Consider the following 70631-nt stretch of genomic DNA (forward strand, 5'->3'; position numbering starts at 1 on the left):
TCCAAGAATATCATCTCTTGGGGTTCATTCAATCCCTTCTGTGCTTTTTATACAAATACTGTCCTGGTTATAAATACAAAATCTGAAAGTTTATTTCTTTTTTTTTTTCCAGTATGATTAATGACCGTTGGGATCTCAGATGGGCAAAGTCGAGCTTCTGGCTATTTAAGAGTCGCATCATCCTGTAGGAAACTCAGGAATTTTGAGCTGAAAATATGCATTTAACACACAGATGCATACATCAAAACATGAACAACAACAGAAAGAAAACAAACTCCTCCACAAACAAACTAGTGACCTGAAGAAACTCCAAAGGAGTTCTTGAATCACCCAGAAAAGACCAATATTTCTAATTTTTCTAAAACGTTATTCTGTTGAAACTATATCGAGGCCACAAACATCTATCCCGGAGAGCAGATCACCAACATGCAGAAGTCTGTCCTCACGAGAGGATGCAGAGCAGGTTCTTCCTTTGGCTCTCAGAATGGGTATTCATTATTTTCTTTTCCTTTTAGAGTTAGCAATTATGTCAATAACGCTAGAAGATGAAGTCTCCAGGAGACACCAAATGCTCAGCTGGGGTGTTCGCAATTCATAGTCTACATATCTCAATAAATTTAAATGAACTTGCTCCAGAAGAATTGTAGTTGATCCTTATACCTGTGAGAAATTGTCTTATTGCATGTTTTTGCTGGAGGATCTGGTTTTCACCTCAATCGGGCTTTGCATTAGCACTCTGGGATGTTAGAGATGGGGAAAGGAAGCAGGGCATGTGTGTATGCTGTGTAAGAGCAGGTGCTGAGACTCCTGGTTGATGGACACAAGATCCATTGCCTCCAGACAGAAGAGTGCAGCGATAAATAGTTTCACTAGTTTAGGATCCAGAGAAGTAGAATTCCATTAACGTGACGCTGGTCGAGACTAAATAGAGGCAGAAGGACCAGAACGAGGTGAATGCGGTGAGGCAGTTTCAAGACCTAAAGAGGTTGGCTTTCTGCCACCCTAGGGTTTCTCTGTGTTGGTGTTCCCAGCACTTCAGGTTGAGCTAGCAGATGCAGTCCCATAGAGAAAAGGAGGACTGAGCCTGTCTCCTGAACCCCAGCCTGGTGCCCTCGGCTGGAACTGCAGAGGGAATGGACTCTAGTGCTTTTTCATTTATTAATATATATGTTGCCACACAAATCTCTGCAACACAGACACTCTGCAGGAAGCTGGAGAGAGGCTTTTTACAAGAGTGTGTAGTGATAGGACAAAGGTCATTGGCTTTAAACTGAAAGAGGGGAGATTTGGGTTGGATATAAGGAAGAAATTTTTTACAATGAGAGTGGTGAAACACCGGAACAGGTTACCCAGAGAAGCTGTGGCTGTCCCATCCCTGGAGGTGTTCAAGGCCAGGTTAGATGAGGCTTTGAGCAACCTGGTGTAGTGGAGGGTGTCCCTGCCCATGTCAGGGGGATTGGAAGTAGATGATCTTTGAGGTCCCTTTCAACCCAAACCATTCTATGATTCTATGATTTAACAAGACTCAGTGGCACATGCATGTAAATTAACTTAATTTAATTAAATAAATTTCATTTACAGGTTGATTTTTATAGACAAGAAGAACAGCAAAATCCATCCTGATGTGTGAGAAACTATCAGCAATGTGGTTTCACAGTGACTTGCTTTTATTAGAATTGAAGCTGCAAATCTCTTTATGAGAGTACAAGAACTTCTCAGATCTTCTTGTGCTCCTAAGGGTCTTCACCCCCATGGGAAAGGCTCCTCAGGCTTGCACCAAGGCCGGGATCCATCGATGTCAAAAGACGAGAGACGTCTCAGATGCCCAGAGCTCTTGTCTATGTGGTCAGTGAGGTGTCAGTTTTAGGAACTGGGTGTCCTGCAAAGAAAAGTCAGGTGCTTCGCTAGTCCACCAAACAAGTACATTACACCTTGCCATCTCAGACTACCATAGACATAAGGTAACAGACAGGGTTAAGACTACCAGACATCCCTGTGATCTGGGCTGTTGATCTGTGTTTCTGGCCATAAGACAACCCAGATTAAAATGGAGGATGTGGATGTTACTACTCAGCACACATCACAGCTGTTTGGCTGCAGCTGCTGGTAATCCAAAATACCTGCCAGGGTGTAGTTTAAGAATAAAGTTAGTTTAGGAATAAAGAGCTACACTGGAGAAAGTGGCTGATCCTCTCACTTTCCTCCATGCCCTTTTTCGATGAAAAAGTGTGACAAGGCTTCTCCCTTTATTTGCATCCTTCAGCATGTTGTCTCACAGAAACCAAATTAGATTAAATAGAAATGCAAATCATCAAAAATAAACAATATATATATGTACAGTATGAAATGCTACGAACTGCAGAGCCGGACCATGGCATATTACAGCATCACTGGGCGGGATATCTGCTACAAATGCAGATGTTTTCTTGCTGGTGCTGATGAAAACATGCTAGAGGGTAGAAAACATCCTGTGGCACTTCGATCTAATATCTGGCACTTTGCACCAGATCAGGTAACCCAGAAGGAGAACTGCATCCCCACTATGGGTCCTTACTTGCTTACTGGTTATTCTGTGCAGATAAGCTTTTTTTTGGTAGTGTGAACCTCCATGCTGCTGCCTGTGTGGACTGAGAGGAAGTCCTCAGAGATGTCTCCGGTTGCTTGAGTTCACCCTACAGAGTTTGAGCGTGAGCTGGTTCTGCCCTAGTACCAGACTCATGCTGGAAGAAGTTATTAGTGATATGTGATATGTTACCAGCGATATTAGATGTTATTAGTGATATCAAGAAAGCTGGAGAGGGACACTTTGCAAGAGTATGTAGTGATAGGACAAGGGGTAATGGATTTAAACTGAAAGAGGGCAGATTTAGATTAGATATAAGGAAGATATTCTTCTCTCTGAGGGTGGTGAGGCACTGGAACAGGTTGCCCAGAGAAGTTGTGGATGCCCCATCATTAGAAGTGTTCAAGGTCAGGTTGAATCAGCCTTTGAACAACCTGATGTAGTGGAAGGTGTCCCTGTCCATGGCAGGGGTGTTGGAACGAGATGATCTTGAAGGTCCCTTCCAAGCCAAACCAGTCTATGATTCTATGATATGGATGTTCAAAGGGTGTAGGCTTGAGTGTGTGCTGACACCTCATTAGTGCCACAGCTGAGGTTTAGTCTCAGTGAGTTTATGGAGAAAACATCTCCCTTGCAAAGACAGCTGGCCCTGGCACCTTCATCTGCAGACTCCAGATCCCTCCTTGCTCATCACCAAATCCTTCCTGTGGTTTTTCAGAGAAAGTAGCCTGGCAGTTTTCAAGGTGTCTGCCTTTTTGTTACCACACATAAAACCCAACAATTAAAGGGTTGGGGTTTTTTTTGAGAGTGTAGGGAGGCTGGAGAAGGTGGTCTCCTTTCATGCCAAAAGGAGGAAAAGCCCAATAAGTCTATTTGCTCACAGTGTAGCAGCATTTCTCTGGGGGAAATTTGTCTTACCATTTGCAGCATTTCAGCTTCCCATCACGGCAGGTCCCGATGTCAACCAGATGAGCAGAGCATGCAACAAATGAGCAGGAGCCCCGGTTCTGCCGACACGCTAAGGTGTCAGCAGCTTCTTGGCTGTAAGCTGCAAAAAATTAAAACCAAAACCCAAGGGAAAAATCATGTTCGTTTGTCAAGACAGAGGGTTGGAGAGTTGCAGCATAGGATTTACCTGGCTTGATAGGTGGTTTCCTGCCACAGTGCCTAGCTGGGGCTTGGGGTAACCTGATCACACTTTCTTGAGGTCTTTACATTCATATGAAATGCAAATTAGCTAGAACAGAAGGCTGTAATGCTAGCATCTCTCCCTTACAGCCTGGAGAGTCAGTCTGCCTGATTAATAACAGCCTGAAGATAATTGTCTGCTTCCTTAGCATTTCTCCTGGAGACATGTACTTGTCATTCCAGTTACATACAGAAATACTATGTTATATGAAAAAGCCATAGGAAACACAGAAAAATGTGTTTTTAACATTAATCTCACATTACTCTCAGAATTGAAAGTGGTGATGTTCAAATAAAAATGTCCTAACTGAGTTTCTTCAAACTTTCAATTCAAGTTTCTCCAAATGTAAAGCACATTTATGACTCATAACCTTTGTCTCCTACTTTGAATAAATAACTTCCTCACAGGAAGCATTGAGTATTGTGAGTATGAGTGGCATGCTCACAGGAAACCTGTGCACTGTGTTACTGTGTAAAATATGGTACAGCTAACACAGATGACATAAAACTTCAGAGAAGATAAATCTTAATCACATCTAAACCAATGGGATTAACAGTTGCCTGATGAAAATGTTTTATGCACTTAAATATGCACCATAAAATAAAGACAGTGACTTGTCACTAGTGTTGTGCATGGTTTAGCTAGCTGTTACAATGGTTTTACCATGCTGATATGTTCAGAACAGAAGGATTAAATGTTCTAGGGGTGGCAAAGACTGCAGCTCCATCATCATCAGGGGATCTGCCCAGGCTTATCCCAGCTGAAAAGCTAGCCCCAAGTTTGGGTTCAGAGTATTTCCAGATTAACCATTACCTTTTCCCACTGTGATGTTCAGCTTGAGATTCAAATTGTCTTATATTTGTGTGATTTAAATGGATCTCTTATATCACCTGGAGCCTTGTACATCTGGGCACTTAAAAGGCAGAAGAGGCCCTTATCAGCTGCCTCAACTTCTTGCCAAGCGTAAACCAGATCACCTCACTCAGAACTCTCTGTGCCTTGCTCAATCCACACTTATCATCAAATTGGACTCTGTGATTAATTTGAAAGGCATGCAAGCTCTATTCTAAATTAGATCTACCATATTTCAACCAATTTTCCCCAGTGGTTCTCAAGTCTTTCCTCTTAATCACTTATTATTCAAGGATTGTGCATTGTTAATTTCACTCAGCTGATTGTAAAGGCATTGTTAGACCTTGGTTTCCCTTGTCTCCTAAATCAAAAAGCCCTATAGTGTTATGAGTCTTTTCTGTGTGTAAGTCTTCAGGAAGAGATGTAAAATAGCTTGTTGCCCTTTCCCAGAGACTCTACTGGAATTACACCAGCCCTGCAGCCATCGCCAGGGATCACAATTTGTTTTGAAATAGAGAATACTTTTTGTGATGAGTAAAATAGGAGAAGTCCAAGAAAGCAATCCAGAAGCATGTAGTACAGACTTTGTCTAAAGCTCCTACAAGTGCTTTTTTTGGCCTAAGTGGTTCTACATCTCTTCTTTGAGTAGACAGACATTTGATGTTCTAGGAAAGTAGGTAGAAATTTGAGTCTACCGCAAACTAAAGCAAGGATGGAGATAGCTTAAAATTCTCTGAAGTCCCCCAAACAGCCTGGAATGATGCAGGTGCTCTAAATCCATTTAATGCACACGGACAGTATAGAGTTCCAGCAAAGATCCACAGTCACAACTACTTTTTTTTCCAAAAATATAGGAGGTCTACTAATTTAGAATACACAGCCAGGAGGTGTGAGTGTGGAAGTAAGAAGAGAAAGCTCTCACATTGCAGGGTAGTGTCTTAAGTACCATCCTAAGAATTGCCTCAATATACAGGAGCACCTTTTTTCTCATCATGTCATGATGTGATTGGAACCATCAGGAAGACTATTGACTCAACAGCTTAAAGATTAAGATTATGACTAGGGAAGGGGACTTCTAATATCAAAGTCCTGGAGTCCAAAAGCACAGAGGTAATCTGAACCTCCTCACTGGGCTCTACTAGACTTATCAGCACATGCATCCATCCTTTTAGCCTCCATCTCATCTATTTTCAGTCTTACCTGGAGCAGCCTGGAAGAGGAAGAAGAGAACAGCAATGAGGAAGAAAAGGATTCTCATGACTGTCAGCTGGTAGTGGGATAGTCTTTGCAAGTATGAAGGTACTCGAAGATGGACAGAAGCTGATGTTTGAGACAGAAGATGGTTAGTTCCTTTACTTATAAAGGCTCTGGGATGGAGCAGTGCAGAGGACTAGGGGGGCGGAGGAGTGGTTATGTGAAGAATAGTGAGTTCATTGACCTATTACTATAGAGACTGATGATGTATGAAGATGTTGCAACTAAATACATTTGAAGATGCCTGACCTGAGCAATGACTGTATCGTGCTAGCTGACCCGAGCAGCCAAATTACTCTGTGCTTGCATACCCTGTGCCAGCTGATGGGCTGCACCCGGGGAGGACATAGGATTGGAGGAGGAGGGAGGTGGGTTCCTGTGATCCACAATACTGCAAACCATGCAGATCTGCTGGTGCCCCATGGCTCTTGGCCACGATCTTGTGAAAGCCTGTCCTCTCCTCCAGCCACCAGGCACAGTGAGTGCAGCAAAGGAAGGGCAGTTGGCCTGCAAGGCTGCGTGAAACAAGGAGGCAACAGGCTCTCCTTGAATGCAGGAGAGGATCAGAGCGTCAGTCCTTGCTTGGACCAGAGTTGTAGAGCTGCAAGTGAAGAAGGCAGGATAGGGATGAAAGGGTTGTGGATATTGAGAGTAGCCCTGAGGAGAAGGACTTGGGGGTGTTGCTTGATGAGAAGCTCAACATGAGCTGGCAATGTGCGCTGGCAGCCCAGAAAGCCAACCATGTCCTGGGCTGCATCCAAAGCAGCGTGGGCAGCAGGTCGAGGGAGGGGATTCTGCCCCTCTACTCTGCTCTCCAGAGACCCCACCTGCAGTGCTGCATTCAGCTCTGGGGCTCCCAACACAAGAAGGACATGGAGCTGTTGGAGCAAGTCCAGAGGAGGGCCATGAAGATGATGCGAGGGTGGGAGCACCTCTGCTATGAAGACAGGCTGAGAGAGTTGGGGTTGTTCAATCTAGAGAAGAGAAAGCTCTGGAGAGACCTTCTAGCAGCCTTCCAGTACTTAAAGGGGCTACAAGAAAACTGCAGAGGGACTTTTGACAAGGTTGTGTAGTGATAGGACAAGGGGTAATGGCTTTAAACTGAAAGAGGGGAGATTTAGATTGGATTTAAGGCAGAAATTCTTCCCTCTGAGGGTGGTGAGGCACTGGAAGAGGTTGCCCAGAGAAGCTGTGGCTGCCCCATCCCTGGAAGTATTCAAGGCCAGGTTGGATGAGGCTTTGAGCAACCTGGTCTAGTGGAAGGTGTCCCTGCCTGCGGCAGGGGGGTTGGAACTAGATGATCTTTGAGGTTCCTTCCAACTCAAACTATTCTATAGATTCTGTGAATCTATATTGAGGAGAGGCAAGAGGACACAGGTGTCAAAGCAAACAAACTCTCCTTTATGCTTCATGAACATTTTTTCCTGCTCAGCAGGTTGGACAACCATGCAATGCTGGCAGGACAGATAGGACTGACTTTGCCATGGCCCCTTGAGGTCCAATGGGAGGAGGGGGAAGCCTCATATCTGTCTATCTCATGTGATGAACACAACACCCAGAAGATGGTTGGGAGTATCAAGTCCACATCTCCCTCTCTTTGTACCTCCCAGACTGCCAGTGGTGGGTTGCTGTGAAGAAGTTCTTGGGGAATGTAATGAGAAAATGGACCTTCAGACCTCTGCCAGGGAGCTGTGAGAACTGAGGTAGGCAGTGGTGGTCTAGGGAAAGGTCATGTATTTTCACACACATTGCTGAGGCAGAGGCACAGGTTCTGTAGTGGGCTGTTGTCTTTACAGTTGATGTCTCCACCAACCCCATCTGTGGATATGAGGGGTACAAGAGGTGAAATCATTTGCATCTCATTGTGTTCTGTACTGTATTGCCTTCTCCTTTTGCTTCAGGCAGGGGATGAGGAAGGAATCCTCTGTCATATCTCTGTTTTCCTCCTCAACATGGGGAAAGAAGTTTTGAGGAGTCGGTCTTTTATATTAAAACACTCTGTGTCTGTGTATGTGGTGGAAATTTATTTTAAGCAAGCCCCAGGGAACACTGAGCAGCTGATTTCTGATCTGTCAGATAGGGCATAGATGCAACCTCACAACCCAAAACACCTGCTCAAGGTTTCAGACACCCATCCATGTGCACCCTCAGCTTTGTTTCTGAAAACAGAGCATGGGCAGAAAGAGGGAGAGAAAGAGGCAGCCCATCATCATGAAACATGGCCAGCATTAGGCAAGCAGGTAAAGGTGAAGCTGCTGGGAAAAATAACAGGATTTACTGGAGAAGGAAAATGCACCTGTCTGCTCCTTGCATAATTCTCCTTGTGCCTCTCCCAGGTGGCACGAGGGGCAGGGTTGTTTGTTTTGGGGAGTGAGGCTGATGATCAAACCCTGCTGGGGTTGGCCCATGCTGTCACGTGTTGTTCAATGCTCTTTGGAACCAAACAACGTCAGAGAGACAGGAGGAAAGGAGGAACACCTCCATCCTCCTCATCCTCCTCACCTCCCTCCCCCAGCTCCAGCTGGAGAACAGCAGCAATGCTTGTCTTGGGTCTAGGCTCCATTCATGGAAAGGTAGATACACCTGGGGTGATAACAGCCCCCTTGAAGGCTGCTTTGCACTTTAGAAAGGGAGCCTGGGCCAGGTGCCCCACTTCTTCCTTCTCCTTGAGCACCAGGAGAAGATGCTGGCAAACAGTGGCCAGCATGCAGAGAAAGTAGTAAGGTTGTTGCTGATGGGAAGATGTTGATCTTGAAGTGTCGGTTAGAGTTAATATTTGACCAGGTAGTAAAGGAGCTGGTGGGGGATTTTGCACAGGACCTGTTCTTGAGAAGAAACTGCTATTTGTCTCCCAGAAAGAGTAGTTTCATGCCTTTGGCTCACTGTTCCTTCAGGGCGTTTGTTGGTTGTTATTTGCCTTTTCAGCTTGGGCAATTGCCACTTGCAGTCTTGTGGCAAGGCAAATGTCTTTGGACCTGAAAAAGTCTTTGCTTTTAATTACAAGTGATGGGCAACTAATCTGCCAGAACAGAAGGGGAGAACTAATTTAGTGAAAATCTCCTATGGTCTAGGAGTAAATAACAGGTGGCAGCAAGTAGTGGTGTTGAGTTCCCCTTTTCCAAAGTTAAGCTCCCCTTTTCCAAAGTTAAGCACAGGAAAAAAATGACAGTGAGAGTCACGGAGGTTTACAGACAGTGGGCGGAAGGTACACGATGTTCGTTCCCCTTGATGGAGCACTTGATAGAGGCCGCTCATGCATGAAACGAGATTTCAGTGGGGGATCTCCAGTCCTAGGGACTTAAGTGCCTGACCAAGATCAGCCATAGGAACATCTCCAACCTGGCTCCCTGCCATGAAAGAGAGCTGTGAGGGGAAGAAGTTACTGACTAGCAAAAGTTTGGAAAGTCCCTATCCCAATCATCATTTTGCAAACAGTTTCATTCTTCAGGTGATTGAGGAGGAGATTTTATGAGGTCCTGCATTAACTTTGGAAGGTGTACATCAATAAAGAGGTCTCTTTTTTCCCATAGCTTGAGCTGCACTATCAAAGAGTTTAGGTCCAGCCACCTTCCTGCCAGCTCTCCAAGGGCAAAAAACAGTGCAGTCCTAGGAGGGAAGTTCTCAATAAACATGAGATGAGGAACTTCTTGGGAAGAACTCTTGGTGGTCAGTGCATGAGAGAGAAAAGCCAGAAGACTGGTGCAGGACAATGAGGTCTCTGTAGGGTGAGCGATATAGGAAAGTTGCATGACCCATCCCACGTGAAGCCAATCTCAGGCTCTGCTCAGGGGATGTGGGGAGTGCGTGAGAGACTCAATGATCTCCATGAAGGGTAAGAAAGAGACTCAATGGGCTCCATGAAAATTGGGCAAATGGGGGAAAGTAAGCCTGAAGTTACCCACGTATGGCAGTGAGAGTGGCTGCTAGGGTGAAACAAAGAACATTGATGGACACGAGGTGCAGCATCTAGAAACAGAAGTGGAGATCACTTTGTCTGGAGTAACACCTCTATGACTTAAACACTAGAGATATGTTTTGTTGGGACAGGAGGGAAATCAGGCTCAGTCTGTCCTGAATTGATCCAGAGTTAATACCAGAGATGTTTTTCAGAAGAAACTTGAGAGCTGGAGAACAGATCATCTATATTTGTAGTAGTAAGTTGAATGGGACCAGGTTATGGGCAGTGAAATGTGCTTGCTAAATGACTAGCTTGATGTTTAGAAGTTATCAGGATCTTTGTTTGAGTCAGGTAGCCATCTCCTAAACAAATCTTGGGCACAGTTCAAGGGTTAGCATAGACCAGGGACAGTTCTTGGTACTCATCATGAACAGTTTGGAGGCAAAGAGGTCTAATGAGTACTCTTCCATTTCACCAGAAAACTGTCCCTGGACTTTTTAGTTGCTAATATAAATGTAAGATTGCTCCAGTCAGGTTGATTACTCGAGACAGCTTCAAACATGGGTTATTGCTAAATCCTCTAGCCTTTTCTGTCAAAGAAGCCACTGAAGTAGGTGGAATATGTAGCCCTTAGGTGTCACTTAACACTTACAGAGTATGGTCCTGTTGTAGATGTTGATTTGAAAGAAAGTGATCTAGCCCCATTTGACAGATCCTAAGCTGTGGAAGTCAAGAGTTTATTTTTTTTTCTAGCACAAATATGGTTTATAAAAATCTTGTGCAAAATCTTCGCAAAATAACAGGGAAATGTTTGATTCAGACTAACAGGACAGGAGTGTTGTCCATGGAGAAGTTAAGACAAAAGGAAGGAAATAAAATGCTGCACAGACTCTGAGTTAGTGTGACCTTTTTTGATTTCTACATTTCCTTAGTGTTTGTGATTGGAGTTCTTTTTAGACTCTTTAGATAACAAAAAAGGCTACAGTTGTGAGGAAGGAGCATGTCTTTCTTTAGCTTGATACAGCTCCATATTCAGAGAAATGAGGATCAATTAAATGGCTTAAAAATAGGCTCCAGCACCATGGTGAAACCCCTAGTCTTTTCCTAATGCACTTGGATGAAATCAGCGGTGTTGCACTTACATCCTTTCAAGACAGATACAGGAAATTTACTCAAAAAACCTGGACTTCTTGCCTCTATGACTAGTTGTGATGGGAGAAAAGAAATGGATTGTTGGAGGTAACAATGAAAACCATCTTGGTATTCCATTTTTAGCACAATAGAGCTCATGGCTGTATCTGTACTATCAAATAAAACAGATAATTTAATTTAATTTTATAACTGCTACTGAACACAGGTCTGATGTTTTCAAAAATAGTCTATATATCACCACAAATCTTGTTTCTGGGTAGAGATAGTTCAAATCTCATCACTGTGTTTATGAAATCAAGAATAAAAATAAATCAATAAATAGATAAATAGATAGATAGATAAATAAATAAATAAATAAAAGCAAGCTTGCAATACTGGCAGTGTTTCTTGATTGCCATATTGTCATCCACTCACTCACTACCAAGAGTTGTTTGTACAGTTCTTCACACTTAATTTTCAGTCTTGTCATCCTGAATATTTCAGTGTCATCATCAAAACTGGTTGCTAATTTACCCATCCCCTTTTCCAAATCAGTTGGGAATATTGAGATGTGGCCCATGCAAACCTCATTAAGTACAGTAAGGTCAAGTGCAAGGTCCTGCATGGGTGGGGCAATCCCAAGCACATCCTTTGAAGTGTTCAAGGCCAGGTTGGATGAGGCTTTGAGCAACCTGATCTAGTGGCAGGTCTCCCTGCCTGTGGCAGAGGGGCATTTGGAATGAGATGATCTTGAAGATCCCTTCCAACTCAAACCATTCTATGAATCTATGATATGTGAGACTGCATGGACTTTATTGTTTACAAAGACTGCATGACTCAACAAGCCTTGAGTTAAAACCCCAGAGAAAATTACTGTTAGTAACAACAAGAGATCATAGTTATTGGTTTAAGAAGACATTTATTTTTGTGTGTGAATAAAATAATAATATATATATTGCTTCACATCCTCCAAGAGCTGCATGAACCTGGACTGACTGAACATCCAAACATTCCCGTGAGGTAGGCTGGAATAGGTGGCCAAGGTGACAGAGCGGCTTTTGTATTAAAAGCAAAAAAGGAAGTGACTTCAGTGAGGAAAAACCTGGATCTCCAGAAGCAGTGTGCAGACAGATGTGCCTTCTGAAATCTTCTTTTAATGCTCATTTGCAGAAGGGTTTAGATAGAGAAGGAATTCATCAACATCACCTCCTCAAGGCAGTGGAAATGTTGCTGGTATAAGGGCACTGACCCAGTAAAGCCTTCTCTTCTTACACCGGCAAAATCCTGTAAGGATACAAAGGATCTTGTTATTTTGCTGAAACGTAGTCTAAATCTCTAAAAGCCTCAATACCTGCTAACCACCCTTAAGAGTAAATGTACAGGATGAGTTCATATATTTAGATGCTTACATCTGAGTATCTAGGTCTGCAGACATCCAGTCCACACGAACTATGCTCACTGGCAAACTAGTTGTGTTACCACTAGTAATACAATTTTGATTCAGCTCACTTCAAAATAAAGATCAGGGATTTGATTTAGCTACTGAATCACACAAGTCTAGGGCTATTTGAAGAGCTCTGGGGTAATCTGCTTGGCCTCCAGCCATCTTTTCCAAAAATAAATGTTTTTCCATAGGTCATGAGCTATCTTATCCAGACCTGTATATAAGGTTTAAATGGTCCCAGACACCTCAAATACCACTAAACATCTCATAGAATCATATAATCATAGAATGGTTAGGGTTGGAAGGGACCTTGAAGATCATCTAGTTCCAAAACCCCTGCTATGGGCAGGGACACCTTCCACTAGATCAGTTTGCTCAAAGCCTCATCCAACCTGGCCTTGAACACTTCCAGGGATGGGGCAGCCAGAACTGCTCAATGTAGCCTACTGAATCAGACTCTTTGTGTCCAATATAAAAGACTTCTTTTCAAGTCACTCAGTAGGTTGAGTCCTCAGCTGGAAAAAAATTTATATTGTACCTCAGAATTCCCTGCTGGTTTCAATTTCCACTGCTGCATTTATTAATCCAGCTGAAAATGTAACAGCCCGATAGGAAGTTTTAATTCTGAGCATTATCATCCATCAATATCCCATAGGAGCACATTCTTCCAAGAAAGAGTATGTCTGTAGAAAAATTACACCTGGAACCAAACTCAAGAGGTCTTGATCCTCTCCCAGCCCCAATTCTCCTTTGATCAGCCCTAACAGATGTTCTTGCAGAAATTTGATGTTGGAGACTGCCATCTGCTCCTACCAAACTATTTGCTGTCAGTAGAAATTGCTTCCTAAAGAGAATGATCGTTCATAAAGACTGAGGGATGACATCACTCCTTTGTAAAATCATCTGATAATAGATTGTTTCTGTACCATTCACTTTCCTGAGTTCCTAAGTGGATGCTTCTTTAGCATCTTAATCTCCTGACAACAAACGTATCCTAGTATTGGTATGACTTGAGTTTTCCCAAAACTGCTGTCTGACTGAGGATCTCCATGTGCTGAACAAATGCTATGAAACCTCTTCCCTAGAGCCATCTCATAGTACTTTCTTCAGTTTCTGGGAATCTTTAAACCCTGGAATGTCTACAAGTCCAGAATAAGGAGCTTTGAAAAATGCAGAAAATACGGATCTGAGTCTTTCCTTTATTTTAAACTGGGCTCTGTCCAGTCACATCAATGGCTGAGGATCTGTCTGAACATCTCCTGATGAGATATGTCATCATAATTGCCCTGTTCATCAAAAGACACAGCAACATCCTCTAATTTGCCACTGAATTCAGGGTATGTGATATACAGGCGCTGCAGCTGGCAATGATCATCACATGGCCATCAGCAGAACCAAACTATTCTAAGAATTAAATGCCCGAGGACTATGTTTTAGCCTAAGCTAAAGTGCATTCCCCAAAAGCATGTCCAAAACCTTAAGGAAAGAAAAAATCTTGCTGCCAGGGAAACACCAAACATTATTAGAAACTGGTCTCCACAGTCAGAAGTGAAATGCACACTCAGTTGTCTCCAGTCATTAACAAGTTCACTGTTCTTCACCTTTCTATGAGCTGCACAGTGGTGGAAGGAAGGAGACATGGAAAGAGAATGAGAAGCAGAGTTCTGTGGACGGTTTTCCTCCTTTAAAATTGATTTTTCTAGGTCATTTTGGAACTAAAAAGAACAGAGGAAGGGAGGAGACATTGTTTCCCCTGATGGGTGAAAATATTGTGAGATATTTTCCTAATATTTTCTTGAAAAAATTTTATTTCACCCATCAAAATTCAAAATAAAGTGAAAAATATTGAATTTTAGAAAAATTTGACCCTCCTGAACTTTTGCTTTCATACATAGCTTCCATCAAAATGAATTGTCTCCTTAAACACACATCTGTGATGTATACATGTTCATCCTCCATCTGGACTTTCTCAGAAATGGCTGCCCTGCAAGCCTTATGGGGTTGTGCATATTATTCAAAGAAACCATAGATAAAATGGCAGGACAATAATGCCCTCTGATGCCCTTCAGTCCTGCGGCACTTACTTTGAACAACATTTCAGCAGCCCCCCATGGCACGACCCCGAGACCTCGAAGGTGGGTGGGCATGTCCCAGCACGGCAGAAATTTCCCTGGGTCCTGCACTCTGCGGTGTCAGCAAAAAGAGGATCTGCAGAACCTGTAGGAAGTGGGAGATGTTAAAATCTCAGTTTTCAGTCTAAAATTATGAAGAATAAATATGCAATAGATCATATGTTGCTTTTTTAGGGAGAGTGCCAACATGAGCACAGATGAGGGTGGTGAGGCAGTGGCACAGGTTGCCCAGAGAAGTTGTGGCTGCCCCATCCCTGGAAGTGTTCAAGTCCAGGCTGGATGAGGCTTTGAGCAAGCTGGTGTAATGGAGGGTGTCCCTGCCCATGGCAGGAGAGTTGGAACTAGATGACCTTCAAGGTCCCTTCCAACCAAAACCATTCTATGATTCTACATTCTTGGCCCCATCCACTGCATAGCACCATCCCAACAGCATCAGTTTTTGCCTGACAGGTGATGGTTGCTTTTTTCATCCTATGATGAAAAAAACACACTTCTGCTTACAAGCCCTTTTGTTCTTCGTAGGATTTACTTTGCTTCTCACCTGGAGCAGCCTGGAAGAGAAGGAAGACAACAGCAAAGAGCAAGTAGAGGATCCTCATGGCTGCCAGTTGTTTGTAGACTGTGTGCTCCTGCAAATTGCCTGAAAGGCCGATGGAGGATGGAGTTTGTTTGAGGAAGAGGCTAGGAAAGGCACCTGGTATTTATAGGGCCTGTGGGATTGTGCAAGTTTGACGGCTGAGTGCTTTGTCAATGAGTAACTGCAACCAACCTTCTGGAAAGCAGACTGGTTATCCCCCTTATCGCAAGTTGCAATGAAACGTGCAGCGAACATGTTGCAATCCCTGAGGGTGAATTTCCACTGACCATGGCGGTTATATGACGTGACCATCAGCTGAGCTCCAATTCGCATGGATGTCGGAGACCTGTTTCCAACACAGGCATGGGCACGGGTCAGGCAGAGGGCTTGGGAGTCAGCCACCATTGGAGTCTAGTCCCACTGCTGACCCTGGATCCATCGCTCACTGACAAGTCACATAACATTTCGTTTCCGTCTGTCCATCCCTGTCACTGGGCAGATGATGTCAAAGGTAGAGGAAAGCATTGGGAAACATCAGAGATGATGCAACTTTGCTTTGTCACTTTTTAAACGGGTTTCAGGACATCCTCACCCACTGCAGAGGTCTCTCCCTTCTTTCATTCTCACTCACATCCCAACTTGAGTGCTTTGCATTTTTACCAGTTTTTGACATCTCCTTTTGTTTCCTCTCATATTGCCCCAAAAGGTTGGGAGAATGGGCTGATTCCATAAGAATCTAGGCAGACATAACACCTCAAAGTGCAGTATCTTCTTGGGCTTCGCTTCAGAGCATGATCCCTGTGACTGTGTATTTTCTGAGAAGTATTGATTAGGGGATCAAAGCACTGAAGGCTCTTCTTTACAAAATCCTGGGCTTGTAGATTTCAAACAACTGCAACAGCTGTGCACCCATGGGAATCCTCCCTTTGCCCAAATACCCTCACACATAATAAACAGGTTAATTTCTGTCGAAGCCCAGGTGTTTCTGCTGTTCCTAGATCTGGCTTTCTGGTTCAGTGGTTTGCTTCCTTATTACTTCACTTATTATATTTAACTGGGAGTTAATGGTATTTTTGTTCTAAGAATTATTCATAGGATGAAAACATTACTGATGGTTATGTTTAATCTACATACTAACAGGCAAGCTTAAGTGGCCGAGAAAGTAGCAACTAGATGAGTAACCTAAGTGTTTATGCAGCAAATAACAGTAAGAGAAATACTGATTTCTCTCTTCCGCCCATAAAATCTGATTAACCAGGAAACGCCAAATGCTCCAGAATGTCCTTTTTTGTACCCTTGCCTTAGAAATTATTTCTTTTTTTTCTAGCAAGTCTTCAGCTTTCCCCATTTCTAATGGAGAGGAGAACTGAATTGTCACTCTTTTCTCTTTCAGGGAGTGGGACACCCTGACAGAGAGACAAACACCTGACCTGCAACATGAACATGAAGAAACCAGGAAACAAAACCCTTTTGTTTTTATGAAGACCCATTGAAATGTGAGTTTTCTCCACCTGCCTTTCATGTAGACAGGATAATGGTGTTGCGACGTTTTGCAAACAAAAGTGTGTTTGTTGAGCACTCATTGCTTCTTAAAGAAGCTCATGTTAAAGAGGAGTCATGTTTTCCCCACATACAATCAGAACGTGGCACTGGGGAAGGTGGTGACTACTCTTTGCTATCACACACAGTATTCAAACCAGCTTCGCTTGCTTTCAGGGATGTACTGTTTCTCACCTATGGAACAGAATAAATCTATGATCAGGGTCAAATTGTTTAAATTTCAGTGATGCAAATTTCCATAGCATTCACAGATTTTGCTGAACAACCTTATTTCTCGCAGAAGGAAAGCAGCCCTCTAGGAAACTGAGCGACACTTTAAGCCCTGCAAGCATGGGCACCCTGAAAATGTCAGTGCAACAAGAAAATTCCATGACTTTGGCTCCTAACAAAAATAAAGGCAGGTGCAAGCTGCTTGCTGAAAACCAGGACAAACTTGTATAAAACACCCGAGGAACAGGGCAATCCGTACAGCACAGCAGTGACGTGAAACTGGAACATGACAGTGCGTGTGTGGAGCTGTGTCTCAAGGTAGTCAGGGCTGGGGAGGAGTTCTGGAGATCTCTGTTGAATGTTAGCTTCCAGACATGAGCTGGGAACTCCAGGACTTGCAGGTACCTACCCAATAGAGATAACAAGCTCTCTAAGCAAACAGGTGTTGGGGGGACTTGACTTAAAACCTTGTGCAAGAATACTGCAATGCAAATAAGACATTAGAGATTCCGTGAGAATACTGGTAGCAAAAGAGAGAAAGGGAAGACACACGTGACACTCAAAAGGCATTTAATTTTACCAATATAAATTTAATTTTAACAATAAGTTAATTAATTATGATAATAATACGTTCCTCAATTGTGCCCTTTGTCTGATGCTTCCAAGGCTTAGCAAACAAGATAAAAGAACATAGACTGAAATCTTATAATCATTTTATCATCATAACCATGTACACACAGGGCAATTTTAACAAACACATACAAGTATTCCTACTTTTGTAGCTTGCTAGTCATCTTTGACAGTTTTCTATGTGGGAAATCAATGTTAACCAAATTTAGCGCTCTTTCCTTTGCAGTGTATTAGGGTGTTTCTCTTCCATGGCTGACTGTAGATACACGGTGATCAGAGATATGCACTCTTTGCACCTCTGTCTGGATCACTACAGGCAAAGCTGGCATCCAACCTGCTTCTCCAATGCATATTACATCTCTTGACATATAGACATATCACGCACAGTTCAGGGAAGGAGCAGCTCAGACCAATCACACTGCAAATCCATTTGTAGTCTTGACCACTGTCATGTCCATTTATTAACTTGCCACCCCTTTGGCATCGTCTTGCTAAGGGCACAATGAAAATGGGAACATGAGGACTGACGTTGCTTCATCCATGGAGCTATATTAGTGGAAATCCTCTAATAGATACATTTTGCTCTGTGCAAAATACTCCCACATGTGACTTGTCAGTAGAGTGTTTTATGTCACCACAAAGATGATCTGAGGGCTGGAGCACTTCTCCTATGCAGACAGGCTATGAGAGTTGAGGTTGTGAAGCCTGGAGAAGACAAGGCTCTGGGGAGACCTTCTAGCAGCCTTCCAGGACCTAAAGGGAGTCTACAAGAAAGCTGGATTTTGCAAGGGCATGTAGTGATATGGGATAATGGCTTTAAATTGAAAGAAGGGACATTTCAATTAGATCTAAGGAAGAAATTCTTCCCTCTGAGGGTGGTGAGGCACTGGAACAGGTTGCCCAGAAAAGTTATGGATGCCCCATCCCTGGAAGTGTTCAAAGCCAGGTTGGATGAGGATTAGATCTAAGGAAGAAATTCTTCCCTCTGAGGGTGGTGAGGCACTGGAACAGGTTGCCCAGAGAAGCTGTGGCTGCGCCATCCCTGGAGGTGTTCAAGGCTGGGTTGGATGAGGCTTTGAACAACCTGATGTAGTGGAAGGTGTCCCTGCCCATAGCAGGGGGCTTGAAACTAAATGATCTTGAAGGTCCTTTCCAACCCCAAACATTCTATGATTCTGTGATCCTATGATTTCACATGGGCTAAATGGGTGTACAAGGCTCAAAGCAAAGACCACAAGGCATGTTTTACCTCTGTTCTTTCATTAGTCCTCACTGTGCTTGTGGAAGCTATGATGGTCCTTTATTAGAGAAACTTCTTAAACTTTTTAGAGGAAGAAAAGTACAGCAGAGCAGTTAATGAATCCTGATGTGTGATACTGAAAAGGCACAAGAGGAGGCTGGAGAGCCCCTGTGCCCATAAGGTTCAGAGATGCTGCAATGCTGAGGTCTGGAAATCTCATCAATTATTACCTACCCTTGGTTGCTTTGATCTCAGTTGCATGTGTCCTCATGTTGCAATCCATACAGTGAGTCAACATCAAACAGACTTTTACATGAAAACACTGAAAATTGACATACAGATGCAATGTCCTCTGCGCCTCTAAAGCCCATGCAGAAGGAAGATTCCTTTGTAGACATGAGGATGAGAAGCAATAATAATCAGTTTCTAAGATGAAGCCTGGGAGGCAGGATCTCCTGTATGTCATGGAGAAAAGACCAGTACTGTTCTGGTCCTGCATGATGAGTTTCTTGATATGTCCACCAGAGCTAATGATGCTAGAGTGATGCTTTGCCTGGAAGGGGCTGAGGCTTCTGTGTGGATGGTATCATATGAAATATCACAGAAGCTTTAATTTTTAAGACTTACCATGCAGTTGATGGCCAACTAAAACACCAGAAGCGTTTCGTTAGACAGTGAGCAGCGTCTAAATGCTTGCCTCTGTGCAGCACAAAAATGACTACTCCAATGGTGTATCAGGTAGATTTCTGCTGACTTTGGCAACATCATAATCAAAAGTAAAATCACTGGAGCTTCATTGGCTCTTGTTAGGCAAGAAGCTGATAATGTTGCAGCCACAAGAATTGGAGTCATATATATCAGACAGGTCAGTGTGGCATTGACCTTCATTTGCATATGGATGCTTGTTTTCATGTGTAATGGACAAGTCCATTGTGTCTGATACAGCATTGAAACGGGCTGCCCAGGGAAGAAGTTGAGCCACCATCCCCAGAGGTACTTAAAAGTTGTGTAGATGCAGTACTGAGGGACATGGTCTAGTGGTGGACTTGGCAGTGGTAGGTTAATGGTTGGACTTGATAATCTTAATGTCTTTTCCAACCTAAAGGATTCTATGATTCTATGATTCTATAACCTATCGAGTTGCAGCTAATACAGTTAGCAGAGTCTGAACAGTGATTCAGATGACCTTTCTGTGTCTGTACAAACAGATTAAATAGTGTGAGGATGTGATCACTGAAAACTGGTCATCCGTAATATTAAATTATTAGAACAGCTGTGGCAGATTTGTCCTCTACTAGCACTCTGTCAAAAATTCCTGGGATGTTTGAATGATTAGCCCTGGCTAGAAACTGTTCCAGTAAGCAGTCTGATGTGGCCACCTTGTTTTGGAGGCTAAGACAGTGCATGATATGGGTATGGTCACATCAAACCATAAGATCTCAGGGACTAGAGAAAGGCATGTTTGCTATTACAGAAGTATAACTTTCCAGTCTGTATTTGCAACTAATCACTTTACGGGTATTCATATTTGTCTGATTTTGCATCAATTGCAAATAAGCCTTTAACCAAGTGTTCAAGCAACCATCTCCTTTCCTTATAATAAACTACTCCAATTTACTTAATTACTTTATTCTAGCCCCCTGGAAAGCAGCTCATATCTTCAGAGGTCAATATCACAGGTAAAACCTGGCTATGTAAACCATGACATAATCATTTTCCAGTTGTGTAATGCATGCAGGGGCTGCAGTATTTACTTTCTACCACCTGGTGGGCTTCAGGGCTGGGGATGGAAACAGAAGAAGCAGCACCTGGCTGGGGACCAAGAGCTCTTTCCTTGTGCCCTCATCGCCAAAATATTTGCTTCCCAATTTCTAGTTTAAGACAAGTTTCAGTTAGTTTTCTTGCTGGAACTGTGCCCTTTGTGGATTGGAAACACCTCAATATGTGACTAAGTCGTTTCTTAGAGGTCAGAGACAGGACCCTAAGCGTCTCCTTGGTATCTACTGTCTCTGTCCCTTAAATACTTCCCTGAGGATAAGGATAGATAAACATCTATCAGGTGTAAATGCAAATGCACCTTGTAAATCTGCTCTCTTAGTTCATCTCGCCATCCATGGACTGTGTTCTCCACCACACTGGCCCCATGCTGGGGAATGAGGCTTGGTGCCGTCTTAGCTGGGAGCAGGACTGATTCTGCAGCCTCTGCCGAGGCCAGCCTGAAAGAGGAAAACGAAGCCATTGAGTTGTTAATTTTTGAACCCTCTTGTTCACAGACGCACTGATAGGGCATAAGTCAATCTGATTTTCATCTGCTGAAGTTGACAAAATGCTCAAGGCCAATTGCAGGGACTCAACCCCACAGCAGCTAAGAGAGTCACTTCCAGCTTTTTGCATAAAGGTCTCCACAGAGCCACCCACGGTTAATAGCTCCCGCTCCCCCGTGCATGACTTTGCTGGGATACCACGCCTTTGATGGCAGCACCTCAACCTCCCCGACCTAGGGTGGAATTCCTCCTGGGTAATGAGCCAGACACTGCCAGGCAAATGACCTTTGGAAAGGCCAAGACTTGCTAGCAGTATTATGGGCTGCATTTCTCAAGAGTCCTCTGTACAGTTTTCACACCCATGTCTTTGCTGGGGGTGTAAAACCCAGTTTCACCCACCCATCACCTTTATCTCAAGCCCTTCAGAGGGCACTGTGTATGGTTTTGTGGATGTTGGTACACAGAGCACACGTAAAGGTTTGGCCTCGGTAAGGAATTAGAAACATGTATCAAAAAGTCTGACTCCTTATATTGCGAAAATGTGTCACGTCTTCACAGGCAAGACCCATGGATCACTGATCACCATCAGGTAAGAACTGCAAGGCACAGTTCTCTGGGCTGCCTAGGCAGATCTGAAACTTATTGTGAAGAAGTATATATTTGGCCTTAAAATCTGAGTTTTCTGTCTAACTCCTTCCATTCGGTTGAGGCAGAAGGACAGATGATGAACAGGGAAATTCTGATATGCCAAAAGTTATTCTGGTATACCTTCCCATGTGCTGATGGAGTCTTGTGATGGGTGACAGTGGAGCCAGTCCAATAGTGGGTCAGACAGAGGTTGCCAGAGGAAGAATGGGAAGGAGAGTTGTGTCAATGATGCAACTAAACGTGATGAGGATCATTCCTAAGGCAACTAGGATGGTCGGCCACATCCATACTGTTAAACTCTTTCACTCCCCAGAACAAGGTGGCTGAATTAAAACTGTGTACTGGGAATGGTCCCTGGCCCATGCCAAGCCCCAGCTGTGCCCAGGGACAGTTTGGGTTGGTGCTAGTAGGCCCAGGTCCAAACTGTGCCCACATTGGTGATACAAGCTTGATAGTACAGAGCCATGATCCTGTACCTTTGTCCTACACTGGTTGACTTGCCAGCAGAGATGTGATTCTGCCTTGGGGAACTTTGTTATGGATGTTCTCATAGGAAAATGTAGATAGAGTCTTTCTCTCTCCTTCCTCTGCATTCACTCCTCCTGCCCCAAAACACTCACCAGTTGCAGTATATTATTTGGATCAAAGCTGTTGCAATCACAAGTGAAATCTCTCACTTTTTCCCTACCAACTAATTGGCCTTTTTGATTAAAACAGGGTTTTTTTTTGTTCAGCCATTTCACCAGTATAAAGGACATAGGTTTTGTGCAGTGATTTAGTTGCAGGTTTAGTTCTGAGTACAGGAATATGACTTAAAATCTCAGAAGCATAAAGGAAGGAAGCAAGCAAGCTGTGGGACCAAATCCTATTCAGCAGGCAGCTTCTGTTCTTAAATAAGTGGCAAAATCCCAGGGAAATGTTCATACAAAGAAAAGAAAGTTTGGTTTATTTTCCACGGATGAAAGACTAAGAAGAAGTCGTCCATCTTCCACTGGTACAAACCTTGTAAAAAGGATGTGCTGAGACAGCAACATGGTCATGAGATCAGGCATCCAAGAAAATTGTACTGATAATAGCAAGGTGAGAAGGTCTGCTAGACTTTCCCTCTGCCTTTCTTCAACTGTATAAAGTAAGGACCTCACCCTGCTGGGGAAATGGATAAACAGTGGATTTTGCTTTTTTTCCTGATATAAACACATAACTAAATATGCTGTAGGCTGGAACAGTGAGATTTCTATAGATTTTATTTTTTTTTAATATACCTTGTTAATCATGATTTCCTTTGCACTGGAATTTGGTAGTCCCTGTTGTACCCTATTGGTACCCGGACAAGCCCTTCCCTAGTCGGAAGTAACCAACTGGAAAGGGAAATAGAGGCACAGACTGAAGCAGGTAGATGAGGGGAGAACAGCCAGCAATCTGCTGAGTCTTGTTAAGGTATTGCACATGGTTCAGTGGCAGCTGAACTTGCCTTGCTGGGTAATTGTGCAACTAATTGATGCTTACAGTAAATTTAAATTATCTGGGATAGCGACAGAAGTAGTATCTGAGCTACTCTGGCACCATCATCTGCATGTCCTTTTCTCTCCTGATTAATGAGAAAGATTGCTTACAATCCTCTTTCTGTCAGTTTATATATTTGAAAATGATGATGAAAATGCCCAGGAAAACTCTGGAAAGGTGGTAAACACACAAACCCATCCCATTTCTGGAAGTAAGTGTCAGTGGGAAGCTCAGAGAGAATATCAAGTAAAATATGAAGCTCTGCCTGTCTTTTTCTTAATCTTTTCTGTGGACATCTGGATCGCTGCAAAAGACAGGACCCTGGAGTATATGTGAAATGACTCTGCAAAATCTTTCCTAACTTTCATACCAGATGACTTGTCTAAGATCTCACAGAAGGTTGGTCAAGGCAGAGCCTTTTAGGCTTGGTATGGTGAGTCATATGTGGAGCCTCCAAAGATGCAAATTTGATTCCTTGCTTCAACAACCTGTACCCAAGAAAGTCTTTCCGTCCTTATGTTGGTAAAACCAGCAGAAGGTTTCCTCTCCCTTCCTTCCCATAGGTATTGTAAGAATTAATGTGTGAATGGTGACAATGCTCTGTGTCCCAAGGGATGCCGATACATCTGAGATGCTGTAAGGAAAAGGATTCTTTGGTATTATTCCTCTGTCAGCTGTGGCAGAAGGGGAATGATGTGCCGAGCTGGGCCATATGCTCCAGCTCCATGTTGTCACTTTCTTTCTTGGGAGAAATTCATATCGTGACTTCTTCACTGCAAACGTAAAGCATGAAACATCTGGCACACTTCTGGGCCTTTGAAAACTCAATGAACTGTGATAGAGCAAGGATTACTACTAGAAGAACAGTTACCTTCAAACTGATGAGCTCTTCTTGTATATGTCTTATTTAGACATTTATTCATTTAAAAAATTTACTCGTTTACATCTCACTATTAGCACTGGTGTCTGCACACAAGGATAGTCCTTGTGCTTTGTCTAAGTCTTTTGAACTTTGTTCAGATGTTCATCCAGCTGCTAAGGACACAACTTGATATTCACTCAGGAGTATATCCTGGATCTGCACCTGGAAAAACAAGTGAAAAATAGCAAAAAGAGGATTAAAAAAATCATTATGAATGCAAGTCTTGAACCTGGTGTCACAAAGAGATTAGAAGATTTGATTGAAACAGTGGATTAAGAAAATGTTAGACAACTTTGGCTCAGAAAAAAATATCTAAGAGAAAGGTTGAACCATGAGAGAGTGTGTATATGTGTGTGTGTTTTCAGCTTTGGGGATTGCAACAGAGGTAGATATAAGAAATTGCTTTGAGTCCTTTTTATTGTTGTTTTGCCCTGAAGTCATTCCAAAGAAATATTTCTTGTGGATGTTTTGGCTGATAATCCATCTCAAACCATCTGGTTTATGGTCTGATTTTAAAGATATCAGTGTACTATCTGAAAGCCCTTCTGCCTCCTCATATCAGCCACATGCTATCACTAAAATACATATTGAGAAAGAAATGATCCTCAACAACTCTCTGCTGTGGCAATCTTGACCTCACGTTATAACATAAGAACACAGCAATGCCCTCTTGGACCATCTATGTCCAGACCTTTTTGACCTTGCTGGTCCTGCCTGCCTTCACAGCCTCCCATGGCAGCAAGGTTGACAAGTTTGCAGTCTGCAAATGTCAAGATATCTCTCCTGGGTTGTAACTGCCAGTCCAAGTGACAGTCTGGGTTATTTTTCCCCTAGATGTGGCGTACTGAAGCACTTCTATCATTATTTTCCCACTCAGTCCATTTTATAAAGATCCTTGCAACTGGCACAGCTTTTAAATATCCGAAATAAAAAATGCAAACCTGGAGATTTCGCTCTTTGCTTCTTTTTCCATGTCATTGCTGAAGATATTTACAAAAATTCATTCACATGCTGAAGATTGAGGCACCTCATGGAACACTGGCAGTCACAGCCCTGGCACGTCCATCCTGCTCTGCACTAAGGTAGGGGTTAGCCTTAGATGTAGGGATGAAAGCCTCCAGGGATAGGCCTGATGAGAGAAAACAAGAGATCCAAAGCTTGGGATTTAGATTTTGATAGACTCCATCACTTCTCCAGCAGCAGCTTCATCAATGACTCAGATACTGAGGGAAAAAGAGGCTAAAGACCTTATTATTGGCACCAGTGCCTAGTAGTTCGCCTTCCTCCACAAACAGGAGGATCTTTATCCTTAAAAAAGGTCCAGCAGAACAAAAAGGACCTTGCCTTGATCACTAACAGGGAGATGTGACCTTGTCCTCAACTTAGGTACTGATCCTTGAGTCAACAGGGTGAAGGAAAATGAAAATGAAACTTCAACTTTCAGTGCTGGCATGGGATCGTGCTAGAAGTGAGTGTAGCCCAGTGACACAGGACTGGCACAGCTGCTTAGACAGCCAGAAAAAAATTTAATTGCCTGACAATATATTTAAAGTATCTGTAATTATTTTCACTAGACACAGAAAACTCAGAGCTGGACCTAATCTAGTGCTGTGAGTAGCGGTCCCAACTCAGGAAAGTTGGCCTTGCATTCACAGGCTTCATGTCTTCTTCTGGTCAAGCTCATTGTATGTCAATATTTAGAGTAAACTGTTTTGTATAATGGACATCAATAGGACTGATCACAATTTTCTGAAAACTCGATTTTCATTGGAAAATAAAGATTTATTTGAAACAGCATTTGTTTCAAGGATTTATAATTTCATGGAATATTTTTAAGCCTTTCTCTCTCACACTTTCCTGTCTGACACGGCCTCAAAAATTTCCTTGTTTATGCAAGGTAGAGTGTTTTAACTAGAAAAATTCAAAGAGTCTTAAGATTATTAAATAATTTGGTTATGAAATAACTTGTGACAACTTCCTTTGCCTGGCAGACATCAAGTTCTGCTGCCTGGTAAACTGTCCCCTTGACCAAATCTCATCACCAGCCGCCTCTTGCCTATCTTGTGACTCAAGTCACTCCTGCTTTTTTTTTTTTAAAAAAAAAAAAAATTTAAAAGTCTTAAAAGTCCAGCCCATCGAAGAGTAAGAATAGTTGTAAATCTCAGTGCTTTTTATGCAATGTAGAAACTGTTCCTATTGATTGCAATGAAAATAATACTTCTAACCAGAAGTATACCAGATTAATACTTCCTAGCAGATACCGTTCTTTCAAGAGCGTGCTAGCACTCCCAGCAAAAGCACCTAGCAACCGGTACTATATGGGGGGTTTTTCAGCTGTGGAAGTTCTGCAAAAGGAAACACCTGAGTTTCTTTCTATTCAGAGAAATAAAGGAACTGAAAATCACATTACAGAGACGGAGTGGTGGTATAAATCTCAGTCCTGGTTCATCAGCGGTCACAGCTGAGTGAATGCACTCAGCATGTATTGGATTTGCCATGTTCTTTAAGGTCCCTCTCAAACCAAACCATTCTATGATTCTATGGTTCTATGTACAGATTCCAGCTGGAATGTTTTTCCCCATGTCACAACTATGTGCATTTGGTCCAAAGTCAGGAGACATCTCCCTTGCCTTTGGATGCTTCCCTTGTTTATTTGTTTTTAGAAGACCCAAGGATATTAAACAACAGTGAGGGAGTGACATCTGGAGTACAGCCACCGACGAAATCCTCTGTTCACTCAACCCATTGGTGATACACCAGGAGTTTTGGGCCATGGAGAAGACTCTGGGGACACCTTTTAGAAGCCTTCCAGTACTTAAAGGGGGCCTACAAGAAAGCTGGAGAAGAAGTTTTTACAAAGTATGTAGTGATAGGGTAAGGGGTAACAGATTTAAACTGAAAGAAGGGAGATTTAGATCATAGAATCATAGAACGGCATAGGCTGGAAGGGACCTTAGAGATCATCTAATCCAACCTCCCTGTCATGGGCAGGGACGCCTCTCAACTAGATCAGGCTACTCAAGGCTCCGTCCAACCTGGCCTTGAACACCTCCAGGGAGGGAGCAGCCGCAACTTCTCTGGGCAATTTATTCCCAAGTCTTACCACCCTCGTACTGAAGAATTTCTTCCTAAGATCTAATCTAAATCTGTTCTCCTTCAACATAAACCCATTTCCCCTTGTCCTATCAGTGGACACACTTGTAAAAAGTCCCTCCTCAGCCTTCCTGTAAGTTCCCTTCAGGTATTGGAAGGCAGCTATTAGGTCCCCTCGAAGTCTTCTCTTTTCAAGGCTGAACAATCCCAGCTCCCGCAACCTGTCCTCGTAGCAGAGATGCTCCAGCCCCTGGATCATCTTCATGGCCCTTCTTTGTAGCCCTTTGTGGCCTTAGATCAGATCTAAGGAAGAAATTCTTCCCTCTGAGGGTGGTGAAGCGCTGGCACAGATTGCCCAGAGAAGTTGTGGCTGCCCCATCCCTGGAAGTGTTCAAGGCCAGGTTGGATGAGGCTTTGAGCAACCTGGTGTAGTGGAAGGTGTTCCTGTCCATGGCAGGGAGATTGGACTAGATGATCTTGAAGGTCTCTTCCAATCCAAATATGATTCTATGGGATAGGAGCCCTTAGTTCCATGTTTATCAGATAAGTGAGAATGGGAATCACAGGAGGATCTACACTTAGTTTTTTGGTACAGGGTTAGGAACAGTGGAAGCACCCTGAAGGACGTTGCCCTCCTTGGTTCATCAGTTTCCTCTGCTTTCTGTCTGTGGCTGTGATTCCCAGGCAATGTCAAGCTTAGGGCTGGACCCTAAGGGCTCTCTAGAGCTGTGATGCCTCGCTGTGGATGGTCTGAGCCCAGAGGTTGTCTATTTTTCCCTTTGTCTCCATCCCCCAAGACACTTGTGGATGGTGTCAGGCAAACTATGGGCAGAAAGGGGTCTTCCAGGGCTGAGTGGCTGGACAGGACAGCCTGTGTCCAGGTAGATTAAGCCCCTTGCACTGTAAGGCCAGCAGCATTGTCAAAGCCCATGTGCAATCGCACCACCCATGAATCCTTGGAAATGACCTTTTGGAGACACTCCATCTACCAGATACCCTTAGCTGATCTTCCTGACTGGCTAAATAATATTTGGGTGTCTACATGAGCTTCTGAAGATGTTAGTCCAGTACTATGTTCAGATATCACCATTCAGCCATTGTCTAAACGTCAGGAACATACCTACGTTGTTTGGAGATGTGAGCTCAAGGCTGCCTTGTTAAGTGAGTCCCACACTTGTGTTGTTCTCACGGATTTTTGGATCAATGTCCTCCTCTGTGTGCAAGATGCAGAACTGTGAGACTTTTCTTCCTCCTAAAAGCCTGATTCTGGCACAGGCATAGCAGCCTGGACTTGTTGTGAGGGGTGCACCCCTGGTGTGAGTATCTCATCACTCCATCGTCTCTTTTCATTATGCCTTCTATTTATGTCTTTTAAAATTCACCTTTAAAGGTCCTTTTAAAGAGTTTGATGACTTTTAATGAACTATGACACATGTAAAGTCATTCCTATAGCTTCAAGTCTCTTTTTTTTCACAGCTCTCCATCGCCTCTGTTCATCTTACCAAGAAACGCATGGGTGACCAGGAAAAGAGCAAGTAGAAAGTTAAAGGTTCTGATGACTAGTCCTGATAGCTGAGTTTCGCTTCCCCATAGCCAGGTGTTTCAACAGAATCAACAAAATGACATTGATATAGTTAAGCAAGTCCAGTGGAAGCCACCAGGGTGGTGGGGGCCTTGGGTACTTGATATGGCAGGAGATCTAGAAAGAATTTGGTTTATTGAACCCGAGGAAGAATGTGGAAAGGGGTCTTACCAACCACCTAACAGCAGGGCATAGAGTAGATGGACGCAGACTTTTCTCAAAGAGTACAGTGCTAAAACAGGAGGCAAAACCTCACAAATTGCAACAAGAGAACATGTTGCCATAGAGTGCTGGTCTTGCAATGTCCAGTGCTGCTGTTTGTAACGTGTCCTGCTATGGATCAAGAGACTACAGGCTGGGCTTTTCGTAGAAGTCCTTGCCTGGAGTCAGATGCCCTTGCCCTTCTGGAAGGGGACTGGGACCAAGACAAGTGGTACTCAGATGTGGAGCCACACCTGGGATGTTCACTAATCCTGTCTCCTTTGTAGATATAGGACAAAGGAAGGCTGAAGACATCCAGATACTTCCTGACACCGGTCCAGCAAGGAAAGGCCACTCTGCTGCGGCTCACTTACTGCCCTTCACCAGGACTGTAGGGTGCAGATTGGGAGAGCAAAAACAAGTTGCCCATGAGTAGCCCATTTCACAGTGCTACCCCACAGAGGTGGGACACCCTGACCCCGGTGTGATTTGAACACACAGCCTTCTGATCTGGAGTCAGACGCGCTACCATTGCGCCACGAGGTCACAGCTGGCTGCTGTAATGCCAAAATGTCATCCCAGACTTTATGGCTGTGAGCTGTTCTTTGAAGGAAGGACACTTTTGATTCATCTGACAAAGGAGTAGGCGCATCTTTGCTGGCTGCCTTGCTAAGCCTACATGGAGGGCTCTAAATGAGGTACCTCAGAGAAGGAAGGCCTAAACACAATCATTGCCCAGAACAGCTCAGTAGGGTTTCTTCCAGAAGAAACACCTTTTCCAGGTGGTGGGTGAGGCCCACCACCCCTCTAGGAGAGAGGGCCCACTTGTCTGGCCGATGCAAGGTGGCATCCTTGAGGTGGTACCACCTCAAGTCTTATGGCAGGAGGGACCCTCATGCCTTTAGCACGGCTTTTCTGAAGTCACCTTCTCCCCAACAGGAGGATGGAGTATGCTTTGAGTTCAGCTGCTTCTGCATACTCTGGACCCATCTTGTTCCCTCTACACCTCACCCCATGCCTCCCTGGGCTTTTGCTCTCCAGCCTCGTTACCACACTGTGGGCAGGACTTGGATGTTGTCTTCTTAAGGGATGGCCCCGTCCTCTCCACCTCCCATAGTCCTTCTATGTGGGTTGCCTGGACAACCCTGGAGTGGTCCCCATGGAGACAATATCCCCCATACATGGCTGGAGTCCATGCCAGGAAACCACACCTCCTCATCCTGATCTCGTGGTGCAAGGGCAGTGCATCTGACTCCAGATCAGAAGGTATCCATTGCCCACCTTCTATATAGCTTCTGCTTTTCTTTGGGGCTGGTCTGGAGGCCAGAGAGGAGGCCAATGCACAAGGGTGTTGCGGTGGACATCTGCCACAGTTTGCCTCGTCAATAAGCTGAAGGAAGTGAAGTCTTCCTCAGGAAAGTGCACGAAGCTTCATGACTGCAGGCTCAGTCACTCCTGAGGGACATAGACTTACCAAACTCAGGCAATATTTGTCTGGGAGGGTAATGAGGCGGTACAGTCAGTACAGGGGACTTCTGGAGGAGGTCAAGGGCAATTAATTACTCAGTGAAAGATTATGATAGTAGGGAGAGGTTTCTGATGAAAAACATGAAAAGTTTTTTTGGGAACATTAGGAAGGAGTATCTGGGGTCAAGGACAATTATTTAGGGTAGGATTATAGAAATAGAGACATGTTTCTGATGGAAAACATGATTTAAAAAAAAAAAAAAAAAGTAAGAAGGAGTATCTGGGGAGTTCTAATGTGGTCACCCTCACCTAAGAGCTCAGGTGAAGACTCTGGAATAAATACTCCTGAAAGCCTTACACAACTGAAGAAAGGATGTGATGATGACTGGGAACCGTAACCATGGATTCACCAAGAACAGACCACCTTTGGCCAGCGTGATAGCTTTCTTTGAAGAAAGGACTCCCTTGGTGGTCAAGAGGAGACCAAGGAGCATCATTTATCTTGACTTTGGTTTACCTCTGGCAGAGTCTCCCAGACTTGTCCCTGTAGCAGGACACAGAGACAGAGCACCTAAGCTGAAGCACAAGGCGACTGGCAAAGCTGCTGGACCAGGCGGTTGAGGGGGTTCCAGTCAGTGGCTGGCAGTCCAGCTGACATTCTTCACTGCTTGATGTTGTGCTGGATGTTCTTTGATATCTTTGTGGTGAGCCCAAAGGATGTTCTACAGACCAAAGGACCCGGCTGGGTGGGTGGGCCATGAGGCTGATGAGGGGCTGGGGCCAGTGGCGCAATGGACAACGCGCCTGACTACGGATCAGGAGACTGCAGGTTCGACTCCTGCCTGGCTCGACACTTTTAGCCTGGGGCAGTTCCTTCTGCTCCCTCTTCGAGGACCTTCATTCTCCTGGCTGTCATCCCTCCTTGAGGCCTTCTGCAGGACAAAAGTGCTCAGGTGTCTTCTTGCCCTGAAGGAAGGATAGAGGTAGAACTATGCCCTCCAAAATGGACAGAGCTGGGGCCCACATCACAGCCAAGGGCACCACAGCAAATCCCACAGATGAATGAAGATGCCTGTGATAGTTTGATGTGGGGGAGGGGGTTCTGGTGGCAGGAGAGGGGATTTGCTCCCTGTGCCACTAGATCGGACTCCCATCCCCCTTGGGGTTGAGCCAATCATTGGCGCCTCTGCAAATTGCCCTATTTAAGTTGGGACAAAGGAATAGGAGAAGGTGCTTTTGCCCAGGAGCAAGAAGAAGGGAGGAGGGCACTGCCCTTGTTCCTTGGCCTCCTGGCCGGGCGACTACCCACTCTGGGCCGGCGCCACCCGCTCAAGATGGCGGCGACGGAGCCACTTGGGGAATTCGGGGAGAGCCCCACTCCTGGGGTGGCTGCTGGGCCGAATTCACCCAGAGAGGACTGAGAGCTGAGAGAAACGGCCACACCGACACCAGGTCAGTGAAGATGGAGCAGGATGAGGTATGCCAGAACTATTTCCCTTGCAACCGGTGGCGAGACGGCAGGCGGCCCCCCTGCAGCCAAGATGGGCTCGATGGAGCAGAGACCCACTCGCGGCCCGTGGAGAAGCCCACGTCGGGGAAGAGATGCCTGAGCCTGAGAAAGGTCATGGAGCATGGGATGCACGACGAGTAACTGTTAATAATGGAGCATAGGATGCACGACGAGGTAGTGAGGCATCTAAAGCCTGTGGGACGACCCACACCAAAGCGAGTGGCCACAACTCCCTAAGAATCCGAGACTGTGGTAAAGCTCACACTGGAGCAATCCGATGGAGAAAGATTGCGTCCTACGGGTAGGACTCACACTGGAGAAGTTTGTGGATTTTCCTCATGAGCAGGGGATCCATTGGAGCAAGGGAAAATGGTGTAAGGACTCCTCTTCCTTTAAGAAAGGTGTGGCAGTAACAACATGGATGAACCGACCTGCACTCCCCCATTCCCTGTCCCCCTGCGCCACTGGGGGGAAGGTAGAGCTGGGAACAAAAAGAAAGGAGGACGGGGAGGTGTTGCTTTTAAGATCTGGCCTTGTTTTCTCTTTCTCCTCTCAAGTAACCGGTTATGTTTCCCTTTGTCCTTTTTAAGCAACTGTTAATAAATTGTTTTGTTTTAAGCCGAGTCTGTTTTGCCCAGGACCATGGTTGGTGGGTGCTCCCTCTGTTCTTGTCTGGTGGTCTCAGAAGTGCTGGATGGAGACCAACAATCCTTCCTCTTGAGCTGGTGGCTATGTTCTTGGTAGGAGAGCCCAGCCTGCAGCTGGCCTTCATGGGTGCAAGGGCACATTGCTGACTCTTGTTCAAGTTGTTGCTGTCCAGGACCCTCTACACCCCTTTCTGCATAGCTATTTTCCTGACAGTTGCCCCCAGCCCATAGTGCTGCATGGGGTTATCCCATCCCAGATGCGGGATGTTGTGTTTGCCTCTGCTGAACTTCCTTCACCCTGGCCAGGTCACTCTGAATGACAGCTGTCCCTGCCAGTGTCGGCTGCTCCCATCTTCACTGATGTCATCCATGAATGCACATAGGATTCATTTTATCCCATTACTGAGAATGTCAATGAAGATGTTCAACAGTATCACTGTCAGCATTGACCCCTGAGGAGCACTAGGAGCAGTTGACCACCATTTGTGCTTCCAGCCCTTGACCACAACCTTTCAAGCTCAATGTCTTAGACCATTTTCCATTCACCCACCCCTTACCCACAGTTACTAGTGAGGCTTCAGGGAGCTTTCACTCAGTAGTGCTCAGGAAGACAGAGAGGAGATCAGCACAAGGGCTTACAAGGAAAACACACACTCAAAGACCTCAGGAGCAATCTTACCACCTAGCAGTCTAGGAAGTCAGCAGGCCAGGCCTAAAAGGACTTGAGGAGTTGGTGGCTCTTGAAGCAAGTGGCACGCTTGCAGCTTTGATGCAGTGTGTTGCAAAATGATGCTCCTGTGGTGCTGACACCTGAGAAATAAACAAAAAGCCTGGAAGGGGATGGAATTAATGAAGACAACTGCTCCTTATCACATCCAAGACAGCCAGGCAGTTTCAGGGTGAGCCAGGCAGGAGTCGAACCTGCAGTCTCCTGATCCGTAGTCAGGCACGTTGTCCATTGCGCCACTGGCCCTGGCCCATGGTCCCATCTGGTGCCCTCATTGTCCTTTCTGTACCACCTGGGTGTGTTGGTGGTCAAAGGGAAGTGGCAAGACCTCACCTAGCTCCCTCCTGCCTGACCCATGACAGCTCTGCCTTACTCACCTATGGGGGAGAGGTCAGTATTGGTCCCACTGGCCTCACCACCCAGGAGAAGTGGTGCCTATGCTGAGTCCCTTGACAAGGATACCCAGCAGAAAGGACAAATGGTGGCCTCCAACCCCTCAGCTGCTCTGGTGGGTTGGAGGAGACATCTCATGTGCCCCATGGGAGGTGTGCCTACAATACTCAACTAACGCAGGGCTTGGAGCAGCCCAGGGCTCTCTGGAGCTGTGGTGTCCAGATGAAGCATGAGCTCAGCCCAAGACCACCTGTTTTGTCCTCCACTTCCTCCCCCTGATGACAGAGGGCAGGGCAGGTGAGCTGTGGGTAGCAAGAACTTGCTTGATGGCCACTTGGTCTGGGCTAGGCTGTACATGGGCATCTTCGACCTTGCTTCTGCAAGCCAGGTGCAGGGTGAAGGTACCACAAGGGTGATGACAAGCCTATGAGCCTACCAATGTAGGATGGAGCAGCAAAAGAACATGGAAGCAGGAACTTCCCATTCAATAATAGGGTGGCTCATGTTGGAAACAACATATGGAGGTCTCTAGTCCAAATTTCTGCTCAACTTGAGACATTGAGATCAATGCCTTGTCTGCTTGAATCATAGAATCATAGAATGGTTAGGGTTGGAAGGGACCTCAAAGATTATCTAGTTCCAACCCCGCTGCCATGGGCAGGGAAACCCTCCACTACATCAGGTTGCCCAAAGCCTCATTCAACCTGGCCTTGAACACTTCCAGAGATGGGGCATCTACAACTTCTCTGGGCAACCTCTTCCAGTGCCTCACCACCCTCTGAGTGAAAATCTTTTTTCTTATATCCAATCTAATCTCCCCTCTTTCAGTTTAAATCCATTGCCCCATGTCTTATCACTACATGCCCTTGTAAAAAGTCCCTCTCCAGCTTTCCTGTAGGCCCCCTTTAAGTACTGGATAGCTGCTATAATATCACCCTGGAGCCTTCTCTTCTCCAGGCTGAACAGCCCCAACTCTGAGCCTGTCACCTCATAGGAGAGATGTTCCAGCCCTCAGATCATCATGAACTCTGAGTAGTTCCAAGGATGCAAAGTCCACAGCCCCTCTCTGGGACCCTCTCTCACTGATTTACTGCCCTCATGGTGAAATTGTTTTTGGCAGCATATCCATCCAGTCAAAGCCTCCCCTGATGCAAGGGAAGTTTCTGCTGTGCAAGAAACCCAGCAAGAAGGGAGAAACGTCAGGCAGAGGCAGTCCACCAGGGAGAAGAGCCCCTGTCACCATCAATACTACAGCCAGACTGTGAGCAAGAAAATACCAAGCCAGGCAGGAGTTGAACCTGCAATCTCCTGATCCGTAGTCAGGCACGTTGTCCATTGCACCACTGGCTCCAGCCCTGCTGGAACTCTGGGGGCTTCCCATCGCTGAATGCACCTTGTGAGGGGAGTAGGGGAGGGTGCAAGAGGTTTTAGTTATGTATAGAAGACATTCCATTTTACAACATCCTTGGAAGGCAGGTGATCTAACACCCTGCTTAGAATACAAAAGTCTTCCAAATTTGTTCTTCTTTTTACAGTCAAGCTTTGAATGTCTCCAAGGATAGGAACTCCAAAACCTCTCTGGGATCTTGTTCTAATGTGTGACCTCTGATATGTGAAATTTTTTTTCCTCTCCTCTAATAGATGTTTTCCTAGATGTACTCTGTTTTTGTTGAGCTTCATTCTCCACACCCACAAGAAAAATCAGGATCAACTTTCTATGTAGGCACACATAGCATAAAACAAGATTGTAATCCTTCCTTGACCTCTTCTCCATACTATAGAAACCTAGCCTTCTAGGTCATTCCTCATCAGGGATTCCACAATTTTCTCATCTAGTTCACCATCTCTGGGGCATAATGCAGTCTGTAATGTCTTTCTTGTCCTGAAGATTCCAAAACTGGACACAGATTCTAGATGTGGTCCCACAAGTGTCTAACAGGGTGATAATCATTCCCCTAATCTGATGGCTAGAACGAGCTGCTGACACAGGAAAACCAAAGCTCATCTGGAACTGAGACTGGCAGGGATGTGAAAGGTCAACAAAATAGCTTTTAGAACCACATTGGCAGCAAAAGAAAAATAAAAGAAAGTGTGGGACCACTTCTGACCAAGCGAGGGAAAGAGCAACAGACATGGAGCAAGCCAAAGTACTCAATGTCTTCTTTGCCTCTGTCTTTATTGATGAGATCTGCTCTCAGTTTTATGTCCCTTTTGCTATCTAATAGAGTCTATGGCAGTGAGTTATTCATGGCAGAGGACGATCAAATTAGGAATCAGTTGAGCAAAATGGGCACATGAAAGACACAAAAATAGTTGCAAACTGTCAGCATGGATTTACTGAGATCCTGCCTGACCTCCCCAGCTGCCTGCCTGGCTGGAACCTGGGAAAGAAACACTCGTTTATCTTGACATAGGTGAGGTTTTAAATAAGGTCCCTCAGAGTTTCCTTGTAGCCAGATTGCAAAGATATGGACTGAATGGGAGGCTAAGAAGGTGGATGAAAGCCTGGCTGGACCACCAGACCCAATGTTGGGATCACCAGTTGGCAATGTAGCAAGTGTCTCATTAGTAATGGAGTTTGCAGGTGTTGATATTGATACTCTTAAATGTCTCCACTATCTACCTGCCTGGTAGGATGGGGTGAACATTCAGCAAGTTTCTGGACAGCATCAAACTCGGGGCAGAGGCTGATATGCTGGAGGGCAGGATTGGTCTTCAGAGGGGCCTTGTGAGGCAAGAGATTTGGGCTCACAGGAACCTCAGAGAGGACAAAAGCAAAGTCCTGACATGTGGGGAGGAAGCACCCCAGCAGCACACTGCAGAAATGGAGAACTCTTACCCTGCTGCAATTCAACCACATAAGCTCCTGATCTGGAGTCAGACATGCTGTCCTTGTGCTACAAGGCTGATATGGAGGGATGCAGCCCCAGGCAGGGACCCAGTCTGGGTGGTGGGCATGGGAACCTCATGAGGACCACCTCGGAGCTGGCCACTACAGCTCCCAGGAGCCCCAGGGCTGACCCCAGCCCTGATAAACTGGTCTCTGCAGCTGAGCCTCCAGCGGGGCAGGTGAGATGTCTCTCCTGCCTTGGTCATTTTCCCTGGGACCCGCCAAGCACCTTTTGTACCAACTGAAAACTTACCTGCTGAGCCTGTTCCATGTTCCAATGCCTTGGTTACAGCCCCCTCTCTTTTTCATTCGCTCCCTCTATCCCTCTCTCCTGCCCACCTTCATCAATCAAAAAAATTTGGGAAAATACTTTTCCCACATATTTGGCCAAACCTCTCATTTCAATTTATACCTATTGTCTCTCGTCCTCTCATCATGAAATACTGTGAAGAGCCTGGCTCGACAACCTCCTCACAGGTACTGAGAGGTTGTTATCAGGTCCTCATTGAAACCTCCTCTTTCCCAGGCCAAATAAACCCAGTTCCCATGGCTTCTTCTCGTACAGGGAATGCTCCAACACCAGGCCATTTTGACAGCGCCCCACTGGACATGTTCCAGCTGGTCAATGTCTTTGTAACGTGGTCCCCAAAGCTGGATGCAGTATTCCCAGTGTGGGACATGAGTAATCAGTGGGAATAAAGGGATGCCAGCAGTGAGAAGAGCAGAGTGATGAGGCAAGATTTGCCCAGCTCCACTGTAAGATCTGGAGGAATTCTTTCCTTCCTGCAGGGCAAGAAGACACCTGAGCACTTTTGCCCTGCAGAAGGCGCTACAGCCAGGAGAATGAAGGTCCTCGAAGAGGGAGCAGAAGGAACTGCCCCAGGCTAAAAGTGTCGAGCCAGGCAGGAGTCGAACCTGCAGTCTCCTGATCCGTAGTCAGGCGCGTTGTCCATTGCGCCACTGGCCCCAGCCCCTCATCAGCCTCATGGCCCACCCACCCAGCCGGGTCCTTTGGTCTGTAGAACATCCTTTGAGCTCACCACAAAGATATCAAAGAACATCCAGCACCAACATCAAGCAGTGAAGAACGTCAGCTGGACTGCCAGCCACTGATTGGAACCCCCTCAGCCGTCTGGTCCAGCAGCTTTGCCAGTCGCCTTGTGCTTCAGCTTAGGTGCTCTGTCTCTGTGTCCTGCTACAGGGACAAGTCTGGGAGACCCTGCCAGAGGTAAACCAAAGTCAAGATAAATGATGTTACTTGGTCTCCTCTTGACCACCAAGGGAGTCCTTTCTTCAAAGAAAGCTATCACGCTGGCCAAAGGTGGTCTGTTCTTGGTGAATCCATGGTTACGGTTCCCAGTCATCATCACATCCTTTCTTCAGTTGTGTAAGGCTTTCAGGAGTATTTATTCCAGAGTCTTCACCTGAGCTCTTAGGTGAGGGTGACCACATTAGAACTCCCCAGATACTCCTTCTTACTTTTTTTTTTTTTTTTTAAATCATGTTTTCCATCAGAAACATGTCTCTATAATCCTACTCTAAATAATTGTCCTTGACCCCCATCCAGAAATCCCCTGGGCTTACTGAACCACTCCATGTTACTCTCCCAGGCAAATATTGCCTGAGTTTGGTAAGTCCATGTCCCCCAGGAGTGACTGAGCCTGCCTGCAGTCATGAAGCTTCTTGCACTTTCCTGAGAAGACTTCACTTCCTTCAGCTTGTTGATGAGGTCGCTGGACACCCACCATGACATACCCCTGCTGAAAGGAAAGCTCTGGACAACACATTTCTCCCTCTCCAGCCTTTTCCAAGGTGCCACTGTATAGTTGGTCAACATCTTGCAGCAGATGTCCTGCCCCTCACCCAGACCAGCCCCATGGAAAAGCAGGGGCAATACAGAGGATGAGCAGTGTTGTCCCAAGGCTGACCCCGGTGTGATTCGAACACACAACCTTCTGATCTGGAGTCAGACGCGCTACCCTTGCGCCACGAGGTCAGGGTGGAAGGCAGGAGTTCCCTAACATGGACCTGGGCCTGGGTGGTGGGGATGTCCTCTCCACTAAGACCACTCCAGGGGTGTCCAGGAAGTCCTCAGCTGCAGCTATGGTGAGTAAGGGTGGCCAAAGCCTGGATGCAGAGAGAAGTCCAGGTTGGAGGATGAATGTGCAGGGTGGGATGGGGTGATCTGCGAGGTCAGTGTGGGCAGAAGCCATGCTGGGATGCTGCGAGGGAGAATGGTGGCCCAGGGCAGAACACTGAGAAGGGACCAGATCCTTTCCTGCAGTACAGTCTGAGGTGGGCTCTGAGTACATACTCAGAAATGGTAGTGGACAGCGTTAAAAGCAGATATCCCATGAGCTCAGCCCAGTCACAGATGGACACTGCAGCTCCTGATGTAGGTAGCCAAGCACTGTTTTGGCTGGGAATGGCAGCTGGACCTTCTGCAAGGAAGGCAAGACATCTCACCACTGCAGGCAAGATCCGTCAACGGTGCAGGCAAGGTCCACTGCCAGCCTGGCTGCCCAGTCATTTCCCCATGGGTGGTTAGTGCAATGTTGTCACGGACAGAGATGTCAGAGAGGAGGTGAAACCTTCCTTCTTCCTCTCCAACTCCATGACCACCCCAGCATGATGGAGAAACTCTGCTGGGTACCAGGCTGGCTGGGGCAGGAACATGGTGGTGCAACAATACGGGGAGGGGGCTGGAGCCAACAGTGCAATGGACAATGTGCCAGGAGACTCCTGTCCGGCTCAAACTAATCCTGCCCACAGACTGGCTGTGCTGGAGGTGATGGGGATCAGGCTGCCCTGGTGTCCTTCTGGAAATGGTGGGTAACCAGTCTTGGGTTTTGCCCTGGCTCTGACTTATCTCCTTTCTCTGTCAGGTATTCTTCCAGCAATAAGACTTCTTTCTATGAGAAATCCATCAGGCATTTTTCACAAAAACAACTGTTGCTATAGCTCTTTCAACAAATGTCCCATTTCATCTGGACCTCCTGAGGGATTCAATAGAGGCAGGGTGGCTGCACTTCCATCTGTCTTATTCCCTTTCTCTTTCAGGGTACATTTTTTTCTGCTCAACCCATCTTTGCTTTGCTCCACCTCCATTGCATCCCACATTGTTCCTACTTTTTGCCTAGTGTCACAAATTCTGACACCTTTGCACTCAGTTCCTGCTTGCCCCAGAGCTCATGCTAAAAAACTTTGCGTTAGAGCTCGGACACCTTTACTAAAATGTCTCCTTTCTTCTAAAGAAAATAAAGTGTTTAATATAAGTGCACAAGTTTGTCATGCAATGCAGAATTTATTGTTGTGATTGAGAATGATCCATTTCAAAAAATATTTGAGAAATGAGGACAAAAAATGAGAACATCATTAATAAATGCGAATAAAACCAGCAGCACCCAAACGAGAAATGGCATAAGTGATAGTTTAATAGGTGCATTTATTTTCTGCAGTGGATACACTTATCTAGCTACACTTAAAGAAGGTGGCTTGAATTGCACAGCCAATGAGCTACTTGTCCATCATATGGATGTACTGTATATAAATATACGACAGACAAAATATTCATTTGAAGAGAAAGACTGTTGTTGGACTTTATTAGATTTCTATTTGTGGATAATTGTTTGAGAGTGAGACATAACACTCTCACCTGGGCTAGTGGTAGGGTACATTCCTGCATAGAAAGGCTCTTCTCCTGTCAAAAAGAAATCTCAGCAGAAGACTTCTGAAATCTTGCATTTTTAAGCTTTTGAAAATTAGTTTTATTTTTTAAAAAAAAAACATAACTGGCATTATGGGGTTACTGCATAATACTGCATACGAGGTAGAATTGATTAGCAAGGGATGAAGTGCTAGAGGAGAGGAAGATCTCCTGGGGTGAGATGTTGTTTTGGACACTTGAAGGTTTTATGAAGTTTATAAAGTTTTATGCTATATAAAATTCTATGAAGTTAGAAAAAAAACTTACCTCTATAGTTATACACTTATCCTGAACGTCAGCAACTCACTCCAGTCCTTAAAATATGATGTCTGCAACCAAAACCCAGCTCTGGTCTCCAGAGAATTAATAATCCTCACGTATTTACTCTGTGGATGACCAGTGCTGAAGATGGAGAAAAGAGGCAGGCACCTACCTTTGCCTCTGAGCAAACCCTGTCCCACCAGGAGGGCTTTGCTGTCCCTTCCTCCAGCATGTCCGCCCACGAGAGGGAGCCATGAACCAGCTCACGGGCTCCTCAAGCTGCAGAGCCAGGCTGGAGATGCCTTTTGCTCAGGGAAGGACCCTCCATCCCTTGTCCAGGCTGGAAATTCATCTTATTTCTTCCTGGAAATACATTTCTTTCTCCACACACCATATTTTACTTTTCTTGTTATTCAGTTATTATTCTAAACACATCAGCCCATGGTTTTCTAGAAGTGCAGCCTTGGATGTGGTCACAGGCTACTCCACCTTCTGCCTGCTCCCCACTGAGCACCTCGCAGTGGCACCTCTCCCCATCTATTCTGCTCTGGTACTTGCTTAATTTCCAACTGCATGACATAATGGGAGAGATCCAGTTGCCTGAAGTCAGGCTTCTAGCGTTGTGTTATGGAATATGCTGCCTGATGTTTATTTGCCCCCCGCAAAAGCATTGAGTATCCCACAGACTTCTGTCCCATGAGAATACCTTGGATTCTCCAGGACATCTATAATGCTATTATATTCAGGCGACTGAATCCTGACTTAACGTGGGAGTCAGCTCAAAGATTTGGACATTTAAACTAAATATCTCCACACAGAGGTGTATTTGTGTGTTAGTTGACACAATACCATAAAATGTCTTCAAGAGATGCAGGAGATATTTTTGGACACTTGGTTTTGCTGTGTTCGTTCTTATTTTTAAGCAGAATATATCGATGTCTGTATCATATCAGATTGATAGAATACTGAAATTTTCTAATTTCTCAGCAGAACACACCATTTCTCCCCCAGCAGCCCTTTCCAGACCCTTATAATGTGATTAATAAGGTCAGGTTTTCAGCTAGTTTGAGGAGCACTGCACCGCAACCACAATCAAATTCTTCTGATTTACGTTGCCATAATGCAAATCTGTCTAAGTGCTTGAGGGAAGTAGGTATTTCCCATAATTTTAGTGTGCCAGGTTACTTCAGAGCTATCCCAGGCCCATTAACTGAAAACTTCAAAATGAAAGAGAAGTCCTGCCTTCTCATGCATACTTGTCTTCCTCACGCTCTCCAAGAGATGTGAGCCCCAGGGAAAGATTCAAGGTTTTCTGAATCTACTGAAAGGAGAGAATAGACATTTTACATAGTTGTAGAAGCTTCTCCTTCATTGCTGTCTGCCACTCAGATGGATCTACATCATCTTCAGCATATCCCTACTTCAAGACATGTAGCTACAATGATTTCACCTGTCAGACACTTCTCAGGAGCCATCATGGTGATTTCAAAGTGGGAGCTGCCTAGTGGAGATGTCTATGGCTGTCAGACCCATGGTTGAGGAGCTTGCTGCAACACTGGAAGGGTCTCCTATGGTCAGACTCTCTGCAGCTTTAAGAGAAGTCAATCTATTGGGGTACTCGGTTTTCATCTCGTATCGATGACTGCTGCTCACTTCCTGACTAATTTCAGCAGGAATGGAGGCATTTCTGGAAACACTTGTAAATACCTACCCATTACTTCCCACACCCCCATCAGAAGGGGTGACCTTCCTGGTGGGATTGACACCCATAGAATACATTTTTCAGGCTATTTTTAAATTAGCTAATGTAATTGGATGAGGTGGGTGGGGATGCTACTATATAAAGTCAAGATTAGCAAGATCTACTCCACAGCAGAAAGATCACTAAAGGGTTTATCTCTACTCCACAGATTAAGAAAGAGAAACAACCATCTTCCAAAGACTATCTATCTCAGCTGCCTCAGACACATACCTCAAGACAGAGTTAAAGTCTCTTCTGGAAGTCCTTGTGTCTCCATTGACTTTAAGGGAAAACTAAAAGATATTAGATTAGACAGCTGGGATGAGTTTCATCCCACCTCTTTTGGAGGTTGTCAGTACAGATGCCTCCATCTGAAATAGTCTTCTGCATTTCCTTCATAGTCAATGGAGAGAAGCAAGTACTGAGTGAGTCTGCCAGAATATCACGTTGTAGAAGTGATGCTGGCTACATGACTGGCTCCAATGCGGGCTCTAAACTATAGACATCTCAAGTGGGCTGAGGGGACCCGACTTGTAATTTGCATGTATGCAATGTGAGACAAACTCCACCAAAAGCCACAAAACAGAAGACCTCAAATCATGGGTAATTCATCTTAATAATGCCGATGACTAAAATACCGATCGAAACAACACTGCTCAGAATTCTACAGTTGTTTGCATTTTCACACCCTGCATAGAAATGCATGAAAAATGTTTCCAGCAGTCCTATCTGCTGGTAAACTGGATGAACTGGAAACAGGCCTTTCCTGAACAATCACAACGTCATCTCTGAGTCAGGAGACGTGATCCGACCTGGTCCGAGCAACGGGGACTCTGGAGGGAAACCCTTTGCCGAAGTGAATTTCACTCCAAATCCAAAGGGTGTTTTTTTTTCTGAGACAATTTTTTTTATTATAATTTGAAGGGAGTAATGATCATATAAATGCTTGTAGCCTGGCAGTGAGAACATTGTCTGTGCAATGGCTGGAAATGGTAGGGAAGGATTTTGAATGTAAGATTATTGGACAAGCACTCCTCCTCTACCAGTTTATTAAGACATTTAAGGTGTTGCATTTGTCCTTCACTTCCCGTGGAAAAAAAAAAAAAAGAAGACAATCTTTTTCAGTCCATCATTAAACAGAACAGGTCCACTTTTTTTTTTAATTTTAAAGATAATTTTGCAGAGTTAGAAAGCTGAGTTCCTGCTCCAGCCTGACTAAGTACAATATTGGGTCCTGTCTGAGAGCTGAGATTCTCCCCTTGGCTTCAGTGGGAACCAGAGCCAACTGAAGTTTTCTTGTCAAGGTCTTTGTTTCATCCATTTCCCTGGAGTGCCTGAAAATGGGCCTGAAAATTGTATGATCATAGAATCATACAATGGTTTGGGTTGGAAGGGACCTTAAAGACCATCTAGTTCCAACCCCCCTGCCACGGGCAGGGACACCTTCCACTACATCAGGTTGCTCAAAGCCTCATCCAACCTGGCCTTGAACACTTCCACGGATGGGGAAGTCACAACTCCTCTGGGCAACCTCTTCCAGTGCCTCACCACCCTCAGAGTGAAGAATTTCTGCCTTACATCTAATCTAAATCTATTATTTTTCAGTTTAAATCTATTGCCCTTTATCCTATTGCTACACACATACATAAACAGCTCTCCTGCCACATGGCTGCCCAGGAGACTCAATGGCACCTGCAAATTTGAAATTAAAAGCTAGCAAAGAAACCAGAAAGGCAGAGAACAATGCACGCTGACTAAGGGGAAGGTTTGTGTCGTTGACCCAGGCCACTGGGTCAGAACATCGATAAATATCATGTATAGAAGCAGGCTCAAGTAAGTGACACTGGTTTCTTCTGCTCTGAAGGAGAACCTGTGCTGTTCGCTGCCATTTCAGTATGACTATTAGTAGCACATTTCAAACACTGGATGGACAGATCCTTATGAAAACTGTATCACGAGTCTCACTTGTCCTCTGCTCCTGGTACACCTGTGAAACTGCAAGTGCTGCTCATGACATCTGTAAACTGATAATCTGCACCTCATGTATGAACCTGCTCTACGTCCTGTGATACAGTGCTGATTCCCAAGAGAAAGCAATAAGGAGCAATGGGCATCCAATCCATACATATAGCAAATAAATCTGGTTTGTTCTGCGAAAGGTGCTTTGAAAAACAAAAAATTAAAATTCCTTTTTGTTTGTCAAACTATCCTTGAAAACCTAGAAAAGTGACAAAGTATTTCCTCAGGACTCCCTGGAGCAGAGAGTGGACAAACACTCATTTCTAGTTCATGGGCATCCTGAAAGCATTTGATCCTGTCAAAAAGAACAGTGTGAGCACTCAGGGGCTGAACAACAGCTTCAGGCAATAGGTATAGGAACCTGCAGTGATGACCACTTCTAAGATGGTAAGATCTTACTTTTTAAGTAGAAAAATGCCATTTTTAGTACTGCGGTATGTTTCATGGAAATGAAGGGCTCGCAGATCGAGCACAAACCAAGCTGGTTAATTCCCGACTGCTGTAACACCTCGCTGTTGGGGTAAGGAGCTAGCATTTGAGGAATTGAGGACTGGTAGAGTAGTGGGACATGACTCAGCCCTGGGAGACTTTCTGGTAACTTCCACGTGGTTTTATTTAAACACATTATGAAACCAAATGAGCTCTCTGCAGAAGTGCAGGTTGATTCATTCTAATACATACGTTTTCCATAAGATAACAACCCATTCAAACTGAAATTATGTGAGAAGAATGTTAATCTGCACAGTTTTCCTTAATAACCTGTTACTTCAGCTCTGAGGTCTAAGCTCTTCTTAGTTATTTAATATTCAGATGCTTGCTCTGTGTGACATAAGAGAGGAGATAGGAAATGACCCGTGGTCTGTGCTGGCTTGGCCTGGATGGGTTAACTAACCGTTTGGATACTTTCCAAGGTGTTTGAAAGCAAAATGAGCAAGTGCAGCATCCTGCAGGCATAGTTCCTAGCTGCTGACAACATCTGTTCTTTCAACTGCAGCCTGGAGATCAGGGTCCAAGGCAGATTTGGCTTGCAAAGTAGGAAGCATGCGGCATAGTAGGTGGGGGGAGAGGGGGAGAGAGGAGGTACAGGATGAAGGATTTGGGCATTTGAGCTGTGTTTCTGGTGGTTTAGGAGATGAGTTAGAAGGATGGTAGATTTGGGTTCAGAAGGTCAAGGGTGCTGAAAAAAAGTGAAGAGCTGAAGGAAAGCAAAGTCAAAGCCCCAGGAGAAGAGCTGGGAGGTGAAAACCCGTTTTTTTTTTGCTCTCGTACATCCAAGGTCATGCACGCATCTACCGTCAATATCCCCATACATCTCTATAAGGTGATGCTCTGTGACACCCCTGCCAGCCCATCACATGTATGACTCTTTGTACCTATGTACCCCCCTCATCAACTGCTGCTGAGAGGGGAAGAGGGTTTTCCAGAGTCTCTGATCTGACAGAAAGGTTATTAGCAGGGTCCTTAGTGGTAATTACCAGAGATCCCAAAGCAATGGTATGGCAAGGTGGACATCTCCTCTAGCAGTGCAGGTGGATGGATTTTTACAGGGCTGATCCACTGCGTAGACCTCTCCTCCTGCAAAAGAGGAAGTTTTTCTTCCCCCTCCTCCCCACCATCTCAGAGAGCCAAGTGACACAGCAAAGCTGCCCTGTCCTCTGAGAAACATCTTTATTCCCCTGGAAATGAGAAAAGACTCAAGACTTAAGTCTGTCGTGTCCCTGAAGACTACCTCAGGCCATTAGCCATCCCAGAGTAGATCAAGGATCCTTTCTTAGACAAGAAATAATAATTTGATGCTTGTATGAACTCTGCAACAATTTGGCCCCAGAGTTGTGAGGGGATCTGCAAACTGTTTGCAGATATTTTTTAAGTTTATTAAATAATTTTGGAGTGAAAACAGCATGGGTGATATTTCAGTTGGAGATGCCAACTGTTCTTCAGCAATTTTCTATATACAAAAGACAGGACAGAGTTTGGTTTTCTGCTGCTTAGAAGCCTGGATAAAACTAAGGCAGTATCACTTCATTTCCTTTGTCTTACACCTGCACAGCGCAGAAAGTTTCATTTCGGTATGAACAGAAGTTTTCACGTTAAGTGAAATTATGTACTTTTTTTTTCTTTCCCCAATGGCAATTTCATAGCAGTGACTTGGAGAAGTCCCGGTTCGCTTCAGTCCACATCAAAGCCCTTTCTGTTTTCCAGCTTGATGCATCACTCAGAAGGTCAGCTATGAGTGCAATCCAGGCTGTAGATTACTCGCAGGCAACCTAACCACAAACCCATTGATCTGATAATGTTTTGTGCCTATCCATTCTCATCAGAGTACAAAATGTTTTCTATGGGCAGGCAGCAGGACTTGGGACGTCTTGGACACTTTCTAGTGTGGTCTAAGAGGAACCTACAGACCTTACTTCCGTGTAAATGAGTATCTGATTGGAAGGTGCTTCTGTAATGAATATAGGTGCTGTAAGAAATACACAGGAATATTCTATGTTCCCAAAGAACAAAGAAAAGAAAAGGAGGCGTGCTCTTAGCTTCAAAGATATCTCTGCTCTTTAACTTAGGCTCATTCCTGATTCTTCAATAAAAGGAATTTTCTTCTATTTTTGATATTGAGTATATGCGTTCCCTGTTTTCCTTCTGGAGTAACTTCTCACACTGCTAGATGCAAACTTGGTTTAAGGGGGAAAATTCCAATTTTATTCACTATAGATATAATGAATTAAGACACGTTGTTCTGGCAATGTGCCAGATTTCTATATCTCATGCAAAGGAGGAGGATTATTATTTTACTAAGATTATACTTTATTTTGTTAACTAATATTTTATTAAACTTCTGCTGTAGTTCATATTTGTCATAACAACTGAGTAAAATATAGATACACATCATTCATAAAATGTTCCCAGTTTGTCTGAAGATAATGATGTGAATGATCTAATAATTTTGATCAATGTATAAGATTAAGAGTTTGGAAATAATATCTTCTACACTTTACGTTAATAGAAGTTTCAAAGTAGTTTCTCAGGTAAGTCTCTCAAAGGGAAAAAAAACCCCTAAACCAGTGGGTATCTAAACCTGTACTTATTCAGATACCTGAAACTAGATATTCAAGCATGAATATTAGAGGCAGGCTTGCTCTTTGCAAATAAATTTGGATTTTGTTACTCCAAGGCAGGTTGTAGACACAGCTTGCATTCACTGCAAAAAATCATATGCAAGAAAGACTTTTCAGGGCTGTTTCATACAACGTTGCTGGATAAGAGGATGTTATTCCTTTTCTTGTCTGACAGCTCTGTAGCTAGATATGTGAGATCTACCTCTAGTTCTGTGTTTTCCTGGAGTACTTAAATCCATTTGTGAGCTTTTTCAGACTACCAAGTGCTAAATAAAAATATTCATTTTACCTTTTTGACCCTGTTGTATGTGGTGTAAAAAGTCATACATGTACTGGAGTAGGGACAATACCTCAGGTCTCCCGGTTCACACAGGATGATCTAGCTGACACAGTGGTGTTCTGGGACAGGATTCATTGCTTTATTGAATTAGAACTTCTGATCATTGCATCACAAAAAAATACTAGACATAAAAACAATTCCATAACTTTTGATTATTTTTTTTTCTACAAAATTACCACAACCAGAATTTCACTCTTGAGAAGAACATGTAGGAATTGACTCAGTTGCCCACACACAGAGGCTATAGCCATTTGAGAGGCCCTATGACATTAGAAGTGTTGAAGTCTGCCAGGGCTGACAGATATCATGCAGGAGCTACAGGGGATCTGCACCCTCAAGGAGCAGCAGCGGGAGGCCAGATGGGATCCCTGAGGCATCTTTAATGACAATAGGTGCCCTTAGCTCTGGACTTGGACAGTTAAGTACAAGTATTTACAGTGAAGGTTTCTGCATATGTGTTGGCTCCTAAGGTCCTACTATAGCCAAACAGGTGATGTGAGTCCTAGAACCACTAATTAAACATCTCATTCCTATGCAGCCACATCCAGTGTAGATGCTTACATCTCAATATCAGAGTGTAGCACTGACCATTGCCATTAAGCTTCAGTTAGTTGACTACACATGAGTGTCCAGTGCAATTTTAAATGAGTTAGGCCATACACATGGCCATCCATGTGCCACTCTTGTCATATGCAGATTGTCCCAGAGGTCCTGTGTCTTACTGGATAGTCCCATGAGATTCTTTGGATAAATTATAGCAGGCCACATGAGTTAAACCTGTATATTTGGGCAACTGAATTACATCCATAATATCAACCAATTAATATTTTCAGAAAGAGAACTGGTTGTTTAGTTGGTTCAAATTTTATTTTTCAGCTAGGGAAATTATGTGAAAAATCATTTATTTGCATTGATGAATGGAGACTGCAAACATTGCAGCAGAACCTTGGACCTTCTGCTACACTCACCATCATCAACAGTCTTCTGGCACTCCCAGGTGCCTTCTGTCCCACCAAAATGATGGCTAATTTTCTCTGGGTGGTCCATTACCAACTACCTTGATCTTTGAAGGTAACCAGTAATGAAGCTTTCCAGATGGGTCAGTATTGAGAAACAGCCTTCCCAGTGGCCGGATTGGGAGGTATAGTTACCTCTTTGCTTGGTTTTGTGACCCTTTGCCATTGTTCAGGTTCAGCCATGTGCAGCGGTCAAGCTGTACTCATTGCCTTCCACACTCACCACTGCCAAAGTCCTCTGGACAGCCAGGTCTGTTCTCACTGCCCTATAAATGCAAGAGTGCTCCCTCCTCCTCTGCTCAAAGGTTTTGACATTGTGGCCCTGTCTCCACACTGCAGCTGAGACTTTCCACCATGAAGCTCTTCTCCTGCCTTGTGGCTCTTCTCCTTTTCCTCCTCCAGGCTGTTCCAGGTAAGGGGCAAGACCCATGCTGGGGTCTGCCTGTGTAGGAGGTACAACTAGCTTGTGCAGTGGTGCAGATGGTTCTCCCCTGTGCTCTTTAGCTCCTTTCATTAGAGCTGTTCCCTATTTCTCAGCCTAAGAGCAGAAATGAAAAATGAACCTATGGTGACCAGATGGCAAACCAGAATCTCCGCACAGGAGCCACCACCAGGTGTTGGCTCCTTATGACTCTTTGAAGTCTCTTTATAACACTTTGTGGCACTACTGGAAGATGGTACCATGAAAATAATCTGCCTCTTATTACCCCAAGGTCATAAATTGTCCCCTTTGTGTACGATAGAAGAGCGGTTGAAGAGTTCCCTTGTATTACTGAAGTTGAACTACACCAGTGAAGTTTACTTAAGCTCTCTGAATATGCTGGTTCCCCTTCCTTAGCCCTTCTGCAGCACTGACTCATTTACTGATTGTGCTTTTGCCTAGGTTTTCTTCATGCTTAATGAAAATCCTCACCTTGGAGTAAGTCTTTCAGAGAAGGAAGGAACTGGGCCAAACTCTTGTCCCTGTTAACTGGGCCAGATCCCAGCTCTGGATTTTTTTTTTAAGTTGTAGATCTATCTCAGGGCACATGAGTACCATGCTGTCCCTTGCATGACTAACCTGCAGCATTGCAGTCCTGGAGCTTAGAAGTATCCAAAGGCTGGACTGTCCCTACCCACTGCAACATGCATGACCAGGCTATATGCAGAAACTTGCCATCAACAGCTACATTTTTCTCTAGTGGTACAAAAGCCTTCCTTGGAGTCCTGTGAGGTCCCAAAACTTTTTGATAAGTTGTCTTGGGTCTTAGAGGTATTCATATCAGACCCCTAATTGGGGTCCATGGGGTTTTAGCAGGAGGAGGACCATGAGCAGTGGACTGATCCTGCAGCACAGCCAGGAATCCCATTCTTCCTGTAGGTCTCAGCTTGCCCAAAGACACCTTACGTTGTGTTGGATACCACGGTTTCTGCTTCCATTCAAAATCCTGCCCAGCACCGTTTGCCTCGTTTGGAACTTGCTCTCAGCGTCAGAAAACCTGCTGCATAGGTATGTGTGGAAACCCTGACCAGGCAGGCAACGTTTGGACATAAGATTACCAAAGTCAGCAAAACACACTCTTGCTCTGTCTCCAAATGGCCTAAGCCACCTCCTCCCATCTACAAAGATAGACCTGGCTGTTCTTCCATTAATGGCAGCGTGGAGCACAGGGACAGAATTGCCATTTTAGGCTGGCCAAATACCACGTAGCCCAAGGTCCTGTCTCCAATGGAACAGAAGTATGGGAAAAGAAAACACAAAATTGTGGCCCACACAGAGTCCTCCTTCCTTGGTATGTCTCCCTATAATCATCTGTCAGGGAACAGCTGACTGCATCCACACTGCTGTGTTTAAGAGGTGTCAGCCGACCTCTTCCTTGTCAATTTATCTAATCCTTTCTGGACTTGCTTATTTTTGGAGCTCCTCAATAGTCAACATATATCATTAAGTCAACACATGCTTTATAGCCAACTGTGCTAATCAGAACTAAGGTTCATGTGATCCAGCATCCTGTATCTGTTCTTGGCCAGATGTGGATGTTTCTATACAGTTACTCTGTGTGTAAAATGAATATTAATGAACACCACAACCATGTAATTACACTTCCTTATATGTTCTCCTGGCTTTCATGAATTTGCAGCTCAGGACTTTTAGACTTAAGCATCTTTGTGTTTAAAAGTCCTTACTGGATTTTTCCCCCTTAGATTAGGAATTCCTTCTGTTTGTTTTGAAACCTCATCCCTCGTAATTTTATTCAGTACATAGAAGCATAGAATCACAGAATGGTTTGGGTTGGAAGGGACCTTCAAGTTCATCTAGTTCCAATCCCTCTGCCATGGGCAGGGACGCCTTCTCCTAGACCAGGATGCTCAAAACCTCATGCAACCTGGCCTTGAACACTTCCAGGGATGGGGCATCCGCAGCTTCTCTGGGTAACCTGCTCCAGTGCCTCACCACTCTCAGTGTAGGTGAAATGTAGTCATTTTGCATTCACCTTCTTCATACCTTTACAATATCCCTCCTTCAGTTGTTTCTTTTCCAAGTTGGCGGGTCACAAATGCCTCTTTTTACGAAAGTGCTCTGATGACCTCTGTAGTCCTTCTTTGTGTCCTTGTTTTTAGAGACACAGTAACCAGAACTTCATGACACTTTCCATATGTAAGTTGGTTCAGACAACGATGTAATGTTTTCTGTTTTGACTTTAATCCTTTTCATTGCAGACACGACATCAAACTTCCATACTTGTCAAGATGAGGGAGGTCATTGTGTACCTCCAGAAATCAAATGTCTGCAAGAACAAGTGGGACTTTGTCCTTACAGAGAATGGAAGTGCTGCACAGAAGTGTAATAAAGATGTAATGGAATTGCAGAAAAATACTGAAATGCATGGACAAGAAAACAAACAAGTTTTCTTCCTAGTGTTGTAGAGAAGATGTCTGTTTTTTTCAACATATAAAGTGTATAATTAACTAGAGGTGACATATTTCTTTATATAACAAAGGCAATCAATACTAAATAAAGAGGTCTAACAGCTGTATATGTATGGAAAGAGACAGAAAGTCTCTCTATTACACTCACACACAGAAATCCACAGAAACTTTGCTGTAACGTCCTTGGAAACCACATCCTCTCATAATCCAAACATCATCTCCCTCTCTTTTCTGTCTTCCTCTCTTCCTTCCTTCTTTTCCTTACTAATAGAAGGAAATACGGTATCTTTTCCTTGTATTAAAGTAGTAGAAACAAGGACTGTTCAACTGATATGGTCAGGCCATGTCTACACTATTCAACTCCCATTCTCCAAAGTAGGATGCCAGTCAACTGCTCCTCCCTACCTCCCTATTTTCATCAATAAACTGCATCCACTTCAGCACAGGTAGCACCTACAGGAAATCTTCATGTGTGACTGGGCAAATCTTTCAAAAACCGTCTAACTGAAATAATTTTATGCAGTCTTTGCTTCCCTCTGTGGTAAGTTTGAATTTATTAACTGCAGAAGTTTCATTCAAACTGTATACAAAAAAGTGTTTGCTTCCCAGTGTCATCTCCAAGTGCTCAGCAGCTTCCAGTCATGACTCCTGGCTTTCTAATTTATCCAGTTGAAGGCTGAGTAGCTGGACAACTTTGCAGAGGAAAATGAGAAGGGGTGGCATTCATCTGCCAGCCACCTAAAAACGACCCTTGGAGCACAAGCTGTGGCACCTTCCCTGAATGGGAGGGTTTCAAACTCTTCCCACACAGGACAGACAGCCCCTTGCAGCACCAAACTTCCATCATCCTTTTTCCCAAGAGCTGAGATATCCTTTTCTCTAGACTGAACCAGTGCAAATGGCTTTTTTACGTCTCCACCATACCTTTTAGAAAGGTTATTCTTTAAACCAATGTGTTAACTGTCATCCTAGTCATCCCAGGCTGCTCTGGTCTACGGAGAGGAACAGATCCACTGGCAACGTCGTTACACTCATCCCTCACTGACCAAAGAGTGACCTTGCTCTTAGCCCGCAATTAGACAGGTGAGATCACCTTGGTCTAACCATTTTTTCCCCGATTCTGAAGATGTGTACAATGATACTGACCTCTGCCAATGGGAAAACTTTATTTCTGTAGCAGCATCAGCTCTCCATATGACAGTCTAGTAACCAACCAAGAGCTTAACAGTGTTTCTTAGTCCCTGGAGACGAATGGTCTTCAAGTGAGATCTCTAATCAGTTGTTCAAACTAATTTAAATGTTTTTCTCCTAGGAATATTCATTCTGCAAGAAATTCTTTGCCCTCTTTTAATATCTCTGAGGGTGTTTTCTGCCATGTCTATTGCTGGTAGTTCAAGTGTTTTATGTAGGTGTTCCCAAAGTTTATGTCATAAATCACGGGGGTGTGTGTGGCTTGCAGCTGGAAACAGCAGAACCCTTCCTGATGCCAAATTTTTAACCTAGGATGCAGCACCAAAGGAGAAGAAAGGTTTAGAAATTATTTGTAATTTTTTTAAGCGTTTTGGCTTTAACTGTTTTCTTTGAATTTTTTGCTAGAGGAGAGGGAGGGTAATTTATATAACTACATATAGGAAAAAGAAATCTCAAGGGAGGAAAAAAACCACAAATATATAAGCATTGCATAGCAGATGCCAGCCCAGGCTTACGGTCTGCCTACAGCGGAGTTTTTAACATCAGTGATTCTTCCTGGAGGAGTCTCGGCAGGACGAACAAGAACAGAAAGATGTGGAAAGTGAAGCAGAGTGGCAGATGGCTTGTCGGCTTCAGAAGTGGGTAGAAGAAGCTAATTTTCTTTCATTTCATGAGAAACTGAGGTTTTTGAAAAAAGTGTGACAACGACTATGTCTGAGGTACTGTAGGAAGCTGCTCGCCTTGGCTCTCAGGCTCAGCCCAATGCCAGATGTCATGCCATAGAGGACTCATCAGAGGGAAACATTTGCTTGCACAGCTACTTCTCTATTACAGTCTTCTTGATTAGCCTGATCTTGCTTACCAGCATCATGTTGTTGTTATACTTGGATGTTTTACAGGATTGAGGACAATTACATTTTTTTATTGAAGGAAACAGCTAATAAAGAATTGATGCACAGCAGGAGGTTGCAGGTGAGAGACTGCTCTGAGGTCGCAGCTTCTCTGGGCAACCTGTTCCAGTGTTTCACCACTCTCAGAGGGAAGAATTTCTTCCTTATGTCTAATCTAAATTTCCTCTCTTTCAGTTTAAAGCTGTTGCCTCTTCTCCTATCACTATATGCCCTTGTCAAAAGTCCCTCTCCAGCTCATCCCACTCCTATCAGTGGAACAAGAACCCTTTGGGAACTGCCATCTCAAAAAGACAATGATTATTTCACAGAGGCAAAAATGCAAAGAGGTGAGAGATTAATTTTTGACAACATCGGAATATGCCCTGCCCCTTCCATGCAAACTCTTGTCCCATCATTCAGTCACAAAAGATGTCCATATGTTCACTCTCTTTTGCCACCCTACAAACTCTCTTTGCAAGGCTGACCTGATACACACTGTTATGGGCCACAGGCAAGAAAGTTTCTCTTCCAGCGTGGGAGCTGCTCCACTTCCCTGCATCCTTACTGAGCAGACCAGCATCTGGGACAGCATGAGAAGGGTCCTGGCCTACCACAACCACACACCTTCCAGTCTCAGAGACAGCAACGAGCAGCAAGCAGTTCTACAACCCTAAGAGAGGGTACATCTCACCCTCACACAACAACGAGTAGGACCAGTCAAGCTTTGCCATCAGTTGTAAAGGCATGAAGAGGATGAGTAATGTTGCTTGGGAGGGGGCTACAGGGAAAAATCAAGCCCACACCTCTCTGTTGGAGTGGAAATGCACTGAAAAAGCAATGTATCAAAAAAAATGGCCTGGGAACAGGAGGCAGAAAAATTCTGTCCTTTACAAAACCTGATCAGGCCCACATCGAAATATTATCGGACTGCAGCTGGCAATCTGCTGACTCTGCTGCTTCTCCGAGATCAGTATCTCTCTAGCATAAAATGATCCATGGGTTCGAGCTCTTTTGCCAAACCTGCCTTACAGGTTTGGCCACCACATAGCCCAGAAAGGCAAGTTCAAACGCTGCAATGTGCAAACTGTTGTGTAAAGGTCCCAAACAAGTTCCTTGCTCTAGACCCAAGGGATTAATTCCACTCCTAAGGGACTAGCTCTCACTCCAAGAGGGTGGTTGGACTTTTTCCTGGTTCAACAGGTGACCATGGAGTAAAAAAGTAATCATAATAATAATTGGACAAGGAAAATGGGTTTGTCAGCACTTGCCTGCTTTAGATCAGGACTGGTCACCTTCAAGCAAGATGGTTTAATCCATCTGAGCCTAGAGACAGATGAAATCTCTCTTTCACCCTTCTTTAGGGCCAGACTCAGTTGCCCACAGCTGGACATTGGTGTCACTTGAGATGACCCAGAGTATCACACTGGGTTTCCAGAGTGTCTTGTCTGCATCTGCCACTCATGCAGAAGTCCCCAATACCTAGGCATCTCAAGTGACATAAATGAAGCTTTTCAAGCCTGTTGATCCAGGACAGAAATCTTGATGCTATCAAGTGTGTCTGAACCACATTTTTTGAGGGAGAAAGGAATTTTTAACTTCAATCTTTCAACTACGCAGTTTAGGATGTATATACACAGATGTTATACGAACCCAGCTGAAGGGACAGAAAACAGCAGGACCAGGCAGAGGCAGCAGCCAGGTGAGGGGAGCCGGAAGATCGTATGATGATTTTACAGCGAGAGCTTCATATCTATCAGATAATTACTACAAAGTGATGCATTGCTGAGCTGACCGGCTACCTCCTCCACCAGTGCTGTGCGCTCATCATGCTCAGGAATGAAGCCTCCCAAATTCTTCAGAAGCCAAAGCTGGAATAGCCTTTTTGGCAGGAAAAAAAAATCACACCCAGGTTTCAGCTGGAGAAAATATTCACACGAGTTCAGATGAAAAATGAATCACTCCTAGCCTGCACCGTTCTCCTCCTTGCAGATCCTCGGGAGTCTTTCCTTGCAGGTTGGCACCTGCTCACCCATCATCTCCCCAGGGACTTGACTGGCTGCAGGCGAGGAGCAGAAGATTCCCTGAGCCTCTTTTTTCCACCAAGCTGCCTGCAGCTGGCAATCTACCAGTCCAAAATGCCATCTGCTGGGGAGAGGAACCGGGGAAGCCGATAACCAGCGAACGTGAAGAAAATCGACATTGTTTGGAGCCGCAGTGCTGGGTCGGAACGACACAGAGGGTTTCTCAGCAGCAAATGTTACTCCTGAGACCAGAATATAATTAACTCCTGCCTACTGCCTCCCTCTTCCCGGATGCCATCACGCATGCCAGCAGAACACAGAAGCTTCTGCAAAATCTCACGCTCAGCCCTGAAATTTTCCAGCAGAACCAAAGCAATGGGGATCTTTTGGTTCATCTTAATCTTCATCTCTTTGACCAGTAACGGTAAGAGCAGGAAGGCCGAGGGTGGTAAACAGAGGTATATGGGAACAGGAATAATCTTTCCTCACTCTGTAATCAAACCAAAATATTATCAGTATTGAGGGGGAAAGGTGTCATGAGGTTTCTGGATGAAATAGTGGGTCCGACACTTTGGCAAAATGCATGATTTAAGCCCTCGGGGTGATGTAAAGACAAGCAAGGAAGAAGCTGTGAAAATGGGGCACCTCACTGCCTTTCTGGGAGTGGTTTGCCCTAGAAGTAGATGCTCCATCCCCGGAAGTGTTCAAGGCCAGGTTGGATGAGGCTTTGAGCAACCTGGTGTAGTGGAAGGTGTCCTTGCCCATGGCAGGGGGGTTGGAACTAGATGATCTTTAAGGTCCCTTCCGACCCAAACCATTCTATGACTCTATGACTAGTTGGAGAAGCTCCTAGAGGAGATGTCCTGTGCTCTGGGAAAATGTTTCTGCCTTTTCTCAGGCTGCAGTTGCCTCCTTGGTAGGGTGAGGACAACCACTCTGACCTCCCATGCGCAGTCTTTGGCAACATCCTGAAAAAAAAAACGCATGATAAAATGTTCCTTGAGTGAGGTTAGCTCTGCAACTTGGGTTTTTTAACACCGATGTCTGAAGCTGTCCTTTGGGACAGGGATCCCGGGTGTGCTTTTTGCAGCCATGCATGCCCAGGCTCCATGCATGCTCGCAGTGCTGGTTTGGCTCATGAGGCACATGGTACCAGAGCAACCTCCACACGTTTTACCCACCAACTTTTTGCTTCTTTGTACAGGAGATGCTCACGGACCAGACAGCTGTAACCACGCAGGAGGTTTGTGCCGAGTCGGAAACTGCGTTTCTGGTGAATATCTGGCTCGATACTGCTTTGAACCCATCATCCTCTGTTGTAAAAGTTTATCACCCACTACAGCAAAGAGCTGAAGATTTCCAAAGGAGCAAACTGCAGCACATGGAGAGCTGCAGGCTCCACAACAAGGAACGAGCCGCTGTTGGGAAGGAGATGTTATGCCTTTCTGTGACTGTTGCTCTCCTGGGAGAAGATGTCCGTGGACTCACTCTTGAACTTCTGAACAAGTTGTTTTTTGCTTTTGCTGTGACTTTCTAGTTAACACCATGACAAGAAATCGGGGCCACTCAGACTATGTATTGCCCCTTTTGGCATCTGGTTGTTACCAGTCATACACAGGTGAGAAATTGCCTTTCTCCTTACCTGAAAGCAATAAACCCAAAGTTTGACAGAACAGCAAATGCCTGTTTGTGACTCCTGCTGACACTCTGCAAAGCTGTTGGTAGTGGGATGCATGCTCTCCCACTAACAAGGAGTAAACACGTCAGCCCACACCTTCCCATGAAAGCAGGGTGGTTCTGCCCCGTGCTTTCCCTTCCGAGGAAAAACAGTTGCAATGGGGCAGCCTTTTCTCCATTGCTTTTGGTGCAAAAGCTACCTGGTTTGACACAAAAGTCTGTGTTTCTCAGGCAAGCCTCATGCTACTCTCCATTTCCAGGCTGTGCCAGGTTCTTACAGGCACTGGGAAGGATTGACCAGAGAAATGAGGCACAGAAAAGGAGCAGAAAAGGATTCCCCACATGCATACAGACCCCTTTGCCCATGGGATTCATAGCAGGAATGTACTGTCCAGCAGCCACGATCTAGACCAGAAAATGCAAAACCTAGAAGTTCATCCCTCTTCCATAATGCAGGAACACCAAAAAAGAGCTCAGATTTGCTTGTTTTAAACATAACGGGGAAGGGATCTGAAAGTTGTGTATCATTGCCCTTGACAAGCTGCTGTCCTCATCCACTGATTACATTTCTTGATCTCCTCCTTTCTTGTGCAATCACTCATCAATAATCCCAAAGCAAGTACCATGTTTTCACCTGACAGCTTTCTCCCCAAGAGCTGCATCAGCCTAAACCTGCCAGCTGTCCAGATCCACTCTTAGTCCTTCTGTGTTTTTTCAGCATGAAATTTTAACACCCCCCTGCCTTTATCCGTTTGCTCTTGGTGTCCCTTTCCAGGTAAAATATTTCTCTCTGGGTCAACCATTTCTGAGAGAGCAAGAAAACAATGATGTAATGAGAGAGCTACGCCAATTAGCTGAGGCGTTGGTCAGAGCCAGGGAAAAGTCCTCCCTGGGAGACGAAATTATTGCTGTGATGAATCAAACAGGAAAATTCCCATTGACTTCACCAGGGTCAGGACCCATCATCAGAGGTCCAACAATTGATTCATAAGAGCAACTCCATTCTCCGGTGAGCAGCCCAGCTATTCTCCTTGGGTCATCATAACACAGTCCAGGACACCAATGCACACAGGGAGATGCCAGCCCTCCCCTGAAGATCCCCTGCAGTTGGATAAACCATCGGAAGAGCTAGATTACCCAGAACAGGCTGTTGGCTTGGGAACCGCTGTTGAAAACAGAGACGGGATGAATCTGGAGCCAAATTCCTCCCTGGATCCAGTCTGTCTCTCCGATGCATGCTGATGTATGAGTACAGCACAGGCAGGCTTTTAAATCAAGGCACTTTTCCAAATCAAACAGTTTATTTCTCACATTTGTCCACGAAATTTGTGATTCACACCTTTTATCTAGGGGACACTTGGCCACCATATTTATAGCCTGGTTTCCTAAGAATACGATACATATGGGCTCATGCAGCTCATCTTATAAATATCCCTGCCAGTTACTGGGCCTTCCGGTCTCTATATATTTTGGACTTGTTGCCCAGCCAAATTTCAATCAGGGAACCTGAAAAGGCTCAGCCAATTTATAGGTGACATTGTCTCTCTGGCAATAATGTAAATGCAGGCTGCTGCTAAAGAGCATGGTCCCACTCTCCCCTAGCTGTGTGTTCTATTGGTATGTCTTGAAATACCCTTCAAAAAAGACCCAAACCGAAAACCCAAGCCAATAACAAGAATCCATCACTATTTCTGCCTGATGAATAAGACGACTGATTTCCCCTCCAGCTACCTGGTCTGGCACGCAGGGAGGAGAGAGAAAGCACCAATGATGTGATGAAGGGTGGAGAACAGCACCCTTCACTCCATTGACCCTACCCAACTGTTCTCCATGGTTTCTTGACCCATGAACTTGTCTGAGACACAGCACTTGGACACCATCACAGCTCATGAGGAGCTGCTTAAAGAACATTATGAGAAGTTTTGGTGTAAGTGTATGATAAGGAATGCTGCTCAAATGAATTATCCCCAGGTTGATGCATCCTGTCACCCTGGGGAGAAGGAATCATAGCATCATATAATCATAGAATGGTTTGGATTGGAAGGGACCTTCAAGATCATCTAGTTCCAACCTCTCTACCTTGGGCAGGGACACCTGCCACTAGATCAGGTTGCTCAAAGCCTCATCCAACCTGGCCTTGAACATCTTCAGGGATGGGGCAGCCACAATTTCTCTGGGAAACCTGTTCCAGTGTTTCTCCACCAGCATTGTAAAAAATTTCTTCCTTAGATCTAATGTAAATTTACCCTCTTTCAGTTCAAAGCCATTGCCCCTTGTCCTATCACTGCATGCCCTTGACAAAAGTCCCTCTCCAGCTTTCTTGTAGCCCCTTTAGGTACCGGAAGGCTGCTAGAAGATCACCCTGGAACCTTCTCTTCTCCAGGCTGAACAACTCCAACTCTCTCAGTCTGTCTTCATAGCAGAGGTGCTCCAGCCCTCGGGTCATCTTCATGGCCCTCCTCTGGACATGCTTCAACAGCTCCATGTCCTTCTGTTGGGCCCCAGAGCTGAACGCACTAAATTCCTCTGGCTGAGTGACAGCACAGAGCTGTTCACCTGCCTGTCTCCTTTCACCATGAGACCATGCTTCTACAGGATCTCAAACACTATTTTCCAATCCATTATATTCAAAAGCCAAAAATGTTAATTGTTTGAGGCATTCAGTAAAAGTCATCCCCAATGTGACCCTTTGCCAGAGGACTTCCACCTGTGACCAGTGGTCCTGCCCATCTGGGACCATTTCCCAGAGTGAAGACCCACATGTAGTCATCGGAATCCAATCTTTTACCTGCAAGATTACATGTAGGAGTGGAGGGGACAGTCAGGCAAGCTAAGGAGGAAGCCAGAATAGCAGAAGAACCGAGAAGGTGAATCCTAGCATCCCTTAAGAGATGTAGGCTGGTGAGAAATTAAATCAAGCTACCGGCCTACTCTCAAAATACAGTCAGTTTTTGCCCTCATGGGAGAAAGCCAAATGAGGAAGAGGACTTTTGTGGGAAAGGCTTCGTTGAGCCTTTAACTCCAGCTACCTGTACCAGACAGAGCTTGGATGGCTACAAAATAGTTCTCCGCTATTACCCCAGCAGACCCATAAGAGCTCCTAAGAGAGACTCAGAAACCATCCAGACATCTTGAGAAGTATATTTTGGGTCCTTGGGAGTACATTTTGTGTCTGCAGCCATATGGACAGTTAGTGTAGAGCCCTACCCTCAAGCCCAGCCTGTCAACCAGCACAAGCTTCATGAATAACTGGAGGCGTCAGTTCATCAAAGCATGCCATGAATGCCCCCATCGCTGGAATTTGTTTGCTGTTCCCAGGCAACAGGCCAGTGTTTTTTTTGGCAAAGGGAGACAGACGGAGATGAAATCCTCCGCTTCTTCCCGAAAAAAGCCATTGTAAATGGAGGTGTGTAATCAGGAGCAGAATGGTGGTTGGATGGGCTCCTGCTTGGGGAAGATGAGATCTCATAGCCTTGAGAGAGCCCCTCAGATCCAGGTTGTCCCTTATGTTCCCAGCAATCCCATGCAAACCAACGCAACCACCTGCATGCCTGGCTCCTCCTTCAGCCCCGTGCAGGAGAAAAGGGGTCATACCCTAACATCATGCTTTTGAGGTCTCAGGCAGGGATGAGGTGAGAGAATTGTAACTTTAAAGTTGTAAATGCAGCTGTTAGTTGCATTTGTGTATGTGTATGTGTTAAAAGTTCGACTGATTTTATGCAAAAATATTTGCTCTTCTTAAAAGCAGAGAAAATAGAAGCAGTGGTTTTAAAAATGCTGAATGCGAAGTGATGTTTCAGGAAGGTCTGATCGGACATTAGAAAAAGGCTCTTCACCGAGAGGGTGGTTGGTGACTGGAGCAGGCTCCCCCGGGAAGTGGTCATGGCACCAAGCCTGTCAGACCTCAAGGAGCATCTGGATGACACTTTTAGTCATATGATTTAGTTTTAAGCAGTCCTGCAAGGAGCACAGAGTTGGACTCGATAATCATCATGGGTTCCTTCCAACGTCACAAGTGGCGTCCCTCAGAGGTCCGTGTTGGGCCCGGCCCTCTTCAACATCTTTGTCGGTGACGTGGACAGTGGCATGGAGTGCACCCTCAGCAAGTTCACCGATGACACCAAGCTGTGTGGTGCCGTCGACACGCTGGATGCCATCCAGAGGGACCTTGACAGGCTGGAGAGGTGGGCCCATGTCAACCTCATGAAGTTCAACCAGGCCAAATGCAAGGTCCTACATCTGGGGCGTGGCAATCTCAGGCACAAATACAGACTGGGTGGTGAATGGATCGAGAGCAGCCCTGAGGAGAAGGACTTGGGAGTACTGGTGGACGAGAAGCTCAATATGAGCCAGCAATGTGCTCTTGCGGCCCAGAAGGCCAACCGCATCCTGGGATCAAGAGGAGCGTGGCCAGCAGGTCGAGAGAGGTGATTCTCCCCCTCTACTCTGCCCTCGTGAGACCTCACCTGGAGTACTGCATCCGGTTCTGGAGCCCCCAACATAAGAAGGACATGGACCAGTTGGAGAGGGTCCAGAGGAGGGCCATGAAGATGATAAGAGGGCTGGAGCACCTTTCCTATGAGGACAGGCTGAAAGAGTTGGGGCTGTTCAGCCTGGAGAAGAGGAGGCTCCCGGGTGACCTTATAGTGGTCTTCCAGTACCTCAAGGGGGCCTACAAGAAAGATGGGGAGAGGCTGTTCAGGAGGGCCTGTTGTGATAGGACAAGGGGTAATGGGTTTAAAATAGAGGGAGGTAGATTCAGATTGGATATTAGGAAAAAATTTTTTACCATGAGAGTTGTAGAACACTGGAACAGGTTGCCCAGAGAGGTGGTGGATGCTCCATCCCTGGAGATGTTCAAGGCCAGGTTGGACGAGGCCCTGAGCAACCTGATCTAGTTGGAGATATCCCTGTTCCTTGCAGGGGGGTTGGACTAGATGACCTTTGAAGGTCCCTTCCAGCCCTAACCATTCTATGATTCTATGATTCTATGAACTTGAGATATCCTATGACTCTACTATTTGTATTGAGCCCGCTCACATAGCTGCTCCTCCAACTCCTGTGGAGTGGAAGACATCATCACCCTACCACAGCCCAGCTCCAGGGGCATGCTACGAAGCTAAAATGGGTCTGGATTCAGAGGCTGTATCTACCTGAGTAAATCAAATCGCGTGAGGCTCAAGCTCAGACACCAGCAGACACCCATCCATGCTATCAGCAAACCAGCACTTTGTCAAAGTGTTCCTCGACACACTTTGGAGGTGGAAACATGTCAAGGACCATCCATAATAGACGTCTGGATGTGGCTGTGCAGCTGGCAGGGAGAGCTTAGCTGAGCAGACACAAATTGTGCAGTGTCCGTTTGCCATGCGGCAAAGAACACCACTTTGTAAAAAAAATAGGGAGAAAGGAGGGATTTGCAGATTCAGATCATATAAAAGGAAATCTTTTTCCAGTTAGAGAGAAAATAAACTGCAGATGAAGTCAGTGGACACATCCCTCCTGTTGGGGCCCGTGGGCTGGATGCGGATTGACTTGACTCCTCCTCAGCCTCAAAACCTCTAAGGCTCTTGGGAGCTAATTTCTGTGTCGTGTGTCACTGAGCACAGATCAGTCTTTGTGCAGGGTGTGATCAGAAAAAAAAAAACATCCGGCAGAAGACTGGGGAGTGGGGAAGGGTGGGAGGCTGATGGACCAGCCCTGGTAGGCTCACCAGAGGCTGAGGCCAAGACACTGTAGGGACCATGCTGGAGCCCAGCTGCTGTCTGAGCAATCGCCCAGGGGACAGAGACTTCCTGTTCCTGATTTCTTGGGAAAATCTGGTTTATGTTGGTATTGTCTGGTTTTGGCTCTCCTTCTCAAGGTACATTCTGCAACTCAACCCATAGGCTGCAGCTGCAGAGCAAGGTATTCCAGGTGGTGTGGAGGACACCTCCTGATCATCTTTGTCCTTCCCCTGTGGAGTCTGCAGCTCCAGACACAGCTCATCCTCTGAGATGGTGCTGCTCCCACCAAGAAAGAGCAGCTGAGCTAGAGATAAGAGATGGCGTTTTGCCATCCATCATCGGCAACACCATGGCCATGTGATACTCTGGCTCTGCGCTAAACCTCCTCTCTAGAGTGCACCAAGCTGCCTGCACACACATGTTCAGACACTTCAGGTCACGTACTCAGAGCAGGACACTCATATGAGCATCCACACACTCCTCCCTGCTCCGGTTGTAGCTCAGAAGCTGCAATCTCATTTAGGCTAGATCAACCCTGTCCCAGCCCCATTGCACTGTCGCTCACATTGGAGACACCAATCCTCAGAGGCACATGGTGGGTTATGATCTTCCACCAACTGCACCAAGTAGTACTACCAGATACGCAATGCCCCAACACTTCTAGAGAGGTTCTACAGACATCCTTGCAACCATCCCTCCTGCAGACAGCATTACAGACCCATTTTCTTTGCCCAGGTTGTGTGCGGCCAGTTTGCACGACACTCTGTTTAAATACTCAGTGTCCTGTGACCCGAAGTCCAGCTGGTGAAGGGCCCCTTATCTGCACTGTTTGATGAAGGTGATGCTCGTTCTGTTCAAGCAGCCTGAAGGCCATCATCAGTTTCACATTTTCCAGCAGTACCTGGCACCCAGCCTGCAAATAAAAAGCTATCAAGGTGACTTACAAAGGGAAAATGCAAGACTTGGTGATGCCCTCTGCCACCATCATTGCCGTAAAAAGGAACTTTTGTAAAGTTTCTATTTCTTCTTCCTCTATTGGTTGGGGGAGATTTCTGCTCATTATTTACTTTGTGTTGTTTTCCCAAGCTGAAACTCTACTGATTTCCTGGAACGGACCTGGAGAACTAGTACAAACCAGAGAGCCTGCCAGCATTCTTGGGAGAGCTGTAATACATAAGCTTTCCTAAAGCTCCTGCTCCTGATAATTACAGGGAGTTATGCCAGCTTTCCCGTTTAATAAATACACAAATGAATAAGATGTTAAATTGCCATTTTTCCTGATAGTTGTAAACAAAACCTTGGCAAACAATCTCTGTGCAGCCTAGAAGTTGGGAAATACAAACAGACCTTTGATTTTTAAAGATCTCATGATTTTCAAGCCAACTGTGTGTGTCGGGGAGTGCTGAGGAGGAGTCTCCGGATTTTTACACTTGACTGTGTCAGTGTTAAACACAGAGACTGGGAGCCTGAAATAAAATAAAAGAACACAAACTTTGATACTGCAAACACTTGGATGGGAGTTTGACACCACATGCTTGAGCCTACAAACACAACAAGAGCCAAACTCGGTCAGCCCCAACATCCTGTCTCCAGCAGCAACCAGTAGCAGACTCCCCAGAGCTCAGTGCAGTTTGTTGACGAAACCCTGTTGTTGGGTGGTTTTTTGCTTTTTTTTTCTTTTTCTTTTCTTTTTTTTCCTTTTTTTTCTTTTTTCTTTTCTTTCTGTAACATGCTATGTCCAAGAGCGGGCATATCCCTGTGCAACTGTTTGCTGTCATGTTGAAATGTATCTGAGATTGACAAAGTTCCCTCTGCTCCAGAAGCGTTACACAACCCCCAGGCATTATAAATCCAGGATTCCCCTCTTCTCCATCTCTTTACGGCCCTTCACTTCTCCGCGTGGTGGAACCTCCACCCACATTCAGCCATGCGGATCTTCCAGCTGCTCTTTGCAGTCATTGCCATTCTCCTTCTCCAGGACGTTCCCGGTAAGGACAAAATTTTCACAGGGTTTTCTGCAGGACTGTGGAGAGAGAAAAGACAGGTTCCTACCTTGAAGTAGAAAAGGACAAGACAAAGCCCTCAAGTCAAATCAAGTCAAGGCTGACCTGACTTTTGCTTCCAAGGAACAAATTTCTTCTGAAATGGTCTCCATGAAGTTCCTGGATGCAGGTATCTCAGGTTCATAGACTATATGTCCCCTCCTCTCCATCCCTTCAAAACCCACCCAGAAGTGCTGAACCTAAGACAGAAGCCTGAGCTCTGCTCCTGACCAAGATACAAGCCTCATCCTTCACAAAACAAGGAGAACCCCATGAAATCAAAAAGCATCTTCCAGAGGAAAAAGTGGGGGGAAATACTGCTAGTTTTATTTCTTTGTCTGTCTGTTTTCTCCTGGGATTCTGTTTTAATAGAAAAATCTTCCTTGGCTGGGCTTTTTCACTGGTTGCTTGTATATATATATGTTAGGAATTCAGGTTTTTTCAACTGTGAGGCCACTGTGGTGTTACTAAGACTATGGTGGTAGAACTTTAACAGAAAACAAACCTGATAATCAACTCGCTCAGCCTGTTTATGCTCTCATTTGGTTAACTTAAGTCCCAGGGATAAAGGGAGGAGAGAGAAGGGTTTGCCCACTCCACTGACGGTGGAGGGAACAGTGTATCCCTCCAGAAATCCAAAACTTGGTGTTCCTGCTGTTTGTAAGGACAGCACATACTTTTCTTTATCAAACGGGAAGATTTAAAAAACCCAAACAAACAAAAAACCTGAAACACCAAGAAACCAACAACCACAAAAAAAAAAAAAACAACAAAAAAACCCAATAGATAAAACACCAGTTCCAAAAAGACACTTCTCCAACTTCTGATGTTGCCCAAGGGATCCATCTCCCCTAACTCATCTAACCTCACTTAGCCAACCCAAAACTGGCCATCTCACCTAGGTCTGTTTTTAAGAGACTTCCAGTGCTTGCTGAAGGGAGGTCCTCCTCCCAAGCACACCTGACCTTCACCATGAAGCCAGCTGAATTTCCTCGTTGCCAATTGTAACCGTTTCATTGCTCAGCCAGAGACACCAGTGGGGTTCTGGATGAGTTCCCGGGTGCCTTAAGAAGGTCTCCCATCTCCTTTTCTCTTGCAGCAAGAGGCCTTTCGGACAGCCAGAACTGCAGAAGCAACCATGGCCGCTGCCGGAGGCTTTGCTTCCACATGGAGCGCTGGGAAGGGAGCTGCAGCAACGGCCGCCTGCGATGCTGCCGATGAGAGCGGTCATGCTGGGATGGACCCTGGCACCCCAGGAGAGCCAGCCCAGTGACCCTGCAGACACAACTGCATGTAGGATCTGCTCTCGGACACCTCCATGTCTACACGTGCAGCTCGGTTTGTCCATCACCAATAAACCTATTGGTTTTAGACATTCTTCTGGGTCCAGAGTGAAGCCATGTTTCCCCCTGAGATGGACCATCCTGCCTAACACCTGTGGTTTGATGAACTTACCCATATTTAGAGCCACTTGAGATGCACTGGGGTAACCAAAACATCTGCAGAAAGCTGGCAGATGTGGCACAGGACCAAGGAGACAACTGCCAGAGAGGGATCTGCTGGGCTTGTCCGACCAGTTATGATACCTCTCTTCTAGCCCATACCTCTACCTCTGTCTCTGTCACAGCCTTTATCAATCTCTACCTCTTCCTCAGTCCATCTACAGAAGACCACAGCAGGGTCCATCCTCTTCAAGGAGATGGATCCAAGACAGAGGTATGATTTGTCCTCCAGAAGCGCCTCTGCCTCCCCAGTAACAACAATAAGACGAAGGGAAGGGGAAGGGGTAAGAGGAAAGGAAAAAGTTTCCACCTCTATACTCGATGCCTTCATAGAAACTGCCTGGCAGGAAGACCATCTGGCCTGTGCTGTCCCCTGAGCCATGCCAAGGTCGTGTTTGGACCAGCTGGAGGAGACCAAAAGCCTGAGGGCAGTTTCTCCCATGCCTCACCCATGCAAGGTGTTCTGGGAGGTGAAAGACATAAACTCTTGCATTTCAGACCACACCCCAGCATCAGCTGAGGGGCATCACAGACTCATTTCCTGGATATGCTGATGTACTGGGTGAAATATGAGTGAGAATGGGCTAAGGCCAAGTTCATTTACACCAGCTACTCATCAAGGAGCAAATGTTGTCAACTGTAGTGCTAAGAAGGAAGGCGAATTGCCTGCCACAATGTGCTCTGGAGCAGGACTCCAGGAGCAGATCCTCACCTAGGAAAGGAGGTGAGGTGAAGTGAGCAAGAATAGAGAAGTCCTGTAGGCACAAGGAGAGAGAGGGCATGAAGGGATGTTAAAGTTTCCTCAAGAGAAAAGCTGGAAGGTTCATCTCTGGAAAACACCCAGCGTAGTATCTGAGACATGATTCCCACCCAAAAGCTTCCTTGAACTGCAAAACCCCCAGCTACATGCCTGGCTTTAACCTAAACCCATTCCGCTATCATCTACCTCAGAGGGACCAGTTTTGTCCTGGAGGAAACAGAAGGAAACCAGCGACTCAACTGTGCCGGTTGACACTCAGTGGAGATCTGTCCCATCTCTGTCTGTACCCTGAGCAGAGAGAGATTCCTCCACTCCTGTCACCATGGATTAAACCAGTGAGGGACCGGGCTCCCATGTTCTCCCAGGCTGAGGATACCCCAGTCCTTGCCCCTCTCTCTCTGCAGGCTGCCAACACAGCGGCAGTGCCTTCATGCAGTCCCCTCTCCTGGATGCTGCTCTTCTCCGTTGAGTGACGGTCCGTCTCCTCAGGGCCTTGGAAAGCTCAGCCAGAGGTTAGCAGCCACTCTGGCTCGTTCGAGCCACCAGTCCCATTGAGCAGATAAGGCTCCCCTTGATAATGAGACCTGCCAGAAACGAGCCTCCAGTTTTTCCACCTTTTTGAAGTCTAGCTGGTGAAATTTTGCAGAACTTTGTCTTTTTGCCAAAGTAACCAACTTCCAGCTCCAGCCTTCGTCTTCCCTCCTTTTCCCGACCTCCTCCCCCACCTCCTCCACCACCGCCTTCCCTCTTCCTCCTCGCTCCTCCATGCGCAGCCTCTCCGTGGGGCTGATAGGGATGCTGGGGCGGGGGGATGACGAGGGGGTGATGTCATCTGTTTTTCGGCCCTGCAGAGGAGCAGGGGCTGCTGGAGGAGGTGAGGATGAGACACGTCTGCCTCGACCCAGCCTGGCGCCGGGAGCAACTGGGAGCCTTCCTTTCGCAGCCGCCTTATCAGGGGCAGGATGACATCTCAGGGACGAGCTGCCGGGGTTGGGAGGGAAAGGAGGTGGGAAGCCCCTGAATGTGAGCCTTGTGAGAAGCATGCACGCCTGGGTGTGCACGCGGATATATGTGTGTGTGCTCAGTTGGCAGGAGCTGCAGAGGGAAATTGCTCTCCCAGCAGGATGGAGACAGATATCAGCCTCCGCTGAGAAGAAAGCACCTCTGTGCCACAGCCCAGCCAGAGTTCAGGGCGATGCTGTCACCCAGCTTTGCTCTTGCTAAGGCTTGGGAGAGTTTAACCTTTCAAATCCCGGGCAGGCAACCTGGAAAATCCTGCCTGACCATCTGCAAAGGATTAAAAGATCTCCCTTGCCACTGAAGGAGGAAGCAAGGGAAGAGGGAGGTGAATCCATGTGCCCCTTACTCAAATCTTGAGATCAGGAGTGATCCCAAGCTGTGCTGGCTACAAATTTACCATGGAAATGGTTTTGAGATGGAGCATTGGTCCTCCTCTAAATGTTTCTGGCAGTTTTCTCCCAATTTTGAATGGAAAACCTTCGTTCTCCATAAAACAGCAGTTACCCCTAACACCACCCCCTCTTTTCTTCTTTTCCCCAGAAACACAGCTTGATGAGAAAGAATGAAATATTTTTGGCTAAACCCGGACTATCTCCTACAACACAGCTCTCGGGAGGGAAAAGCCTTGTGGGACACGGGATCTGCAGCCCTAGAGAGAGACATTTCCCTACAGCAGCGGTCTTTTAATATCTTTATTTTATTATTTATTATTTATTAATGGTATAAATAGTATTTTTCCCCCACTCTGATGGATCGTCTTGCTCACACCTCACTTGGAGACCAGCGCTCTAGAGGAAAACGGGGGCTTTGGGGAGAGGAACTACAGCCCCCGAGGCACAGGGCAGAAACGTATATACTATATGAGTCATTCTCTCTCCAGCTGGAAAATTTATAAAATTGATCTTTTTCACTTGGAAAAAAATAAGATTTTCTGTAAAAATCATTCTCATCTGTTGTAATTACAGTGATAAAATAGATACTGAAAAACCAGGAGCGCTGTTAATCAGGGTCACTTTTGAGGACTCTTTCACTCCTAAGCCCTGTTTCAGAAGGGCCCCTCTCAACTCAGGCAGAGCCAAGCCCTAGCATCGAGCAAAAGTGATCTGAACATCTACAAAGCAAAGGTCTCCATCTCCTCGGCCTTCACAGCTCCCTTGAGAGCCAGAGGAACAGGCTCCATGTAGCAAGAAATTATATCTTATGAGGGTTTTCTTATCTCTGCGGATGGCGAAGGCAGCCCAGGATGACACTTCTGCCGTTGAACGAACCTCTGCCAGCAAAACCTTGGCAATTTTTTTACGTGAATAAATAAACACCCTGTTTGGACATCCCTACAAGGAGGCTAAGAAAAGATGCAGCCATTGGACTGCTCCGTGCTGACCTCGGCTGTCCACGTCAGAGCGAATGCCTGGCAGTCGGTCAACCCTGACATCCCAGAGGCTGTGTAATAAAGTACTTTTTTTTTTCTAGGCGTAAATAAATGACTTCATCCTCCTGGCGAGGTGCTCTGGGCTCTTTCGGCAGCCCCGCGGGGAAGAACGGCTGTTCTGGAGCAACGCAGCCCCCAGGGAGGGAGCACTGGAAGGTGGGGATGCTCCAAAACAAACAGGGCAATGAGCAGCTGCTGGGCTGCTCCCCAGCGCACCGGCAAAGCCACCTGCAGCCAAAAGCTTGTGGCTCTTGGTTTGGAGACACCCCAGGGATGAGAGGCAATGCAGAATTTGGGGAAAGTGCTGGGGAAAGGCTTTGCATCCCAGATAAGGGAGGGTAAAGGACCTCTTTCTCCTCTCCATCCTCCTCCCCAGGGCCATCGCTTGCAGGACCCTTTCTCAAGCCCCGTGAGCACTCAGCCCTTCCTCCAGGACCAGGTCCCTGTGCCGGGGACAGCCACGAAAGCTGTCAGGAGGCTTTATTGTCCAGATCTTCGCATCGCTATCAGCGACTCCCACACACTGGAAGTGAGATATGTGCAACAACATTTTTTCCATCGGCGAGCTTATCGCTGTTGAGAAGAGAGGAAGGGGCTGGGAGGGTGATGGGAAGGAGGGCGGGGGAAGTAGAGGAGGCACACGGGCATGAACATCCACCCATCCCATCCTTCACTCACTTCGTACTCCCCAAATCTATGAAAGAAGAAGAGGAAAAATGGGGTTTTGGAGGAATGTG

At 45.5% G+C, this 70631-nt stretch overlaps 3 protein-coding genes and 5 non-coding genes across 8 annotated transcripts; 2 read left to right on the forward strand and 6 right to left on the reverse strand.

The window, feature by feature from the left end:
* Positions 1-3477: 3477 nt before the first annotated feature.
* Positions 3478-5862, reverse strand: LOC147529199 (gallinacin-9). The gene is made up of 2 exons (XM_086625643.1): positions 5805-5862; positions 3478-3611 (listed from the first exon to the last, which is right to left on the reverse strand). The coding sequence occupies exons 1-2, from the start codon at positions 5860-5862 to the stop codon at positions 3478-3480; spliced, it is 192 nt and encodes a 63-aa protein (XP_086481769.1).
* Positions 5863-14411: 8549 nt separating this feature from the next.
* Positions 14412-15062, reverse strand: LOC147529200 (gallinacin-10-like). Its single transcript, XM_086624081.1, has 2 exons — positions 15005-15062; positions 14412-14548 (listed from the first exon to the last, which is right to left on the reverse strand). Exons 1-2 carry the CDS (start codon positions 15060-15062, stop codon positions 14412-14414), a joined length of 195 nt encoding a protein of 64 aa, XP_086480207.1.
* A 14305-nt stretch (positions 15063-29367) lies between these two features.
* TRNAW-CCA (transfer RNA tryptophan (anticodon CCA)) lies at positions 29368-29439 on the reverse strand. The gene has a single exon. It is a non-coding gene; the product is annotated as a tRNA-Trp (tRNA).
* Positions 29440-31137: 1698 nt separating this feature from the next.
* TRNAR-ACG (transfer RNA arginine (anticodon ACG)) lies at positions 31138-31210 on the forward strand. Its single transcript has one exon. It is a non-coding gene; the product is annotated as a tRNA-Arg (tRNA).
* Positions 31211-33417: 2207 nt separating this feature from the next.
* Positions 33418-33490, reverse strand: TRNAR-ACG (transfer RNA arginine (anticodon ACG)). Its single transcript has one exon. It is a non-coding gene; the product is annotated as a tRNA-Arg (tRNA).
* Positions 33491-37421: 3931 nt separating this feature from the next.
* On the reverse strand, positions 37422-37494 carry TRNAR-ACG (transfer RNA arginine (anticodon ACG)). Its single transcript has one exon. It is a non-coding gene; the product is annotated as a tRNA-Arg (tRNA).
* Positions 37495-38451: 957 nt separating this feature from the next.
* Positions 38452-38523, reverse strand: TRNAW-CCA (transfer RNA tryptophan (anticodon CCA)). The gene has a single exon. It is a non-coding gene; the product is annotated as a tRNA-Trp (tRNA).
* A 26545-nt stretch (positions 38524-65068) lies between these two features.
* On the forward strand, positions 65069-66404 carry LOC147529206 (gallinacin-13-like). The gene is made up of 2 exons (XM_086624091.1): positions 65069-65129; positions 66283-66404. The coding sequence occupies exons 1-2, from the start codon at positions 65069-65071 to the stop codon at positions 66402-66404; spliced, it is 183 nt and encodes a 60-aa protein (XP_086480217.1).
* The last annotated feature ends 4227 nt before the right edge of the window (positions 66405-70631 follow it).

Source organism: Tauraco erythrolophus, chromosome 2 (genome assembly GCF_009769465.1).
Source record: "Tauraco erythrolophus isolate bTauEry1 chromosome 2, bTauEry1.pri, whole genome shotgun sequence".
NCBI lineage: Eukaryota > Metazoa > Chordata > Aves > Musophagiformes > Musophagidae > Tauraco > Tauraco erythrolophus.

What these genes read in the sequence shown, in the direction of transcription:
- LOC147529206 (XM_086624091.1), top strand. Translation starts at nt 65,069, where the DNA reads ATGCGGATCTTCCAGCTGCTCTTTGCAGTCATTGCCATTCTCCTTCTC. An exon ending in CCTTCTCCAGGACGTTCCCG is followed by an intron (nt 65,130 to 66,282) that starts GTAAGGACAAAA and finishes TTTCTCTTGCAG; the next exon opens with CAAGAGGCCTTTCGGACAGC.
- LOC147529200 (XM_086624081.1), bottom strand. Translation starts at nt 15,062, where the DNA reads ATGAGGATCCTCTACTTGCTCTTTGCTGTTGTCTTCCTTCTCTTCCAG. An exon ending in TCTCTTCCAGGCTGCTCCAG is followed by an intron (nt 14,549 to 15,004) that starts GTGAGAAGCAAA and finishes CACTTCCTACAG; the next exon opens with GTTCTGCAGATCCTCTTTTT.
- LOC147529199 (XM_086625643.1), bottom strand. Translation starts at nt 5,862, where the DNA reads ATGAGAATCCTTTTCTTCCTCATTGCTGTTCTCTTCTTCCTCTTCCAG. An exon ending in CCTCTTCCAGGCTGCTCCAG is followed by an intron (nt 3,612 to 5,804) that starts GTAAGACTGAAA and finishes AATTTTTTGCAG; the next exon opens with CTTACAGCCAAGAAGCTGCT.